This window comes from Canis lupus, chromosome 24, assembly GCF_003254725.2.
Source record: "Canis lupus dingo isolate Sandy chromosome 24, ASM325472v2, whole genome shotgun sequence".
Taxonomy (NCBI): Eukaryota; Metazoa; Chordata; class Mammalia; order Carnivora; family Canidae; genus Canis; species Canis lupus.
The window spans coordinates 27,181,669-27,242,616 of NC_064266.1; the positions used below are offsets into that span (position 1 = coordinate 27,181,669).

At 47.1% G+C, this 60,948-nt stretch overlaps 2 protein-coding genes and 1 long non-coding RNA gene across 4 annotated transcripts; 2 read left to right on the forward strand and 1 right to left on the reverse strand.

Moving 5' to 3' along the window:
• The first annotated feature begins 11,609 nt into the window (after window positions 1-11,609).
• On the forward strand, window positions 11,610-16,431 carry SLC32A1 (solute carrier family 32 member 1). The gene is made up of 2 exons (XM_025470060.3): window positions 11,610-12,258; window positions 14,519-16,431. Exons 1-2 carry the CDS (start codon window positions 11,866-11,868, stop codon window positions 15,704-15,706), a joined length of 1,581 nt encoding a protein of 526 aa, XP_025325845.1. The 5' UTR covers window positions 11,610-11,865; the 3' UTR covers window positions 15,707-16,431.
• A 6,474-nt stretch (window positions 16,432-22,905) lies between these two features.
• LOC125753483 (uncharacterized) lies at window positions 22,906-23,755 on the reverse strand. Its single transcript, XR_007405442.1, has 2 exons — window positions 23,445-23,755; window positions 22,906-23,234 (listed from the first exon to the last, which is right to left on the reverse strand). It is a non-coding gene; the product is annotated as an uncharacterized LOC125753483 (long non-coding RNA).
• Window positions 23,719-60,411, forward strand: ACTR5 (actin related protein 5). 2 transcript variants are annotated; one of them, XM_049100283.1, is made up of 10 exons: window positions 23,719-24,143; window positions 25,314-25,543; window positions 27,287-27,456; window positions 33,087-33,304; window positions 33,981-34,163; window positions 41,582-41,698; window positions 42,439-42,578; window positions 43,773-43,905; window positions 48,398-48,641; window positions 58,704-60,411. In XM_049100283.1, exons 1-10 carry the CDS (start codon window positions 23,745-23,747, stop codon window positions 58,721-58,723), a joined length of 1,854 nt encoding a protein of 617 aa, XP_048956240.1. In that variant the 5' UTR covers window positions 23,719-23,744; the 3' UTR covers window positions 58,724-60,411. The 2 variants fall into 2 exon arrangements, with proteins under 2 accessions (XP_048956240.1, XP_025325846.1); XM_025470061.3 differs by having other exon boundaries at window positions 48,398-60,411.
• The last annotated feature ends 537 nt before the right edge of the window (window positions 60,412-60,948 follow it).

Here is a 60,948-nt window from a genome sequence, read left to right on the forward strand (position 1 = left end):
CTAATTAAGAGGACACAGACTCACCCTGAGAGGTGGCCTATGCCAGGGCACAGGCACAGGTTCTATATCTCACACATTACTGCAAGCTGGCTGGTTCCGGAAAGCCCCTTAGACATCACAGACCTGTGAGCTGAGGTGGAGGGTAGAAGGTGCTCCTGCAGCGAAGGGGTCTGGGGACTGGAATGGGGACATGAGTCCTGCTGAAGCATACAGCGAGGAGGCTTGAGGATTCAGTCCCACTTTCCCCGGTCCAGGCTCTCTGGGGCCAGTGATGCTTGGCCTGCCTGTCAGCACCGCGGTTTGTCCAGAGGCCTGTGAGGAGCATCCTCCATTGCAGGCTCTGTGCTGAGCACCAGGACACAAAGGTATCCTGCAAAAGGATACAAAGTAAGACACATGCCACACCTGCATGTACATGCAGTAGGCCAGGCCAGAGTACAGAGGGTGGTAGGAATACCTGAGAGGGCCATACCTAGTTGTGGAGAATCAAACAGGGCTTCCAGGAGGAGGTGACATCTAAATAGTGACCTATTAATACTAGCTAATGTCCCTAAAGAATGTATTATATGCGAGATCTTTTAAATGCTTTATATCCTGTGGTGTCATCCTTTCTGCCATCCTTGGAGAGAGATCCGACTATCTTCACTGAACAGAGGAAGCTCTGTTAAGTGAAATGAGTCTCCTACTCACACAGCTACAAAGTGGTGGAGGTTGGATTTGAATTCAGCCCTGCCTGGGTATGGGTTCTGAGTCACAAAAAGGAGAGTGAATGGGAGTAGGGGTGAGAAGCAGGTCCCTCTCTGTAGCAAGAGCAAAGAGATCCTGCTGCTGAACTGCTGCTGGTTAGGAGGCTGCTGAGACAGGCCTGGGGTCAGAACTCACAAGGCCTTGTAGACTGTGAGTGGTGGGGAGGGAGTTTGGACTTTGTCATGAGGGCAGAAGGCCAGACTTGGTTTTAGGTTAGGGCAGCCTGGGTGGCTCAGTGGTTTAGCGCCGCCTTCAGCTCAGGGCCTGATCCTGGAGACCCGGGATCCCTGCATGGAGCCTGCTTCTCCCTCTGCCTGTGTCTCTGCCTCTTTCTGTGTCTCTCATGAATAAATAAAATCTTAAAAAAAAAAAAAAAAAACTGCCAGGTTAGCATCATGCCAGTAGACGAAGCCTTCAGTGGCTGGGGATGGTGGTGCCTAGGCCTGCGTGCTGCTGCCTCCCTGGATGGCAGGTTTCTCCTCCTGAGCTCTACCTTCAGAGCCTCTAGGAGCTTGGGTCCAGGCGTTGGAGGGAGGGAGCTGAGGGACCGGGTTTCCATTCGCCTTGTGCATACCCTCTTCCCCTTGAGTGAGGAAATAGCTGGTGCTTCTCAGCCAATCACCAACACCCCCCCCCCACTCACCCCCCACCTACCCCCCACCCCCAGCGCCAAATGAGCCATAATGACTCCTGATTGCTCCTTTGTCGCTGGGCTGGCTTTCAAAGCCACTTCCATCTGACGCTGTGGGGAGGAGGAAATGGGGGCCATGCAGACCAATATGTGCTGCTGGTTTTCTATTTTAGGATAAGTTCCTGTGTGGGGGGAGTTTGAGCTCCCCCAGGCTCTCAGATCCAAGTGCCAGGCACAGATGAGTAGGGGTGAAGGTGGAGATGAACAGAACCAGTTCCCACAGTGCACAGGACTTCACAGTTTACAAGGCACATCTCTGGCTGTGGGGTAGGATCATATCCTTAGTGGACAAATGAATAACTGAGGCTCAGGAAGGGGTTGAGAGGGTTGTGTATGATCAGAGATCATAAAGCATAGAACCAAGTGAGGTTTCACTTATTATCAATCAGCTGACATTTATTGAGCACCTACTCTACGGCAGGCACTATGCTAGGTGTTAAATATAAACCCAGAGGTTTTCCAATTGAAACAATAGGAATAGCTACCTTTTACCAAGCATTTACTATGTGCCAGCTGCTTTGCTGCCTACTTGTCATGTTACAGTTCACCAATCTTCCCACCAACACTGTTAAGGAGAGTGAAACAGGTGCTTGAATGGGGCAGGAAGTGTTTCTCTCCATCTTCATCCTGAAGGTCAGCACAGCCCAAGATGCTTCAGAAATAGGAGCATTTGGAGAGAACAGGACTGATGGCCTGAGGAGGTAAGACAGAGGGTCCAAAGGGGAGGGGTCATCTCAAGGTGGATGGCCACATGGACGGCTCCAGGAGAAATGATCAAAGAACTCCCATCCTGCAGTGCCTGGGTGAGCTGATTAGAATAGAACACACACACACACACACACACTCACACACACACACACACACATCCCAGCCACAGATTGTGTCAAATTGGAAGATCCTACTTGAAAACAAAGTGGAAGCCTCTTCCACATCTTCCTCTGGACTGTGTGTGCATTTCTGAGCATTGACCAGTTTAACAGTGAATGCACCACCCCTTCTTCCCACTGCCAGGACATAGTTCTAGGACAATAATTTTTATTTCTATTTAGTAGATGGGTAAACTGAGGCTGAGAGACCCTGAACTGCCTCCCCAGGGTCACTCAACCAGGAGTAGCAGAGGGGACTCCAGAGCTGAGCTCAGAACGGACATCCCCCTCAAGCTGTCCCTGGACCCACTGGTCATAAGGCCAGCCTAGGTGCCCTGGGTACATAGCACACGCAGTGGATGCTCAGCCTCAGCCCGACTGTGGAACAGCAAGCCCCCTCCCCCTCTTCCTGCCCCTCCTCCCCACAGCCCAGCTCTGCTCAGAGCTATTAACCAGGTCACGCTGGCTTGTCCCAGTCCAATAGTTCCCTTAATTGCCTTTTTATAGCACGTCGTACAACTGTTCATTACGCTGTCATATTTCCCCTCGAAGGCAGCAGTGGGGGAGCCAAACTGAGGATGGGGACCCGTCCAGGTGGCAGGGGCTGTGTGTAGAGCACCAATGTGTGAAGCTTATTTTCTACTTGGTCAGAATGAATTAAATGCATGCTTCTCACACTTGAGTCAGACATGAGCCACTTTTAAAGGGGAAAAACAAATCACAGCCCCTTCCCAACAATTGATGAATTATCTTTATTACAATTATACTGAAATATGTATAAACATAAAGCTAGGTAGAAATCCTTATCCTTTTAGCTCTATACAATAGGAAAAGCTAAGACAATGTGCCAATGGGATACAAAGAAAGCTAAAAAATGAAAAGATTAAAAACAACACAATTAATTTAATATGATAGATGATGCACTGCTGAAATTAAATCGCCACTTGCACAATGTGTATGGTTCTCTATGCAGCAGCATTTAGCCCCCCGCTGATCTTTTGTCATGAGACCTGTGACAATGACAGCAGCTTGGTCATCTAGAAGACCTAGAGTCGGCTGGTAGATTTTCATTTTTATTTTTATTTTTTATTTTTTTAAAGATTTCATCCATTTATTCATGAGACACACACTCACACACACACACACACACACACACACACACAGAGAGAGAGAGAGAGGCAGTGACACAGGCAGAGGGAGAAGCAGGCTCCATACAGGGAGGCTGACACGGGACTCGATCCTGGGTCTCCAGGATCAGGCCGTGGGCTGAAGGCAGAGCCAAACCGCTGAGCCACCCGGGCTGCCCTTGGCTGGTAGATTTTTTAGATATAAAATAATATAGGAGCGCCTGGCTGGCTCAGTGGCTAGAGTGTGTGACACTTGATCTCAGGGTTCTGAGTTCAAGCTCCATGTTGGGTGTAAAGATAACTTAAAAGTACAATCTTGGGATGCGTGGGTGGCTCAGTGGTTGAGGGTCTGCCTTTGGCCCAGGGCGTGATCCTGGGGTTCCAGGATTGGGTCCCACATTGGGCTCCTTGTGTGGATCCTGCTTCTCCCTCTGTCTGTATCTCTGCCTCTCTCTATGTCTCTCATGAATAAATAAATAAAATATTTTAAGAAATAAAAGTAAAATCTTAGGGCCGCCTGAGTGGCTCAGTCAGTTGAGCATCTGCCTTCTGCTCAGGTTGATTCCAGGGTCCTGGGATCAAGCCCTGTCCTGGAATTGAGCCCTGTGTCTGTCTGGCTGTCTGCTCAGCAGAGACCCTGCTTCTCCCTCTCCCTCTGACCCTCCCCTTCTGCTCGTCTTCACTCTCTCTCTCGATAAAAAAAAAAAAAATCTTTTTAAAAAAGAAGTAAAATCTTAAAAAAATAATAATATAACACAGAATGAACCAATTCTGAGTGAGAGCTCACACACCTCAGGTTAGGAAACAATCGATGTCCAAGGAGTCTTTATCAACTGTGCTGGGCTAAGCCATCCTGCGGGGAAGAACCATGTTCTCTTGAGGCTGGAAAGCCCAGGACACAGGGTGCAGCCCTCTGAGGCCAGCCTGCATCCAGACATTAGTGACACCCACAAGCTCTTCTGAGCACCTGCTCTGTGCCTCTCCATCTCCCTGTCCCAGAGGAGTTGCATGTATAGTCGGGAGGAAGAAGAGGGTGGCCAGAGTAGACATATACACTAGTCAGTGCATGGAGAGACATCTGGCCAGTGGGAGCCAAGTCTAGACTACAGCCCCTCCCTGGAGCCCAGGGTCCAGGTCCTACTAGGAGGACTCACCTAGAGTACTGAACTTACAAGGATAGCTCTGAATCCTGGATCCACTACAACCTAGCTGTGAGACTTTGGGCAAGTTACTTAACCTCTCTGTACTCCGCTGTCCTCATCTTGTAAATGGACACGAAACCAATCCAAGCTCACAGGGATGCTCTAAGGGAATCATGAAAGAACTTGCATAGCATAAACACTTGCTAAATAGTAACATTGACACCTCGGCTGACTCCAGCTCTCAGGGAAACTGGAAGAGAAAGAAACTTACAGATTGGCTTCTTAAGCTGGAGGCCATGAAGTCATCATGGGCAGGCTATAGAGGCTTTGGAACCCTGTGTGACATGTGTATGCGTCTGGAAAGAGGACCTTCAACCTCATCAGACGTCCAAAGGGTTTGTGACCTAGAAAAATCTTTGCCCACTAAGCTAGTGCTGGTCAGGGGCTGACAGAGTGACTCAGTGTCTTAGCTATCTGACCAAATGCCACAAACTTGCTCTCTTACCCAACAAATGTTCACCGTCTCACAGTTCAGGAAGCTGGAAATCCCAGATCAAGGTCTGGCAGGGTGGGTTTCTGGGGAGGACTCTTCCTCGTCTGCAGATGGCCACCTTGTCACTGTGTCCTCACATGGCAGAGACAGCAAGCAAGGTTTGAGGGTCCAGGAGGTCAGACACCCCCATCTCCCCAGCCCCTTTGCACTCCTGGAGCCCAGGGTCCTCAATGCAGAGCTCACCAGAGTCAGAACCTCCCCCACAGCTGTCTCTCCCAGTTGCTATAACCAGTGATCCACAGATTCCTAGGATCACTGAGCGCTCTCGAAAGGAGTCCCTGAATCTGAGTGTGCACCCCAAGCACGTTCTGAACAAAGATCACATCTTGCACATGTCCGTATGTAGGAAAAGACATTAGGGTTCAAGAAGGAATTCTTGAGACGTCTTTGGTACAAAAAGGTGGTGTTATTAAAGCACAGGGACAGGACCTGTGGGCAGAAAGAGCTGCATTGGGGTCATGAGGAGTGGCCCATTATATACTTTCAAGTTGGGAGGAGGTCAGGGATAGGGTAAGTCTCTAAGGAATTTTGGAAACAAGGTTACCAGGACCTTGAGGGGGCTAGCCATTGTTGGGAAAAAGTCATTTATTATCATCTAATAAAACCTGAGTCGTGAGACCCTTCAGATGTATATGGGTTCACTCTCCAAGCCGTGTGCTTGGGGATGATTGTCAACATGTATTCGGGCAGTTTAGAGATAAAGGAAATTTCTAAAGGAATTTTTATATGTTAAAATAGACTTACAGGATCCTGGGGGTCAGGCTAACATTGCCTTTTGCCCTTAGCAAAGTACTAACATCAAGACAGTTGAGTCCCTAGAGGAATGTCACTCTGTTTCAAGGACTTGTCAATAGGCTGTATAGGTAGTAAGGAAATTTAATAATTTTCCTCTGTCTTGGTTTCCCACATCACGTTTGACTAACTTTCAACCCTGCAGAAGGTGATGTGGGTGTGAAAAATGAATCTGTTTAGAGGGGCTACAGATCCTAAAATTCAGAGCTGGATTTTGGCCACTGTGTATGTGTGTTTCCTCAGCCAATTAAAAGTTCACAAGGGCAAACGGTTTTGTGACATGGATTTAATTAAACCCCACAAATGTTTATTGAGTGTCTAATGTGTGCTGGGAACCCCTCGGGGAGTCATGTCACTGTGCTCCCCACCTCCCACCATAACAGGAGGCTATGTTCTCAGAAAGGGGCAGAAACCATTGCTCTAACCCACCAAGTCTGGTCCAGGTGGTCCTCCTTTACAGGCAGCTTTTTCTGGTTTCCAAGGCTGCCGAGGGCCAGGCCTGGGTCCCCACTTCCCCTGTTCCCTGGTTTTTCCTTAGAGCCATCCGCACAGAAAGCTTGAGTCTAGAAACCCAGAAGGTTTGGAAATCCAGCCTCCCTTGCTCTGAGACAGAACTCCCCTGAACATCATCCCAGCATGCCTTCAGAGATGGGATGCTAATTTAACAAGGAAAACCACTAATATTTTGTCATGAATTATTTTAATATGTTTTACCCAGAGCTATTGGAGGCAGCACTTACACCCTCCATGGTCCCACCTGATTTGTCACACTAAAGAGGGGAAGAATCAGGTCTTTTTTTTTTTTTAAGATTTATTTACTTATTCATTCAGAGAGAGCGAGAGAGAGGCAGAGACACAGGCAGAGGGAGAAGCAGGCTCCATGCAGGAAGCCTGATGTGGGACTCGATCCCGGGTCTCCAGGATCACACCCCGGGCTGCACGCGGCGCTGAACCGCTGCGCCACCAGGGCTACCCCCAGAATCAGGTCTTTGTTTCAAGCATGGGCTGCCCGCTTGGAACCCTCAGCCCTGCTGCCCCCTGCCTCCCTTCTGCCCACAGATACAGCATCAGGAAATTGAGTTCTGGTTTTGGGCAAGGTAGGCATGGCTTTCTCCAGCTGTAGGAAAACCAATGCCCCAGCTTGAGGGAGGAAGGATGATTTATAGATCCAGCACCTGTCCCCTCAGCAGGAAAAGGCTCACGACAGAACTTGCTCTGGAAAAAGAAGGAGGGGGTGTCTGTCTGTGATCATTCAGCCCCGAAATGATGCTCATGATGTTGGCTTTCCAGGCCATTAATTCAAGGGCTCCCTGCCCCATCCCCCATGTTACTGCCTGCTCTGGGAGATAAGCCCAGTTCTATTTAACCCTATTTATCCCCCCCCCAAAAGTGGCTTCCATCTCCCTTTGCCAGGCGTTTAACCCCTTGGGTACTGAAAGCTTCAAAAACAGAGATGGGAAAAAAAAAAACAAAAACAAAACAGAGACGGATCTCATGTTGTGAGAGCGCTGTGCATTCCACTTGGGCCCACGTTGCAGGGTTGATCCAGAACACTGTCCTCACCTCCTGGGGCTTGGCAGGAGTCCTGGGATCCCCCACGCCCCTCAAGACTGTGGGACCTTGTATGGCCCTGAGAGGAGAGCCGCACCCCCACTCCCAGGGTGTGCTCCCTCCCCACACTCCCTCCCAGCTCCCATTTTCTTAGTCACAGGACTGGGTCCCTGGCATGGGTCAAGAGGAAGGCTGTATGTAGCATCTCTGTCTCTTTTGTGCCCTGCTAGTTGGTGCTTCTGCCAGGCATGTCCTCCTCTGTCTCCCACTTCCCTCTTCTGGCATGTTCCTTTTTATGTCTCTTCCACCCCTTTCCTCTCTTTGTTCTCCCCTCTTTTCTCCTTTAGTAATCCTATAGAGATATTCTTGCACTGGGGGTGCCTGAATATGGGTCTCAGCATGAATCTGGATGTGTGATCCTATGTATATGCCTGTCCCGTGCTGCCATGTATCCAAGGCTGTTATCTGGGTGGTGGTACCTATGGGCATTGATCGAGGGGTGTCTGTCCTGGTTTCTTTGTGTGGCAGGCAGTCTTGGGTCAAATCTTCTGTGTGTCCATGCGCTGCCCTGTCTTTGACCTGTATGCGCTGCCCAGTGTAAATCTGCCAATGTGCTTGAATCCATTTCTTTGTCCATCTGTCAGTTGCCTTGTCATTCTCTGTTATGCGAGTGTATGTGTATATGTGTGCGTTGTGTTTCAAGGCAGGGGGCTTCGATGCTGCAAATTCCTCTCGAGAGGGTGCCCCTAGAGGAGCTGTCAGGAGAATCTAGAGGCTGATGGCTTCACTAGAGCACGCCTAGCTCATTACCAGCTAGGCAGGTTGTCCTCTTTGCCTCCTGGGGCTGCCTGCCAGGTTCCCTTCCCTCTGCCCAACACCTGATGTCCATTCCTTTCCCTGGAAGGGGTGAGGACAGAGAGGTGAAGCAAAGACAGAAAAGTGCACATGCCAACTTACCCTGACTTTCACACCCATCACAGGATTTTTCTTGTACACTCACTTTTCCCTGAACAACGAGATATGGCCATTTGATATGACACCAAGGATAGAATAATTGCTATCATGAACTGGCCACTGAGCATTCATTGCTAGGCATTTTATATACAAGACTCACTGAATCCCTTCAAAAACCAAATGAGGTTGTTATTATTATTTTCATATTTTAGTGATGAGGAAGTAGAAGCTAAGAGAAGTTAAGTAAGTAGTCCAACGTCACACAGCTAGTACACTAAGAGCAGAATTTTTAGTACAAGGGAGCAGAATTTTCCAACAAGGGAGGGGCTGCTTGGGAGCTTGCCACCCTGGCCAGAGAAGAGACATTTATCCCAATTAGCCAGAAAAGAGGGATACAAGGCTTTCCTCCTCCAACTGCTGGCATCTAACTGCCAGAGAGATGGATGTCTGCTTCGAATTTCGTCTCTTGATGGTGTGGTGGACAAATACCAAACAACCAGGAAGAGGAAATGGAAGGACAGACAAGGTCATGGAAGGAAAGGTATCAGAGGAGCATCAGGATTCCTGGGGCCTAGCCTGGCTCTACTCTAGACTCTGGGTGACCTTGAGCAGGACACTTCACTGCCACACCTGGGTGTGCTTATCTGTAAAAGAAGCAGTGCTTTAAGGATGTTTTAAGCATCGCAGAAAGGATGATTAGACTGAATGCCCTCTGATGTCTTCACAAACCCAAGAATTGTGGTGGGGAGCCTAGGCAGAGACCATGTTCACATGTCTTGGTGGCTTCCACAACAGTGGGAAGACAGACACATGCGTAGTAGGGCAGTGAGAAGGTTTGCTGAATGAATAAATGAATGAATGACCCTATTTTTCACTAATGAAAGAACTGCACAGCTCCCCTTGGGTCTTATAGCAGTGGACATCGTAAGGGAAAAAGAGAGGGTAAGCATTTTGGACCCTCGTAAAATCTACACATAAATCAGCAATGATCAACTGATACATATATGTCATTACTTCACTTGTCAAAGAAGGCATCAATGGCCATCTTCAGGTCTGGATGTGTATGGGGTAGAGGCAGGCACTAGGGACCCCTAGTCTCTGCCCACATCACCTTGTGTGGAACTAAAGAATTTCACCTCGAACAGAAAAGGTGGCAGCTGAGGATTAGGAGGTAAAGATCTTTGTCTGTAGTAGTCTGTAGGAAAAGGATCTCTCTTCCCCAGCCTTAGGGGATGGGGGTAGAGGAGGGTCTCTGCATAGGGCAAATCTCTGCAATGGGAGATGAGTTCTACTTCAAGTCTCTTTGGAGGAGACGGTCTATGTTTGAGGAGGAAGAATTTCTGTTCTGTCTGTTGAGTCAAAGCATGACTTGGAGGGTCTGTGTTTGGGGTCTGGCTCTATGGAAAGGTTTTCTTGTCACAACAGCTGGTGCAGGGAGACTGATTCTTCAGGTTATGGAGGGGTGGTTCTGTCTTGGTTTCTGGAAAGCAGGCTCTTGGGGCAATTTAAGGGGGGGGTGCCTGGGGTGGGATCAAGAGCATCTCTGTCCAATGTGGTGGAGGTTCCCTAACTCTAGAGGAGCTGCTTTGGAAGACTGTGAGGTGCTGACAGTGAGGGAGAGGGAGTAGGGGGAAGCCTATCTCGTCCTGGCAGCTCCAACTCGCTGGTCAAAGCCCTCAGGCCGCCCTACTTGTGCGCTGGCGTGAGCTAATCTAGAAATACTACAGGGGAGGGGGAGACTGGGGTTCTCAGAGAGACAGAGCATCGAGAGGGGGGGAAATAGGGGATCCCTTTTTTTTCCCCTTTGCTTCAGTTTCTCCCTACCCCTACCCCCACCCCAGTCACAGCCGCCAGTCCTCCACCTAGGCCGGGTTGCAAAGCCGCTGTTTACAGCTCAGGCTCAAGAAGAATCCCTGCGGGAGCCCAGCTGGAAACACAGGCAGGGACCCAAACCGAGCGGTGGACCCTCAGGGAGACACAACCACAAAAGGGCTCACACAGGCAAAACCGCAGGCAACCCATTCGGGAACACTTAACCACACAATCCAACACACAAGCTCTGCGCACGCAGAGACTCAAATGCGCACGAAACCACACATCTACAGAATAAACACGGTTACCAGCTCTCACCCTCGGAGTCCGCTCAGATTCGGCCCGTAGCTGTATCTGATGCAGTATCGGTCTTTGTCTGCGGGTCGCTCTCTTACCCGTGCGCGCACACACGCACCGCGCTCAACGGCACCGGTCCAGGGTTTCAGCACCGCGGCGAGCGCCCCGCGCACCTGCGCGCCCCGGGCCCGCCGCGAGCCCTGCTTTCCTCGCCGCGCGACACCGGCTGCGCCCCTCCGCGGCGTGGACATACGCAGACCCGCCACGAGGCTGTCCAGAGAGGCCCTCAAGAAGTCCTGCCTCCTTCCACGCTCCCAAACGCAAAGAAAGTGAAAGGCCAACCTTTCGCCTCCATTCTGCTCACATTTTGAGAGCGGTCGGTGGCGAGCGAGCCGCAGAATCGCTTCCAGCGCAGCGGCCCTGGACGGGCTGAAGCTGCCCGGCGACCGAGGCCAGGCTGAGCATCCTTGAGAGCGGCCCAGGACGGACACTTCTGCCCTCGAGGGGGGCTTGCGGACAGGTCTCAGTGTGCGTAACGGGTACGGATCGACGCCCAGACGGCCCGCGCCGCCGGAGACAGGTGACTTGTCGCTGCCTTTCTGGACGTCTAGACCAGTCCTTGGCCAGAGGCTCTGGGGCCGAACGGCTCTCGGGCTCTGGAGGGGGTAGTCGCGGCAGCGGGACCGCGAGAATCAGCACGCTTCGGCCCCCTCCCTCCCTGCGGTGGCGAGGTGGGAAGGGCTAGGATCCGAGCTTAGCACCTCCCCCAGAAATGCAGCACTCCGGCCCCCACCGTGCCCTCTGAGCCCCTTCCCCGTGTGCGCTCCCACTCGGTGCCACCCACCCCGCGGCCGCCCTTCCCGGCCCCCATCTCAATTCTCAGGAGTCCCTCCGAGCCCCTTGTCTCTTCTCGTCGCCCTCCCCCCCCACCCCCCGCCTCCGGGTGTTCCCCCTTCCCCAAAGCCCGCCCTCCGCCTGACTCCGAGGGGCGGGAGCGCATTGGGCCGCGCGCGGGTGGGGGCGCCGCGCCAGCCTCGCGTAGCGGCTCTGACGCCGCCGCCGCCGCCGCCCTCCGCAGCCCAGCGCGCGCCCCGCGGCAGCTCCGCAGTGCACCCGCCGCCGCCGCTCCGCCAGCCCCGCTGCCCGCCCGCAGGGTGGGCTCCGAGCGAGCCTCAAACGCCAGCCGAGAGGGTCATGAGCCAGGGCGCCTCGGGGCGCCGCGGGGAAAGCGAGCGAAGATAGCGGCCTCGCGCCCCCCTGGCCTTCGCCGCCTTGCCGCGCGTCCCCCGCGTCCCCAGCCCCTTGTGTCCTTTCCGCGGACCTCGCCGCCGCCATGGCCACCCTTCTCCGCAGCAAGCTGTCCAATGTGGCCACAACTGTGTCCAACAAGTCCCAGGCCAAGGTGAGCGGCATGTTCGCCAGGATGGGTTTCCAGGCGGCCACCGACGAGGAAGCGGTGGGTTTTGCTCACTGCGACGACCTCGACTTTGAGCACCGTCAGGGCCTGCAGATGGACATCCTAAAAACCGAGGGTGAGCCCTGCGGCGACGAGGGCGCCGAACCGCCCGTCGAGGGAGACATCCATTACCAGCGCGGCGGAGGCGCGCCCCTGCCGCCCTCGGGCTCCAAAGACCAGGCTATGGGGGCTGGTGGCGAATTTGGGGGCCACGACAAACCCAAGATCACGGCGTGGGAGGCGGGCTGGAACGTGACCAACGCTATCCAGGTGAGCGCGGGATTCCCTGCTCTGCCGGCCCCCACCCTCCACCTCCTCCCATTCTGGAGCACCAGGCTCTACCCTCAGCCGAGTCCCCCCGGGCGATCTCGATCTCCGCCGAGAGACCCCCTCCGCACCCAGGATCTCGCCTACCCCCCATCCCTCCCAGCCTTTGGGGGGGGCGGGTATCTACAACCCTACAAATCGATGTCTCCCGCCCTGACCCTCACTCCCTCCTGCGGCTCCAGCCGCAGGACTGCTAGGCTGGGGTTTGGTTTGAGAGGCACTTGCCCTCAGACCCTGCAGACGGGAGGGAAACAGGAAGAGGGGAGAGGAGAGGGGTGAGGAAGAAAGAAAATCAGGATTGGAGGGAACCGTGTCTCGGGGGACTCCGGAATGGATTCACAGCTGCATTTTCAGACGGAAAGAGGAGAGGGAAACTGCTGAGCTGGGACTCTCCTCCCCCGACACAGGCACAGACTCACTTGGTCATATACCCCTTTCCCACAAGAACAAACGCTGGGCACAGGTGCACACGACATGCAGCTATATATAGACCACAAGATTATCCTCAAACGCACCTTCATACGCCCCCACACAAGCACATACCCGTGCATACCAAACACGCGCACGAACCTGTTTGAACATACACATGCATACAAGCACAGATTCATGCAAATAGGATCCAGCCCACCTTCTCAGGTGCAGCCCTATTGGGGACATACAGGTGTACACAAAAGTAAGCACATAATTTTATACCCGCACAAGCACAATTGGTCTGTGGTAGCTCCGCGCTTGCAGCACACAGACTCACCCCTTTCACCCGAAATCCCGGCTAAGCCGCAAAGAGGTGACCAGCTTCTCTGCGGGTCACCCTGGAGAAGTCGCCTCTGGATGCTCTTAACAACCTCTGGTCTCCAGGCCTGCCACCCCTTCACCCTACCCGCAAGGACCCACTCCCCACCAGGCGGCGCCGGACTCCGCTGGGAGCGGGTTTGGAGTCTGCCTAACGACCCCAGGAGCTGGCAAAGGGAGGCAGGCCGCAGCTGGAGGGGAGGAGGAGGCCTCAACCCAAGGATCCCCCGGGCCCTGTGGCTTGGTCCCCCTGGCGTCCCCGGAGCTCACGGTCGTTGGGGCGCACAACGTGGATCTCTCGGGAGCAGAAGGCCGCTGCGTGGGTGCTTTGGGGAACCAGGCTGCGCAGGTCCCTGCGCACTGAGTGGTTCGACCCGAGGCGCCTCCTGCTCCCGGGCCCTGCGAGACGGCCGAGCGGAACCACGGGGCAGGGGACCGCGACCGCCTCCTGGCCCCCCGCGCCTGCGCCAGGGGCATCTTTGAAGGCCCCGTTCCGGAGGCCCCGAGGGAGGCCAGGGAGCGGACCTGGAGGCTTGGAGACGGCGGGAACCCTAGATTTCGTTAGCTTTTCTTCGCTTTGTAGATTCCAAACCCTCCTTCCGTAGTCCGCCCGCCTCTGTCCACAGCTTGACGCTTGCTCGATTTAGACTCTCACAGGCTCGCGCTTTCCCCCGGAGGCCCCTTATCCTGCTAGCCTCTACCACTCACGGCCCCTTCCTCAGGCCTCAGCCTCTGCTACCCTACTCGGGGCTAGCCCTAGGACTCCCGGCGCCTCTGGCCTCATCCCTGCGCCCCCCCCCCCAAGCCCTTTCGAGCATCCTCACATTCCCGCCTCCTTGCCTCCTTCTGCTTCGCGTTCTCGCACCCTCAGCCTCTCTTCCTCCCTACCCTAGCTCTTTTCTCTCCCTGCCGCTTTCATGTTCTTCCCCAGTTGGCCATAGGCTCTTATGAGCTTCCCTGGATCCCATTCCAGCCCCACCTTAAATCCCGCGCCCTCTCTTCCCAATGACTTGGGCCCAGCTCTCTACCTTCCTCAGCGCCCATCTCTAGCCACGACCTCTCCATCCCCTTATCTCTAACAAATTATCTTATATAGCATTCCCTCCTGGTGTGTTGACCCTCCCACACTCAGCCTCCTCCGCACCTCCCAGCCTTGAGCGCACTTTCCCCTCTCAGGTCCGGCCTCGAACACCTCGCACTCCATCTCTGACTCGACGCCCCGGCTTCCCTCATTAGGCCGCGGTGCACCCCCAATCCAGCCTACTCTAACCTCTAAACCTTCCGGTGGTTTACGCCGGGTTCTCACTCCGCTTAGCTCCCCCTTGCGGCTACTGCCTTAAGCCACGCCCCCAGGTCCCCTGGAGCGGGGCTGCGCCGCTGAGCTCCCGGGTCTGGTTGCCTTTCCGCTCCGCAGGGCATGTTCGTGCTGGGCCTGCCCTACGCCATCCTGCACGGCGGCTACCTGGGGTTGTTCCTCATCATCTTCGCCGCCGTGGTGTGCTGCTACACCGGCAAGATCCTCATCGCGTGCTTGTACGAGGAGAACGAGGACGGCGAGGTGGTGCGGGTGCGGGACTCCTACGTAGCCATAGCCAACGCGTGCTGCGCCCCGCGCTTCCCCACGCTGGGAGGCCGCGTGGTGAACGTAGCGCAGATCATCGAGCTGGTGATGACTTGCATCCTGTACGTGGTTGTCAGCGGCAACCTCATGTACAACAGCTTCCCGGGGCTGCCCGTGTCGCAGAAGTCCTGGTCCATCATCGCCACCGCCGTGCTGCTGCCCTGCGCCTTCCTTAAGAACCTCAAGGCGGTGTCCAAGTTTAGCCTGCTGTGCACTTTGGCCCACTTCGTCATCAACATCCTGGTCATCGCCTACTGCCTCTCGCGGGCACGCGACTGGGCCTGGGAGAAGGTCAAGTTCTACATCGACGTCAAGAAGTTCCCCATCTCCATTGGCATCATCGTGTTCAGCTACACGTCGCAGATCTTCCTGCCTTCGCTGGAGGGCAACATGCAGCAGCCCAGCGAGTTCCACTGCATGATGAACTGGACGCACATCGCCGCCTGCGTGCTCAAAGGCCTCTTCGCGCTGGTCGCCTACCTCACCTGGGCCGACGAGACCAAGGAGGTCATCACGGATAACCTGCCCGGGTCCATCCGTGCCGTGGTCAACATCTTCCTGGTGGCCAAAGCGCTGTTGTCCTACCCGCTGCCCTTCTTCGCCGCGGTCGAGGTGCTGGAGAAGTCGCTCTTCCAGGAAGGCAGCCGCGCCTTCTTCCCGGCTTGCTACGGCGGCGACGGGCGCCTCAAGTCGTGGGGGCTGACGCTGCGCTGCGCGCTCGTGGTCTTCACGCTGCTCATGGCCATCTACGTGCCGCACTTCGCGCTGCTCATGGGCCTCACCGGCAGTCTCACGGGCGCCGGGCTCTGCTTCCTGCTGCCCAGTCTCTTCCACCTGCGCCTGCTCTGGCGCAAGCTGCTGTGGCACCAAGTCTTCTTCGATGTCGCCATCTTCGTCATCGGTGGCATCTGCAGCGTGTCCGGCTTCGTGCACTCGCTGGAGGGCCTCATCGAGGCCTACCGAACCAACGCGGAGGACTAGGGCGCGGGGCTCCCGCTCCCCCGCGCCCTTCCCACCGTCCCCCCCACCCCCACCAGCCCTGTGCGCCCTGCCGCCGCGCTTGGGAAGCCAAGCTTCAAACATCTCTGGTTCCTAGTTTCTGATTATTGGGGATGGGGGGTGGGAGGGGATAGGAATCCACAATCCATCGCGTCTGCGTTTCTGTTGTCCTTTCTTTACCACAACACCCTAGTTTCTGGGGAGGCGGGGACGAATTTACGGGCCGGGCTTTCTGTCCTTCCCCGAGGGACCCCGACTCTTCGGCCCCTGTCGCTGAAGCGGGTGGGAAGGGAGGGAGAGGGGGCGCAGCTCGCAGGCGCAGAAACTTGACCTTGGGGGGACATTTCACAGCCATCCAGTGCTCGGAATCTGCAGCCCCAGCCATTTCCAAGCAAGAGTGCTTCCCATTCCAGAGACATTTCAACCCCGCGGAGGGAAAGGCTGGCCGGGAAATCCGATTCGGGTGGGCGATTTCCTGCGGCGAAGCGGGGAGGGGAGAAGCCGAGGCAGGGCTGACCTGCCTGCCGGTTTTCAGGAATCCAAACTCATCTTGTGCAATTTATCAGGTTGTGGAACTGTTCTACTGTGCGTGTGGTGTGCTCGTGGTGAATAAGATGAAATGTATATCAGAAAAAAAAATCTATCTCTAATTTAGAGTGCGGTACATAATTATATCCGCAAATAAAGAAGAAACAAAGGCGACCGCCCTTCGTGTCAGTTCTGCATTTCTGTGCCCCCCCGGGGATCCTAAAGCGTTGGACCGCAGGGAAACCGGCTTTGGCCAGGTAGGGTGAAGCCGGGGTAGGTGAAGGAGCACTTGTAGGTAAAGGGGCCTGAGAGAACCCTGGGGAGTGAAGAGGTGAGGATGGTCCTCACTAAGAGGAGGAGGCTCTCCAGGCGTTTGGGGGAGGCAGGGGAAGGAGCATGCCTTGCTCCCAGCGATTTGTGTGGCATTGGCAGCCCTATAGCCACCAGGACAAGATTTGTTCTGAATCCCTCCTAGGGGTTGGATCCATCTGAGAATTCCAGGGACTCTTTTAACTTCCAATCCTGGGAGAGAGAGAGGGAAAGAAAAAGCCAACAAATAAGGGCATGCAGAAATCTGCACTTGGCTGTGGACTGTGAGGAGAACTATAAAGGAAATCAGCAGGTGTCTTTCCTGAGGCTCCCAGGGCCAGGGGCCAACCTGACCTCCCAGGCATCTCTTACCCTGGAGAACCCCACTTAAGTCCAAGCTAAGTTTACACAGCCACAGCGAAGAGATCTGGCTGTTTAGAATAAACAGCCTGAGCAATTAGACTCCCAGTCTCCCCTCTTCTTGAACAGCCTGTTTGAGGTTTTGTGTTTTTTTTTTTTTTTTTAATTTACCTAGAGAATCCTGTCCTTTTTTGGTACAGATCCCACTCCAAAGCGCCGGTCTTGAACCCATTGGAGAGGGTTGTAGTCAGTCTTAAGAGATGGGACCAAGGAATGCAGGAAGGCTGGGCCATTCCTGGGGTCCTTACTGCAAGAGAAGCCCTGCAAAAGGTTTTTGGTCTCTACCACCAAGGCAGAGGACTAGTTTGGAACAATTTCTCTAGATGAGATCTGTACACAAGGAAGAACTGTGAGAATGCTTAAGAACAACATCCATTCTCCCTGCCTTTTACAATGGCTGTGGGGGCCTGGCGCGCTTGTGTAGGAGATATAAAGATGTGCGTCTGGAGTGCGGAGAAGCCTGCATCTGTGTCTTGTGAGAGTCTTGATGAATGTGTGCCTCTGTGTGTGTGTGCGTGTATGTTTATGTGTGCCTGCGACAGAGGTGACTTCGGACCACCCTTGGTTCTAGAGCCATGGAACATAAGGGATAAGATCTGGTCCCCTCTGTTGCCGAGGGTTCTGATGATTTAAACGGGTCATTTGAGTTGCCCACTGTCATCTGCCTATCACCATTTGTCACTATTCTTGTTTGTCCAGGATCCAGAGCTGGCCAGAGGAACCTCAGTTTCCAGCTTCCCTCAGCTTTCTGATGTCCCCCAGGCCTGGAAGGTGATTCCCTTCCACCCCCAGCCCTGCCTGCCCTGCCTGCCACTTCTCCTCAGTGGGTCCACTGACCCTGGGGTGCGCTCTGAGTCTCAGGGCAGTCTGTAGTCTTCAGAAAAAGCCAGGACTGCTGCAGTGGGAGGGGAAGTGGGAGCATCACGTGCATCAGCTCCATCCTTCCTATCTTTAGAAGGACAAATGAGACGCATAGACAGTGCCACCTCCTCGGACTTGCCTAGATCCAGTCCCCAGCATTCTGGTCCAGGCTTTGTGCTCAGCTTTCAGGAGCCTGGGTCCTGTGTGAGATGGGGGCAGGACAGCCAGCCTTATAGGAGCACCCCCATTGGTAGTACATCTATTTCTGACTTGCATTCAGGCTGCAGGGAGAAATAGGGAGCTGAGATCCATCCCTGCACCCCTGCCTCCAACACGCCAATGTATGTGGGTACAAGTTGAAAGGAGGCATTCCAATCTTGCTTCGGGTCTTCAGTAAGGGCACTTTCAGAGTCTGAGGGAGCAGTTAGGCCTAGCTAGATTCCTTAGGGGGTCGAATTGAGGAGGGGGTGGGGGCCCCCAGGGTGCCCATCAGTGCCCATCAGTAACTCATCAGTTCTTTGTGCAGATCCTGAAAAGTGGTCCCCTCCAGCATCTGTGTCAGTCACGCATTGGTGTACCTGGCTCAACACTTTGAGACCCTGGCCTGGAGCCAAGACCCTTGCCCCTGGGGGAATCCAAGAGTTGCCACCACCTGGTCCCCAGATGGCCCTGCCTTGTCCCCCAGTGGTGAAAGCCCAAGCTGCCTGCCCTCAAAGAAGGCTCTCCACTTTTAGAATTTGGGTAAACTCTTTCCTGCAGACATCAGATTTCTAAATGCTTCCTCCCTCCCTGCCACCCATCACCTCCCACCCTGCAGTTGATAATCACTGTTTATCTCTATGCTTTATTTTCAGGTCCTCCATATTTTAAAAGTAGGTTTTGATAGTTTTTTCCCTCAAATATAGAAGAATGCTCTGTTGTGGAACATGCTTCATTAAATGACATGTCTTACCCCAGGGACTGATCTGTTCCTGCCTTAGGGACTCAGGAGGGAGCCCAACAGGCTTATAGGGACAAGTCAGGAAGTTGAGAGGATCCTTGGCTTTCTGTTGGTGGGAATGAAGGTTCTCAGGTCAAGGGCCAGAGAGAGGCCTTCAATCAAAGAGGGGACAGACCAGCTAGCTGGCTTAGTCCTCACTGCCAGTGAGGGGGTGATGGAAAACCCAGATATGGACATCCAAGGATTCAGGATAGAGAGCTTGTTGGACCCCAGAAAGCCAGCCTTGGGTGTTCTCACTGCTTTTATTTTTTTCCTTTTCAACATTATGAGAACTTTCAAGCATACAGAAAAGGTGAAAGAATTCTACACTGACAGCCCACATGCCCACCACCTATACCAAACAATTACCATTTTTACAATGCTGAAATATCTATCCCATAGCTATCCATCTGTCCATCTAGCAATCCACTAGCAATTAAATAAAATGCATTTTCCAAGTTGCAGACATTAGTGTATTTCCCTATTGTTGAAGCACTCAGGATCGGTTATGATGATGACATTCAGATAGCACAGGACCGATAGTAGTCTACGCTTCACCATATCGAGTCAGAAGCAAAAGAAAATATCAGCAACAATCGGATCTCGATTTCAAATTTTATTATTTTGTTCATGTTATTTTGAATGCTATAGCTGTTTCGAATTTTGATTTTGAAAATAGTTTATCAAATATTGAATTTTTTTGCACCTTCTTAAATTTTACTCTCTGAGCAAATACTTCACTTGCCTCATGCTAATCTCAGTGAGGTAGGGCTTGGGAGATGAGCTCTACTTCCTAGAGATTTGGACAGAGTCTGTTCAAGAGCCTAGCTGTGATTGATCCCACAGTGAGGCACAGTGGGTGCCATCCTTACCAGGATGTGGGGATCAGGAGGGGCCAGAAGAGGAGAGGCCTCTAGCCGGAAACACCCAGCAGGATGATCCAGTAGTGCTGAAGGCCAAGATCGAGGGGTAGGGGGATGGTGGTGGTGGTAGGTGGAAGAGCTTTATATTTCCAGCAGCTCCCAACAACACTCTGTGGGTGGGATGGAAACAGGGTGTACAGATGTAATTCATTAAGATAAGGTCATACTGAAGTAGGATGGGCACTTAATGCAATATGACTGGTATCCTTCTAAGAAGGGGAAAAGAGATTCACACACAAGGAGAATGCCATGTGACAGTGGAGACAGAGAGTGAAATGATGTGCGTACAAGCCAATGACTACAAGCAACATCAAAATATAAGACAAAAACATGGAACAAATTTTTTCCTTTAGAATCTTCAGGGAGAGCATGGCTCTGTGAACACCTTGATTTGGGACTTCTGGCATCCAGAAGTATGATAGAATAAATTTCTGTTGGTGTCAGCCATTCTAGTTAGTGGTGTTTTATTATTCCAACTGTAAGAAATTAATACAGTAGGCTTCTGATTATTTTCTTCTAGTCATTTCTGTAGGCAAATAACCACAGCCATAGATTTTGACCAGTGCTGTGTTTGTTGTGCAACAGAGTAGCCACTAGCTACACATGGCTTTTTAAATTTAACTATAAACTAAAATTAAATAAAATTAAAAAATCAGCTTCTCGTTTGCACCACTCACACATGTCTCATGCATTGGACATTGCAGAACATTTCCATCATGGCAGGAAGTATTATTGGGCACCATTGGTCTAGTGTGTCTGTCAGTGTTCTCCTATGATGATGCTGCATGGCAACCCAAAATTTTGATGGATTATAAGAACAAACATTTTTGGTATTATTGTTCATGTGGCCACAGGGCAGATCAACTTTATGTTGCAGGTCAGCTGAACTTGGTTCCTGGCCACTGTTTGAGTTCTGGTCTGCTCCAGGTGTCTCCCATCCTCTTTAGACTCAGAATATGTTCTTCTCATGACTAATAGCAGGAGTGCAAGAGACCAGCCTAAAACCACAAAGCACACTTAAAACCTTTGCTCAGGGCAGCCCGGGTGGCTCAACGGTTTAGTGCTGCCTTCAGCCCAGGGCCTGATCCCGGAGACCAGGGATCGAGTCCCACGTCGGGCTCCCTGCATGGAGCCTGCTTCGGTCTCTGCCTCTGTGTGTGTGTGTGTGTGTGTGTGTGTGTGTGTGTGTGATGAATAAATAAATAAATCTTAAAAAAAAAAGCAACAACAAAAACCTCTGCTTAGGTTACATTTGGTTATCATTGGCTAAAAGCAAGCCACATGACCAAGCCCAGGATCAATGACTATGGTGAGAGGTCTTTTAAAGTTACATGGCAGATGGTATGGATTATTATCCTCTTATTATATGGAAGCAAAGAAGTGGGATCAAGAATCCAGGCTACCTTTCTTAGACATAGTGCTTGTGTGTGTGTGTGTGTGTGTGTGTGTGTGTGTGAAAAAGTAATACATTCACATGGCTGAAAATGTTTTAAGGTGTGCAGTAAAAAAGTTTCCTCCACCTGATCCTCCCACCTTGGCTCCACTCTTTTTTTTAAAGACTTTATTTTATTTATTCATGAGAGACACACAGAGAGAGAGGCAGAGACATAGGAAGAGGGAGAAGCAGGCTCCATGCAGAGAGCCCGATGTGCGACTTGATCCTGAGACTCAAGGATCACTCCCTGGGCCAAAGGCAGACACTCAACTGCTGAGCCACCCAGGCGACCCTTGGCTCAACTCTTTACAAGTAAACTCATATTAGTTTCCTTTCTATCTATATGAAAATATGAGCAAAACCATATGTATTTGTTACTCCCCCTTTTTAAAAAGGTAGTCCATTACACATTGTACTGCCTTCACTTATTTCTTTTAAAACTAAATTTTGAAGACTTTTCCATGTTAGTATGTAGAGATGTAGTTCTTAAACTTACATTCACATATATTTACTATTCTCTGTCTTCTGCTTATTCCTGCTTTCTCAGCTCAAGGATGAGTGATGAGTACTTTCAGATATGAGATAATGGGTTTGTGTTGGAAGGCAACACCCTTAATCTGATTTTGCCACTTGGCTAGTTTTCAGTCTGGCCTAGAAGTGTTCACAGAGATTTTGAGAAAGGTTTAAGGTCTCATCTCCTGCTTAAGATGTTTATTCAGAGCCGTCTTTTATAATTAACTTGCTTTTTTCCTCTCAAAGTAATGTGTTCCAGAACTGGAAGCATAGAGTCAAGGCAGCTGCTGTAAACCTTTGTATACTGCTAGCTGAGGGAAATTAAGTAAGGGAGAGCTTGCTCAGTCCTTTTATTTATTTTTTTTAGATTTTATTTATTTATTGATGAGAGACACAGAGGCAGAGACATAGGCAGAGGGAGAAGCAGGCTCCATGCAGAGGGTGCCAGGGAACTCCATCCCAGGACCCTGGCTGGGGATCACACCCTGAGCCAAAGGCAGATGCTCAACCACTGAGCCACCCAGGTGCCCCTATTGTATTTAATCTAATTAATTAATTTTTTGTCCGTTAAATGATTATGCCTTAGAAATGAAACATTGATGCCTGACAATGGTTTAAAGGTCATTGACTTGGGAAATGTAGAGAACAGTTGCAAAAATTGTAATTGTAATCATGAATATCGGAAATAGAAAACATCCTCATAAATACATTACCTGTTAAAAATATATTCCTGTACATATATAATCCATCGTTGTGTAGACTTTATTTTGTGGTCTCCATTTTTTAAAAAATTTAAATTAGATTTGCCAACTTACAGTACAACGCCCAATCCTTTTAGAGCTAGAGCTGGGGGGGGGGGGGGGGAGTGTCCCATTACCTCCGCTCCCATGCCCATTGGCCAGAATTTAGTCATATAGTCATACTAGATGACCTCCTGCAGGGTGGGGAGGGGGCAGGTTACCACCCCTTTTGGCAGGTCACCAAAAGGAAGAGAGATTATACATATTGAGGATCAATTAGTCCTTTTTTCAAATTTTTAAACATTTTATTTAAATTTAATTTGCCACCATAGAGTGTGACACCCTCCCAGTGCTCATCTCATCACAAGCCCTCTTAGTGCCCGTCACCCAATCCCTCTACCCACCTCCTCTTTTCCTAAGTCTTTGAGGTCTCAGTGGGAGGGCACAGTCTGTGGGAGCTAATAAACGATAAATAATAATAATAAACCTCTGAAAACGCTTTATTGTATCACAAAATATTACAGGAAAGTGCACAAATCATAAGTGGACAGTACGATGAAGCTTCACGAAGTGAAAAAGTGCGTAGCAGGATTGCTGGGCCAGAAATCGAGGGGGATCCCCGGGTGGCTCAGCGGACTGGCGCCCGCCTTCGGCCCAGGGCGTGATCCTGGAGCCCCGGGGTCGAGCCCCGGGATGGGATCGAGCCCCACGTCGGGCTCCCTGCATGGAGCCTGCTTCTGCCTCTGCCTGTGTCTTTGCTTGTCTCTCTCTCTCGGTGTCTTTCATGAATAAATACATAAATCTTAAAAAAAAAATAAAAAGAAATTGAACACTATCGCTCCCCTAGTCCGCTTCGCGGGCTGCAGGCGAGGGAGGAGGAGTGAAGGCGAGTTACGGGGAAAACGGGCTGTGGCGGGTCGAGAAGGCGTCCCGGAGCCCGGGGGGGCGGGGCCCGGTGGCGTCACGCTTCGGGGCGGGGCCCGGTGGCGTCACGCTCCGGGGCGGGGCTTACTGGCCGGCGTCCCGGCTGCGGCGAAGGGGCGTGGCCAGGCCGGCTGGCGGGGCGAGGTCAAGCAGAGGCGGGACTGCGAGACCAAGGTGGGCGGGGCCTAGCGATCGCCACACGGTCTGGGTCGCTGGCGGCGAGTCACCGCAAGGCTGGCCGGGCGTAGCGAAAGTCGGCTCGGCGGGCGCTCCTCGCCGTCGGGGCGGGACCCTGCGCCTTCCGGGCCGGGCTGCGGGGGGGCGGGGCTCGGCGCCGCCTGGGCGACGCTGCGGAAGGGGGCGGGGACGGCGGCGTGCGCGCTCCAAGATGGCGGCGGCCGGGGCGGCCGGCGCGGTGGCCAACGTCTTCCCGTTCCGCGACGCCCGCGCCGCGCCGGACCCGGTGCTCGAGGCCGGGCCGGGGGCACACGGGCCATTGCCGGTGCCGCTCGTGCTGGACAACGGGTCGTTCCAGGCCCGCGCTGGCTGGGCGTGCCCCGGCCCGGACCCGGGTCCCGAGCCGCGCCTGCAGTTCCGCGCTGTGTGCGCCCGCGGGCGGGGCGGGGCTCGGGGCGGGGCGGGCCCGCAGGTGGGCAACGCGCTGGGCAGCCTGGAGCCGCTGCGTTGGATGCTGCGCTCGCCCTTCGACCGCAACGTACCGGTCAACCTGGAGCTGCAGGAGCTGCTGCTGGACTACAGCTTCCAGCACCTGGGTGTCTCCTCGCAGGTGACGCGGGGGGGGGGGGGAGGGGGGGCGGGGCTCGCGGCTCCGCGCTCTGGGCTCTCTGGGGTCGTCCTCACTACAGGAGCTCTCACTTGCTCATTCACTCATTCATTTGGTCAGTCGAGTAAGGCGTAAGCGCCCAACGTGTGCACGCCGTGTGCCAGGCTCCTGGGGTACAGCAGTGGGCACACAGCGCTCCTCCTCCCTTGCAGCACACATTCGGCCTTGAGCACCCCACTCTGTGTCAGGCACTTTTCTAGGCGTTCGGAATACATCCGTGAATGTGACACATTTTTTCTGTGCTTTGGAGCTAGAATGGAAAAAAGACAGTCTAGTATGAAAAGGCAAATAACTAGAATTAGGTAGTAGATTTTCAGGTAGGGTAGGAGGAGAGGAGAGGATGACTTCCCGCCCCCCTCCCCCCCCCCCCCCCCGGGGGTCAGGATAGGACGCAGGGAGAAGGTGCAGTTTGAGCAAGGATTCAAGGAGGTGATTGAGGGAGCAGCCATGTGAATGAGCAAATGGCATTCCAGACGGGGAACAGCCAGTGAGCAGGCCCCGAGGCAGGAATGTGCCCCAGTCCTAACTGATAGCAGCCAGAGTGAGAGGAGAATAGTAAGTGGAGGAGGAAGTCAGAGAGCTGCGTGGGGGGAGCAGATCACGTTTGGCTTTTACTTGCGTAAAATGAGGAGCCATGGCAGGGTGTTGAGCAGGGGCAGGGATGTGGCTTTTGTTCCAGAAGGATCATTGTAGCTGCTAAATGCAGAACAAACTGGCAAGGGGCATAGGGGGTAGAACCAGGAGGTCAGTTAGGAGGCTGTTGCCATAACCCAAGTGAGAGGTGGTGGTGACTTAAGCATGAAGGAAGTTGGGGGAGGGGGATGTGGTGTGAAGCCATTGGGTTCTGAAGGTAAGTCGCAGACAGAGCTGACATGGTTTGCTGACACCTTGGAGGGAGTTTGACTTAACAACCTTAAATTGACCCTGCTTTCATATTTTCTACAACAACTTCCAGTAGAGATGAGGTGAGTATTCTACAGTTGCTTCTGGTCAGATTTTTGATTAAAGACCAAAAAGCAAATCCAGTCTTTACAGTAGGACTTTGGTTTCTTTTTGTGCTTTGAAAAGAGTGTTTTTTGTTACTTGTCTGTTTTCTCTTTTCTTTCAAAGTAGGGCTGTGTCGATCATCCCATAGTTCTGACAGAAGCTGTGTGCAACCCACTGTATTCTCGACAAATGATGTCCGAGCTTCTTTTTGAGTGCTATGGGATCCCTAAGGTTGCCTATGGAATAGACAGCCTCTTCAGCTTTTACCACAATAAGCCAAAGAACTTGATTTCCAGTGGGCTCATCATTTCATCTGGATACCAGTGTACACATATTTTACCCATCTTAGAAGGGAGGTGAGTAGCCTTGACAGCATTTGAGTGCTGTTTTGAGAAACATTCAGAAAACATTTATTGGGGGCCCACTTTAGAGGTGGAGTGGAAAGAACAAGCATTGGACTGTGAACCGGCCTCTGGGCTTGGCTCTGACATACTTGACTATGTGACTTTAGTCAATCCACCTTCCATCCTTGTGATCTCCTGGGCCAAGTTGCAGTAGATGGTCTGCGAGGGCCAAATCCACAATTCTAGAATTTTGCTATTTTGAACTATGGCAAGATAGCTCACATAGTACCTGCAGGTAGTAGGTGCTCCATAAAAATGTCTTTGAAATGTTCTGGAGTCACCTTATTATTGAGAGGTTATTTTTTTATTTAAAGCTTTTTAATCATGATTGTTTAGACCTTTTTTTTTAGACCTTTTTTTTTTCCAGGTATAGTGCCTGGCATGTAATACAGGTACTTATTAAAACATTTCCAAGTTGGATAAAAGGTGAGGGTAGTTTCATTTTTAAAGCTGTTTTCATTTTATGTTTGGACTTTTATGCTCAGAGAAGAGACGAGGCCAGCATGGTGCTCTCTGAGGTTTCTCAGTGCATAAAGGGCATTTAAGTAGGAAGTAGAGCCCTGGTTTTGGCCTTGAAGGCCTGGATTTGCAGCCCTGCTGAGGGTGAAGTTATTTACCCTCTTCACATAGCTGCTTAACATGTAAAATTGGGAGAAACTAATTTCTTAGGGTTTCTTAGAAACTAATTTCATCCTCACCCTGAGGATGAAATAATTATGTAGGTGATGGCACTTTGTGAACTAGAAGATTATAGTCTGAATGTTTAAGTCAAAATAAATGTTGAATTTATTTAGAACTAAAGTGGTATTTTCTCTGAAGTTTCTACAAAAATTTATGAAGATAATACTTCTTTTACATATTACCAAACATTCCTGATGTATAGAGTTTTCTATTTTATGTAAACAGAATATGCAGAAATTAAAAATAACCTTGTTATTTTTATATCATACTGAGAGAAAAGTGTTTTACCTGAAAGCTAAGAAATGAGCACATTGGAGCATAGCCTGTTCTATGCTGGCATCTGCTGGTGAAGCATGATATAGCGGCAGCATTTCATTATGCTTCAAGACCCTAGTGCTCTGCTCCTCTTTCTCATGTTAAGAAAAATGTTATTCTGGTTCTCTTTCCCTTTATATCATGTGAAGGGGACCAGGTCCTTTTAGTTTACAGTAAGCCAGTATGTGCATGGTTCCTTAATGTTTATGCATCAGTAAAAGTGGAGTATCTAGGGGAGGGGATCTTAAACTCCAGCCTTTGCTGCACTTACCTGGGAAGTTTGTTAAAATGCATATTTCCGGGCCTGCCCCAAAGCAAAGGAGTCCTGAGAATTAGTATGTTTAACATTTTCCCCAGCTGATTCTACAAGGCCCACAGGTTGAGAAATGCTTGACAAGTCACATTAGGGTCTGAATTCAGAGTGCACAATCTTTCCATCTAACCTTGTTTCCTTCTGAGACTCTTACTGGAAGTTAGATGCCGTGTGTCTGGGTGTGAACTACGAATTCCTGCATTGAGTAAGAGACTGGGAACTTTAGAGTCCCTTCATCTGTAAAGTTTTCTCTTCCCTTACCTGGTTGGTTTCTTCTTTGTTCATCTGGACTGTTACCCTTCTCTCAGTCTCCCCACCAAGTGGTCCCTGTTCTTTCTTCCATGTTGCCAAAAACGTCAGCACTGTTTTCCATTCCTTGATTGTAGGTTAGATGCTAAAAACTGCAAACGCATCAATCTGGGAGGAAGCCAAGCAGCTGGCTACCTCCAGCGCCTCCTGCAGCTGAAGTATCCTGGGCACCTGGCAGCCATCACACTCAGCCGCATGGAGGAGATCCTGCATGAGCACAGCTACGTTGCTGAAGATTATGTGGAAGGTAATGAAGAGGGCATTTGCCTGCGGCTTATAGATGTTGGCTACATTGAGGGTGTTCCTTAAATTGTGCCCAGGATGACTCTTTGGCTTTTTAGTATCCCCTCTTCCTTTTGGTGTTTACTTAAACTGTTCAGTAAACTGTTAACTTTTTGAAAAGGGTTTTTGGCTATTTTACCTCCTTTACCTTTCCATATAGATGTTAGGATTAGTTTATTCATATGTACAAAAAAGATTCTGTTGGAATTTTGATTGAAAGTATATGAAATATGTATTAGATTGGATATGAAACATTTTACCAGATATGATATTAAATCAAGATGTAATATTAAATCTAAACTGGGGAGAAGTGACATTTTATACTACGTGGAATCTTCTAATCCATGAACATAGTAGCTCTTTCCATTTACCTAGGTTTTTATTTCTTTCTTCAGCATGTTGTAGTTTTCGACATACGGATCCTGTACATGTTAGATTTATGCTTGAGTCTTTCTTTGCTTGTTTCATTTCTGTTTCCACTTCTCATTGTTAATGTATAGAAATGCAATTAATTTTTATGGGTTGACCTTATATCCTGTGACCTTGCTAAATTTATTTTTGTTTTTTTGTAGATTCCTTGGGAATTTCTATGTAGACATGTCATCCATGAAAAGGGACAGTTTTATTTCTTCCTTTCTGATCTGTTTGCTTTTTTGCTTTGTCTTGCCTTATTTTACTGGCTGGGACTTCCAGCACAATATTGAATAAGAGTGGTGATAGTGAGCATCCCTGTTTTATGCCCAGATCCTGTTTTTGGCATAGTGGAGGAATGTGGTCTTTTACTATTAACTATGATATTAGTGTGAAGTTTTTTGCAGATGCCCTTCATCTAACTGAGGAAATTCTTTTCTCTTCCTAGTTTTACTGAGCATTTTTATCATGAATGGATTTTGAATTTTGTGAAATGTGCTTTTTGCACCAATTGATATGATCCTGTGGTGTTCCTGCTTTAGGACTACTCCTATGGGAGATTTTAATGATGGCTTTTGGATTTTGAACTAGCCTTGATTGGGTAGGGGGATAGACCCCGCTTGTTCAGGTATATTATTATTTTTATACGTTTTTTTATTTGAGTTGGTAATATTTTGTGGGATTTTATGTCGATATTCATGTATTCATGAAGGATGTTGATCTATAGTTTTCTTTTTTTTTTATTTTTTTTTATTTTTTTTTTTAATTTTTATTTATTTATTATAGTCACACAGAGAGAGAGAGAGAGAGGGGCAGAGACACAGGCAGAGGGAGAAGCAGGCTCCATGCACCGGGAGCCCGACGTGGGATTTGATCCTGGGTCTCCAGGATTGCGCCCTGGGCCAAAGGCAGGCGCCAAACCGCTGCGCCACCCAGGGATCCCGATCTATAGTTTTCTTATATGGTCTTTGACTAGTCTTGGTATTCTGGTGATGCTGGTCTTATTAAATTAGATGGAAAGTGTTCCCTTTTCTTCTTCTGTTTTTTTTTTTTGATTAATTGGGGGAGAAGGGGCAGAAAGAAAGGGAGAGAGAATTTTGAGGCTCTGTGCTCAGTGCAGAGCCCAACATAGGGCTCAGTCTCAGTACCCTGAGATCATTACCTGAGTGGAAACCAAGAGTCGGACACTTAACCAACTGAGCCACCCAGGTACCCCGGCCTTCTATTTTCTGGAAAACATTGTGTAGATAGATGATATATATATTTTTTAATATTTGATAGAATGCTCCAGTGGAACCATTAGAGCCTGGAGATTTCTTTTTATACAGACTTAACTATAGGGATGCCTGAGTGGCTCAGTGGTTGAGTGCCTTTGGCTCAGGTTGTGATCCTGTGGTTTGGGGATTGAGTCCCACATGGGGCTCCCTGCAAGAAGCCTGCTTCTCCCTCTGCCTGTGTCTCTGCCTCTCTCTCTGTGTCTCTCATGAATAAACAAATAAAATCTTTTAAAAAATAAATAAAGACTTATAACTATGGATTCAATGTCTTTAATAGAAGTAGGACTATTTAGGTAATCTCATTGATGTCTTTTTATTATTTCCTTCCTTCTACTTTGTTTAGGTTTAGTTTGCCCTCTTTTTTTAGATTCTTAAGATAGAAGTTCAGATTATTATGAGACCATTCTTCTTTTTAGTGTAAGCATTTAATGCTGCAAATTTCCCTTTCAGCATTGCTTTATCTACATTCTGTACATTTTGATATTTTTAAATTTTTATTGAGTTCAGATATTTTCTAATTTCCCTCAATATTTATTTTTATGAACCATTGATTATTTAGAAATGTGTTTTATTGAGAATACACCAAAATAAAAAGCTTCCACACAGTGAATGGATACAACAAAACTTAAAAGACGACCTATGGAATGGGAGAAAATATTTGCAAATGATATGTCCAATGAAGGGTTAGTATCCAGATTATATAAAGAACTGATTAAACTCAATACTCATAAAACAAATAATCCATAAATGAGCATTTCTCCAAAGAAGACATACAGATGGTCAAGAGACATGTGAAAAGATGCTCAACATCACTTACCATCAGAAAATGCAAATCAAAAGAGATACCATCCAAAATCAAAGATACAAGAAACAAGTGTGGCCAGGGTATGGAAAAAAAGGAACCCTCTTACACTGTTGGTGGGAATGCAAACTGGTGCAGCCACTCTGGAAAACAGTATGTAGGTTCCTCAAAAAGTTAAAAATAGGACCACAGTGATCCAGTAATCCCATTACTGGGTATTTACCCCAAGAATACAAAAACAAAATTCAGAGGGATATATGCACCCCTATGTTTATAGCAGCATTATTTACAATAGCCAAAGTATGGAAGCAGCCCAAGTGTCCATTGATAGATGAATGAGTAAAGAAGTGGTGGAACACACACACACACACACACACACCAGAATATTATTAGCTGTAAAAATGAGTCGATCATGTTGTTTTGCAATGATGCGCATTGAGCTAGAGTACTATGCTAAGTGAAATAAGTCAGCAAAAGACGAATCATGATTTCACTCGTGGAATTTAAGAAACAAATGAACAAAGGAAAAAAAAAGGCAAACCAAGAAACAGATTTTTTTTTATAATAAATTTATTTTTTATTGGTGTTCAGTTTGCCAACATACAGAATAACACCCAGTGCTCATCCCATCAAGTGCCCCCCTCAGTGCCCGTCACCCATTCACCCCCACCACCCCCTTCTCCCCTTCCACCACCCGTAGTTCGTTTCCCAGAGTTAGGAGTCTTTATGTTCTGTCTCCCTTTCTGATATTTCCCACACATCTCTTCTCCCTTCCTTTATATTCCCTTTCACTATTATTTATATTCCCCCAAATGAATGAGAACATATAATGTTTGTCCTTCTCCGATTGACTTACTTCACTCAGCATAATACCCTCCAGTTCCATCCATGTTGAAGCAAATGGTGGGTATTTGTCATTTCTAATGGCTGAGTAATATTCCATTGTATACATAGACCACATCTTTATCCATTCATCTTTCGATGGACACCAAGGCTCCTTCCACAGTTTGGCTATTGTGGACATTGCTGCTAGAAACATCGGGGTGCAGGTGTCCCGGCGTTTCATTGCATCTGTATCTTTGGGGTAAATCCCCAGCAGTGCAATTGCTGGGTCGTAGGGCAGGTCTATTTTTAACTCTTTGAGGAACCTCCACACAGTTTTCCAGAGTGGCTGCACCAGTTCACATTCCCACCAACAGTGTGAGAGGGTTCCCTTTTCTCCGCATCCTCTCCAACATTTGTGGTTTCCTGCCTTGTTAATTTTCCCCATTCTCACTGGAGTGAGGTAGTATCTCATTGTGGTTTTGATTTGTATTTCCCTGATGGCAAGTAATGCGGAGCATTTTCTCATGTGCGTGTTGGCCATGTCTATGTCTTCCTCTGTGAGATTTCTGTTCATGTCTTTTGCCCATTTCATGATTGGATTGTTTGAAGAAACAGACTTTTAATTGTCAAGAACAAATGGATGATTTGTTCAAATCAAATGCAGGAAGGTGGGGGGATGGGTGAAATAGGTGATGGGAATTAAGGAGCATACTTGTAATGAGCACTGGATGATGTATGGAATCGTTGAATTGCTGTAATGTATGCCTGAAACTATGTTAACTATACTGGAATTAAAATTAAAACTTAATTAAAATAAAACATTTAGGTTTTAAAGGTTCAATCTAATTTGATAGTTTAATAAATAATTGATGTGGAAGGCTGAAAGTTAAAGTAAGGTGTTTTATGGTCAAGTATTTAGAGATAACTCCTGTAGTATTTCCATGACTTATTTATAGTTAAATTTCATTATGTCAAAAAACCTTGGTATCAGTGGAGTTTGTGAAGGTTTGCTTTATGACCCTGGTGCATGGTCTCCTTTGGTGAATGTTCCATTTATACTTGAAAAGATCATGGACTTCTGCTGTTGGGCAGAGTAGTCTGTGATGTCATTTAGGTTCACTGGTTGATGATGCTCTTCAGTTCTTCTATGTCCCTGTTCCTTTCCTGTGCTTGTAGCTCTGTTGATTATTAAAAGAGTTTTGAAGTCTCAAGAGATAATTGTAAATTTTTTATTTCTCCTTTCATTTCTGTCAGTTTTTGCTTTTAAGTATCTAAAGCGCTTTTGTTAGGTACATATTGAGGATTCTTATTCTATCTTGACAAATTGACCTTTTATCATTATACAGTATCCCTTTTTACCCCTTGTAATTTTTCTTGGCTTTGATGTCTACTTGGACGTTAATACAGCCACTCCAACTTTTTTTTGCTGAGTGCTTGCATGGAGTGTCTTTCCATCTTTTAAATCTACTTTTATCATTATATTCAAAGTGAGTTTCTTAATAGTTGGTTGTTTTGTTTTGTTTTGTTTTTTAAATCACGGTGTCAGTCTCTTTTAACTAGTTTGGTAAGACAGTTTAAAATTTATTATTCATATGTTGGGTTTAGTTCTACCATTTTATTATTTGTTGTCTGTTATTCTCTTTGTTCCTGTTTCTACTGCCTTTTTTGGGTTATTTAAATATTAAAAATTTTGTTTTCGTATTGGTATTTTAATTTATCTGTTGTGTTTTTACTGTATCTTTTTGTATAGTTTTTTGGTGGTTGCCCTGAGGTTATAGTCAACAGACTCCTTGCAGTGTTTTGAGAGTCTCTTTTTACCATCTCAGTGGAAGGTGGCAATATTAGCACCCCAGGGGCTCCTTTATCCTGGGTTGTCTTACGTATTACATTTATACACGTTGAAAACCCAACAGACATTGTTAGGGCTTTTTACTTTGAATTGTCAAACATATTTTAAAAGAACTCCAGAAGAGGTTAGTCTATCATGTTGACCGAGATTTTCATCATATCTATTGCTATTTCTTCATCCCTAAAGTTCCAAGTTTCTTTCTGTTATCAGGTCTGTCTGGCAAACCTTAGTTAGCAATATTTTGAGAACAGATCTGTAGGCATTACACATGTCCAGGTGTTATATCTGCGTTTTGTCACCGGGGTGGAGTCAGAGTTTGAGTGGACCGTGCTTTCTCTACCTTATCTGGATCTCAAAGCTTGGTATTAACTTTCTAATTTCTGTGCTAATAGTGTTTCCATTTTATAACTTCCAAAATTATTTCTCCAAAGAACTGCAAAAATGGAGATGCCCTGATTATTACGAAAACAATGTCCACAAGATGCAGCTCCCGTTCTCTAGCAAGCTCCTGGGCAGCACTCTGAGCTCTGAGGAGAAGCAGGAGAGGCGGCAGCAGCAGCTGCGGCGCCTGCAGGAGCTCAATGCCCGCCGGCGGGAGGAGAAGCTGCAGCTGGACCAGGAGCGGCTGGACAGACTGCTCTATGTGCAGGTGCGTGTGCATCCCAGGAGGGCGCTGCAGCCTTTGCACAGGCGGTCCCAGAAAGGTTTCTTCCTAGATCTTCTTCCTCAGCCAAGAAATGCAGTGACTGTCTGAGTTCCCCTTGCGGTCAAGGAGGACTCGAGGGTTCTCAGTGTGGAGCTCCTCAGCACAGAGGAGTCATGCTGCATACAGAGCAGCAGGTATCTCTGAGAGAGTTGTGGGCTTGGTCTTCACCGATTTACTTTGGCCTTATAATCTCCTTTGTCTTATAACTTTTGAATTGAAGTGTAGCGCACGTCCACAAATCTATAGTGTGTAGCTTGATGGATTGTCACAACGTGAGACACAATGTATATCTGCCATCCAGAGCACTGGCATCCCAGAGACCTCCTGCATATCCCTTCTTAGCCAATACATTTCTGACATCTGTCACCATAGATTAGTTTTGCCTATTCAGATGGTGCTGAGACTGTAATACGATGCAGCCTAGAGACAGCTAGGGAAGAGGGTGGTGTGTGAACTGTGGGTGGGAGGTGAGATTTTGTGGAGGGGCAGGCTAGGAGAGTTGTGGGAGCCCTTCCTGCTGTAGTTTTCCTCTGTTTAGCTTCCAAACTACTTCTTTTTCCTTCCTGTTTGTGATTGTGTTGTCATCTTTGAAGATGAATTGCAGCTGCTCTGGTTTTAGGAACTTTTAGAGGATGGCCAGATGGATCAGTTTCACAAAGCTCTGGTAGAGCTGAACATGGACTCCCCGGAAGAACTGCAGTCCTACATACAGAAACTCAGCTCAGCAGTGGAGCAGGCAAAGCAGAAAATCCTCCAAGCAGAAGTCACCCTTGAGGTGGATGTGGTGGACAGCAAGCCTGAGGTACCAGGGGCCTTGGGAGGAGGGTCCCGTAGGGTCGTTTAACCTGAGGGCAGGAGGGAGGACTATCTTGAGAAGGCTGACCTCAAAGAGGTATGACTAGACTTGGAAAGCAGCATGGTGAGTGCCGTCCATGGGGACATGGACAGGGCAGAGAGGCACTGACCTTGTGCTGACTGAAGTTTGTACCCAAGGGTGAGTCACCCTGTAGATTTCTGGCTCCCCTGGGAGGGGCATCTGTGCATGTAGAGTAGAAAGAACATTCACGCACCAGCCATGTGGTGCCATCTTGAATCTGAACATTCTTCTAATGGTTATTTGCGGTTAGTCACACACTCCCTTCTACTTTTCCTCATATTTTCTTAAATATATTGTGGTTGATGTTTCACTTACTTTCTTTCCATCGTGATGTCCCCCCAAGGACAGGGGTCATGCTTCATAATAGTTGATGGATTTTTTACAGCACCTAGTAGATGTGCTTAATAAAATGTCCATGCGTTGATTTAGCCATGACTAAAACTGTTTGAATAAGCTCTTCAGTGTTCTCTGTCTTCTCCTTTTTGTTTCCATGCCAGTGGAGTGTTAATAAGTGTTGATATGGCATCAAGGCAAGTGGCAGGCTGAGATAGGGCCCAAGGTGATGCACACCCTCACACTGGGCGCTGCACACCCATACACACGAGTTGACTTGCTTGGCTTTAGAACTGGAAGAAAGTGTTAGTAAGTGTGTGCATGTCCTAAATCTATCTGCTCTGGAGTTCTAAGACAAAGGACTTGTTCATTGACTTGTGACATTTCTGGGCCAGGATTAACCATTCTAGCTTGGTAGGTTTTTGTTTTTAAATCAACTTTCTTTAAATTCTAAAACCTATACATTTAGAAAGAAGCAGTCCCATGGAAAAATCCAGTTTGGTGCTAGGCGTGGTGTGGCTGCTTGCCAGTGACTTCAGAGGTGTCTTTGGCTCAGCAGGAAGCCTGTGCTTGCTCTGACTCTCAGCTGGAGGCTCACTTACACACTTGCTGCGCTCAGCCTCCATCTCCAGCTCTCCAAATACCTGAGATTCCCTGAGGCCAACAGCCAGCCAGGGCATGCATGTCAGAGCAGACCCCGAGTCAAGCTTCCTGGACACAGCTTCCCAGGATGGCTAGAGTGTGGGTGAGGGGCCATGACTGCTGTCTTACTCTGGAGTGGTATCCCAGGTCAGCTTCCCCGATTCCCTGTTGTGCTTTGGATCTCAGCTGTTTACTGGGGTCCAGACCCATGTTGCCTTTGTTGTGTATTCCCCCTTGTTCAGTTCTTACCGTGCTTAATGTGCTAGTAGGACATCAGCATCTTTATACCAAAGATGTATCAGTAAGCCACTGGCAGGCAAGGAATTTCAGATTTTTTTTTTTTTTGAGAAAGACAGAGAACGCAAGCAAGGGTAGAGGGAGAGGGCGAAATAGACTCTCCTGAGCAGGGAGCCCAATGTGGGGTTTGATCCCAGGATCCTGACATCATGACTTGAGCCAAAGGCAGACGTCTACTCAGTTATCTGAGCCACCCAGGCACCCCAGGATTTCAGATTTCAAAAGAAAAGCCCCAAACAACTATAAAATGTGATTCGTAAGCAGTTGAGAGCTAGTTTTTCCTTCTCTTTGTGGATTTTTCTGTATTTGTTGCAGGCTGTGAGTCAGCCACTCCTTCATGCAGTTAGCAGGTACTTATTAAGTCCCCACTTCCTTCCGTGCTCTGGGGATAATATTCAAATCTCTCTGGGCTTGGGGAGGTTTTGAAATTTTGGACTTGCAGTAGTTTCTCTGTATACAACAAATTTAATGAGTTGATCTGTCCTCAAAGCATGAGGGTCAGTCAGCATTTATTGAGGGTGAGTGTGATTAGGGTCAGTTACAGTAATTTCATGGGATAAATGTGACCACGACACTGGCTGGCTAGTTCTACCTTTCAAAACGTATTTATGGTGTTTTCCGGCAATGTAATTTGTTTAGAATGGAGAGAATGGATTTATGTGGATCAAAGTTCATATTGAAATACCATCCAAGTAGTAATGGCTAAATTGGATTAATCCAGCAGAATTTTTAACTGAAGTGTTTTCTGAAATCCATTTTTTCCCCATAGACCAGTCCATTTCAACACTTGCTATTCTGCAAGTATTCTGATGAGGATATTGTAAAGGAGTGGGCTTTGTCAGCATTCCTAATGAAGTATTTAAACTAGAGGATGTTGGCTTTCCATCACTAAGTACAGCAATGGCGTTGGGGGCAGGGCATAGTTTTAGAGCACCATCACTTTTTGGAGAATACAATGAGCTTAATATATAAAGTTCTCTTGCCTGATTAGCCAAGATCAGAGCTGGCCTCTGCTTGTTCTTATGCCACTCCATCAAGACTATTCCAGGGAACCATGCCGCATCTTCTCTCATGTGCTTTGGCAAATTGTCATTCTGTTCAGTTCCAAAAGAATGGCTATTTGTGTTCCTGAATGCTACACAATACATGTGGACACTCTGGCAAACCCTAGAAGGCGAGAAGCCAGCCGTGGTAGAGAAATCTGTTCTCTCTAGCATGCCCATTGTCTGCTTTGAAATCATTGGCTTTGGGGCAGCCTGGGTGGCTCAGTGGTTTAGCACCGCCTTCAGCCCATGGCATGATCCTGGAGACCCGGGATCGAGTCCCACGTCAGGCTCCATGCATGGAGCCTGCTTCTCCCTCTGCCTATGTCTCGGCCTTTCTCTCTCTCTCTCTCTCTCTTTCTCTCTCTGTCTCTCATGAATAAATGAATAAAATCTTTAAAAAAAAAGAAATCATTGGCTTTATTTCTCTGTGAGTCATATGAATTAGGATGAGTAAAATATCTTTTTATCATTTCTAGTGAAACTGAGAAGTGATCTTTAAGTAGCATGCTTCTGAGTATAGCTAGATGAAGGTGGATGATGATGTTTTTGCTATAGCTGAAGAAGTCTTTTGAAACTTGAACATTTTATAATCTGCTGTTCCAAGGAAATTAAAGGGTATATCCCAGGGGCTCACCACACACACAGTAATAGGCATGGTATGCTAGGTACTAGTGACATAGATTAACATACATTTTCTGCGTCTTTCATTTATCTGAAAAAATGAGGATATTGTATTATACTTAGCTGACTGTAATGAAGCTTATCTGGTATGATGGTAGATGTGTGTGAGAATATAGATGAAGTTTTGAGAAAGGATTGGTATATTTGAGGTGGGCCCTGAAAGATTGTAGATTTCAATAGGTAGCAAATAAGGGAAGGACATCATAGATTGAGACATTTAGATGCAAAGAAGGATGCATGCAGGGAGCATGGTAGGTTTAGTGTGCAGTGTGGGAGATGAAGCAGGGAAGGGAGGCAGAGGCCAGCCTACAAAGGTCTTTATCAGTCAGCCTTCACACAGAGCCTTCAAAGGATGTCCAGCAAGGAAATAATCTAAGGAGACTTTATGTTAGGAAAGTAACTAGTGACAGTTAGGATGATGGGAGGGGTGAAGCTTGGGGTGGGAAGGCAGGTATAAATGTGTTGTAATCCGGAAGAGAGCTGATGTGGGAAGGGTGGGAGAGCAGCCATGGGGGTGGAAGGTAGAGGAGACACTTCAGAGGTAGCATCCAGGACTTTTGGTGCCACTTAGTGGATGTGTTGACAGAGTGGCAGTTGCTGATAATAGAACATGTGACATGTGCCAGACCCTGTGCTGAGCACTTCTGCAAGTGTTATCTTGATTAATTTTCACAATTCTGTGAGTACTATTATATATCTGTTTGACAGAGAAGGAGGCTGAGATTCAGGGGAGTAGAGGAATTTGCCCAAGGTTTCACAGCTACAGGTAGTGCAGCTGAGGTTCAGACCCAGGCCATCCAAGTGCAGATTCACTCTGGTCCCATGAGGGTCCCACAAGGGTCCCACAGAGGCCCCACGGAGGCCCCATGGAGGCCCCACAAAGGCTATCCTGAAAGGCAGAGGCTGGAGGTAATGCCTTTGGTTTGAGTGCCTTATCTTTAGAGTCTCTGTGGGACTTAAGATGAAATTTGCCAGGACCCTGCTATGGAAGGACCTAGTATTGCATGGGGAAGGCCACTCCTTAGAATTCTGAGGGTGGAGGAAAAGCCAGGGTAAGAGACCGAGGAAGAGCTGAAAGAGCAGCAGGGTTACTGGGAGCATCGTAAGAGCTTGGGTGGTGGGCTCAGCCTAGAGTGGGTGATGACACTGGAGCGTGGAAGGACAGGAGGAAAGGTAAAGAGGTGGGGTGCAGGATAAATAGGCAGTGGGCTTTCTGAAGCATCTGAGGCCATCTGCTAAGAACTGCCAGTGGTGACTAAAAGTGGGAGCTGCGGAGAAGTGCTGGGAGGGCTTGCAGACACCTGCTCTGGGGAATGCACGAGGAAGCCGAAGAGGATGGCAGGCCCTCCAGCAGCAGCCTGGGGCTTTCTCCACTCCTGCTCACAAGAAGTGTATTTCACTTATCTGTTGCTGTGTGGAAAAACTACTCTAAACTTAGTAGCATAAAATGATGACCATTGTGTTGTGCTCCCAAATATGATGGGTCAGGAATTCAGAGTGTAGTAGGGATCTCTGCTCTGTGACACTTGGGGCCTCATCTGGGAAGACTTGAACAGCTAGGGACTGGGATCCCTGGAGGGCTTTTCACTTAGCTGGCATCTGGGTTGGGATGACTCCAAGGCCATGCTTAGCAGGATGCTGGACCTGAGCACCCATGTGGGGTCTGTCTATGTGCCTTGGACTTCTCAGCATGGTAACTGGCTTCTAGGAGGGAGCTCCCCAAGAGAGAGTAGCCAGAGAGCCAGTGTTTCAGAGGTCAAGGTGAAGGGAGCTGTGTGGCCTTTTATGACCTCACATAGGAAGTCACATGATACCACTTGTGTCAGCTCTAATGGTTGGAGTCTCACAGGTCCCTGCTAAGATTTGAGGGGAGGAAATAAGCCCCATCCCTTTGTGGGGAGTGTCAAAATCCCCTGGAGGAAGAGCATGTAGGATGGAAGATACCGTTGTCATGGTTTTTGAAAAATACAGCCTGCCTCAGAGCAGAAGAGGAATGAGCCTATGGGTGGGATCCTACCCTTTAGGATCTGAGAGTGGCTGTTGGAGCAGCACAGCGGTAGAGTAGGATTGGAGGGTGGCAGCTATGATCAGGCTCCCGGGTGGGTAGAGGAAGCTGTGAATGCACAAGGGAGGTCATCCCTGGGAGAGGTCAGGAGTGGAGGTTGGGATAGAAGATGAGTCAGACCGAGGTATAGGGAGTAGAGCAGTAGGTAGGAGGTAACTCTGGAGCCTAGGGCTAGCCTTTACTCATTATTCGGAGAAAGGATCCACAAGTATTGCCTGTAGTTATTTTAAATACACAAGTGACATATGTGTGCCTCCAACCTGGTATTGTAACAGTTAAGGGACCAGAATGAGTGCCTAGTTGAAAGAAGGAAGAAGTGTTCACTTGTCACCCCACCACTGCCCTAGGGGTATGCCCTAGGAGGAGGAGGAAATATGCTCAGACTATACCATTGTGACATTAAATAAATCTTTGGTTGCCATTGAGAGCTGGACTGATGTGACCCCAAAGCCTCCCTTCTTTCTGTAACACCACAGTGCTCCTGGTTGCCAGTTGCCCTGGATGACGAGCCACCAAATGAGGGAGAACTTTCATGATCTGTTTCTGATCCTCTCTTGGGACTCCTGAGTTTAGTGCTGAGTTAGAACAGGCCCAAGCATTCCCAGGGTTGTGGCTTCTTTCTGGGAGATCAGAGTCTTCCAGACTAGACTGCAGACCTCCAGGGGAATGTCTTCTCATGTGCTTCGCAGCCCGTCCTGGGGTAGAGAAGCCTGCCATTTCGCTCAGCTGGCCTTGCTGCTGCTTGTAAAATCTTTTGTTCTCCTGTTCACTGTGACCTCAGATCTTTTCCATACTCGCAGAGCCCAGTTGTCCTGCTGCACTCAGACTCACGATGTCTAGAAGTTTAGCTTGAGGCAGGTCCAAGACTTTGGAGCTAAACCGTCTGTCTTGGGCCAAGCTTCCAACACTTAGTAGTGTGATGTGATCTTGGGCAAGTGCTGATCCTCTGTGGAGCCCATTTCCTCACACCTGAAGCATAGTAGTCATCTCCACAGGGAGGATTGTGCAAGTATCAGGTTTTCTGCTCCTGAATTGGATGCAGTATTCAGATGGCTCTCACCTCCTTCCCTGAAAGCAAAGTCCATGGATTCTTGCCTCCCAGCCTACCTTCTTCTCTCCTTAAGTTACCTACTTCCAAACTAGTTCTTCTCTTTCTGTTCTCTAGTCTCAGATGAAATGTTCCCCGTCCTTTCCAGGGTTCACCCTCTCCTTAAATTTGGTAGAATTCTTTATATTGAACAGAATTTAGGATACATTATCCCTCATTCTATAAGCCATATATGCACGTAACTGTTCTGGTGGGTGTGCACCGCAGGAGTGTTGAAGGGCATTCCCTTAAGAGTGAGTTTGAGGGATGCCTGAGTGACTCAGTCGGCTGAGTGTTCAACTCTTGATTTTGGCTCAGGTCATAATCTCAGGGTCCTGAGATTGAGCCCTGCATCAGGCTCTACACACCATGGAGCCTGCTTGGGATTCTCTGTCCCTCTGCGCCTCCCTGCTCCTGTGCACTCTCTGTCTCTTTAAAAATTAAAAAAAAAACAAAAAACAACAAAAAAAAAACACCTTTAAAAAAAGTGAGTTTGAATGCTAATTTACATTGGCAATATATGTGGCAATGTTCTAGAGAAGTGTACTTAAGTGCTCTGAATTATATTGGTAATTTGTGCACTTCATAGATTTCCAAGGGTAAGGCTGACCTCAGAGGGCTTGTACCCCACGCAGGGACCTCCCTTCAGCATGCCAGGTGGATAGTACCGAGTCAGCTTGCGTCCTCCCCAAGACCTTCTCGTAAGACAGTCCTTTTTACGACAGCTGTCATTGTTAGAGCATTCTTCCATGGAATTTCTTCCTGTAACTTCTCCCCCTTGAGTCCAGAAGGTGAAACTCCTCTGCCTTTCACATGGCAGAATGACAGATGGCTAGAGATGTCACCTAGAACCACACTACCCCTGCTCAGATTCTCTTGTTCAGGTCAAAATTACAGTATGTCCTAAGTCCGGTGTTGGGGGTTCTGCCAGCGTGAGTTGAATCCACTTAGGTTCACTGTGGCTGAAGAGGAAAGCCCATTGTGCTGGGTGCCAGAGTCGCAAAGCTCTCTGCTGCCTCGGGAGCTTTTAGTCTTTTTTTTTTTTTAATAGTTTAGAAAAATTTTAATAATTTTTACACAAACTTCGAGGACATTGAGCAAAACACCAATTCTTGTTCGTGACTGTGAACTGATAGAGTGAAGGCCTTCTTAAATTACAGGTGCTGTTTTGTTCTGTTTCTTCTGTTCTTAGACCCCTGACCTAGAGCAGCTGGAGCCATCTCTGGAAGATGTGGAAAGCATCAATGATTTTGAACCCTTGTTTTCAGAGGAAACCCCTGAAGTGGAGAAGCCAGTCACCACTGTCCAGGTTGGGTTCCTGTAGCCTGCACCATGTTTCTGCTTTGAAACCATTGATAAAAACAACTAGTCTGGTCTAGTCTGCTTCTTTAGGAATATTTTTGCAAACAAACAAACAAACAAACAAAATCCAGTTTTATTTTCTAGAATGTTGGTGGGCTAGGGTACTAATACTAAAACATCTGAAGTCAGGGCTTTTCTTATTGATTGAGGTTCCAGCACTAAGATTGTGAACCTGTGGGAAACAGTCTGCCTTGGAAGAAATATTTTGGCAAGTAATTGAGGACTTTAGACCTGAAGCCTAGCTTTAATGGTTTCATTTATATTTAAGCCAGGGTAATTATGCTTAGTCCCCATTTGGGCCTAAGTTTCTGTCATTGCAAATGGCAATCAGACAGACTGACCTGAGTCTGAGACTCACTGGGGAGAGTGCTTTCTCTGCTGTGTAGCGACTGGGCTGCACTGTGCTGGCTGGAGGTTTGGTCTTGCAGTGCTGGTCCTTTCCACTGCTCTTCTTCTGATATCTCTTTCCCTGTAATGCAGAGACCATTTCATCATGCAAAGTTGAAGGTATTTGTAATACAGAGGTGGGAGAAAGACCGAAAATGGGATTATCCTATCAGGAGAGTTAGGGAGAGGTTATTCTGGCAGGAACAAAGAACAGAAGCTATGTTGGAATAAGAAATACTGGCAACTAGAATATTTGTCACTGTGGCCTAAAAATATCTTCTAAACCTTGGGTTTTTAAAGCCCGTGTTTAACTTGGCAGCCTATCATCAGCTGTTTGTTGGGACAGAAAGAATTCGAGCTCCAGAAATTATCTTCCAGCCGTCCCTCATAGGGGAAGAGCAGGCTGGGATAGCAGAGACCCTTCAGTACATCCTGGACAGGTGAGATTAAACCTCCTTTTCCTTCCATCTTCCAGAACCATTTCCTTGGATTTGACACTGAATGGTAGATGAGATGGTTGGGCATTTGAAAATCTGTTTCATGCCCTCCTTTTCATTGACTTGCTGTGTTCTGATAGTATTCTTTAACTTTCCCCAGCCCTGGCATGTCACAGGGGCTCTGTAATTCTTTTCTGAAAATGTAAATGCTCAGTTGATTTGAGGAGCTTTAAGAAATTCTTTGATGTTTAAGCAATACAGTAATGTACATGCATTGGTTTTCATATAAACCTTTACATTATCGAAGACTAGTGATTTTTAAGTACCCTTAAAATTTGCAGAGCTTATGAGTTTTTTTCCTCTTTGCCGACATTATATTTAAGAGTTTGTACTTCTATAAACTGCTCCTTTCCCATCCCATTTATATAGGCATTTTTCCTGCAGTGTGAGTTTTCATAATTCAAGCTGGACAAGTGGAGAGCATGATTTGTAGTTTCCTGGCTGCTGTTGATTGAAACAGAATGAAAACTGGCACCTAGCAAGGAAGAAAAGCTATTGTGGCCACTTCGAGTGGCTTTGAGCTTTGTCTCAATGGGAAAGTACTCAAACATGTATAAGTTAAAGCTGTTATTTTTTAAAAAAAGAAAAAAGAAAAAAACGCAGGTGGAGGGATGGGTCAGCAAAAGTAAGGCAGGACTTTTTGGGGTAATGGAAATATCTGTATTTTGATTGTAGTCATTACCTTTGTCAGACTTTATCAGAATGTTTGGAAATCAGTCCTCCATAAAGTCAGTTCTTTTAAAAAGTGTGTTAAGAGGCATAAAACTTGTAATCCTACTAAGGAAGTGAATTCTGCAAAATCGTAAATGACAAATGGAAGTTTTGTGGGTTTTTTTTTAAGATTTATTTATATATTTTAAAAGATGGGGAGGGGCAAAGGCAGAGGGAAAGAGAATCTCAAGCAGGCTCCATCCCCAGCATGGAGCCTGATGTAGAGCTCAGTCTCATGACCTGAGTTGAGTTGAGAGTTGGATGCTTAACTGACTGAGCTGCCTGGTGCCCCAGGAAGTTTTTAAAAACACTTTATGTGCAGATTTCTGTTTTTTGGCAAGACCTTACATTTCTTACATTTCTACATTGGCATTCTCTGATCCTACGTTGGTAAGACTATGCCAGAAGGAATCATCTCTCTCCTAGATACTCAAAGGATGTTCAGGACTTGCTGGTTCAGAACGTTTTCCTCACCGGTGGAAACATGATGTACCCTGGGATGAAAAGTAGAATTGAGAAGGAGTTGTTGGAGATGAGGCCCTTCCAGTCTGCTTTTAAGGTACTGCTTGCTCATATAACCAGCTGTTTTGTAAATAGCATTAGTTATTCGTTTTCTGATTGCAAAAGTCATAAATATGGTGTAGGGGAGGGAAATTACTTCTAGTTCCATCATCCAGAAATATCTACTGTTAACATTTTTTGGGTTTTTTCTGGTCTTTGATATGTGTTGAATTTTTAAAGCAGAATGGGAATCATGTTTTATGTATTTCTCTGTTGTTGTTTTTTAACTGAAAAAAGACATGCATCTAATAAAATTTGGGGACTACAAGGAGTACACACTGAAGAGTAGTCATTCTCTTCGCCCCCCCTCCATTCTACAGGCAAAGCTTCTCTTGTGCAGATTCTTTGTATATGAGTGTAACCTGCCTGTAACCTGCATTTCCTTAAATCGCCATGAGCGTTTTCCCATGTCATTATTTTTTCAAAATACTTTTTTTTTCCCTGAATGGTGTTTATGCCCCATAGTGTATCTCCCAAATCTCTGATCACTAGGAGACATGGTCTGAGCCCCCATAGAGGACAGGCACCTTGCAGCTGCTAAGATGCCTAGTCACAGCCCTTAGCTGCAGGGAATTTACTACCTGAGGGGCAGCAGCCAATTAAATAGACCGTGATATTCCAGAACATGATGGACATCCATGCACGGGCATCTGCCTGTCTTGGAGTTCAGGAGGGGTTCAGACCTGAGTCCCTAGGATGAGAAAGTGTGTGCCATGTAGACGGTGTGGAGTGGGGTGGGATGGAGGGAGCATTCCAGAGAGGGACCTAGCATGAGCAAAGGTTCAGGGACCAGAAGCCTGCTGAGGGACTGAGGTACAGTGGAGTGTGGCTGGAGCGTAGGGCCGCTAAAGAGGAGTGGAGGGGGGTGCGGTGGAGAGGTCAGCAGGGCCCATACATCCTGCTGAGGCTGATCTTGGTTTCCTGCTGTATGATGTATTTATTACACATTCACGGCATGGTCTTTGGGCTCTGGTCCTGACTCCATTACCACTCTTACTGAATTTTGCCAGGCCTTTGTTTTGTCAGTGGTGCAAAGGGATAATCAGAGCTCCTGTGACCAGGATTCACTGTGCTAGTGCAGGTCTAGTGCTCAGCATAGGGCCTGTACAAAGTGCACACTTAAGATGTGAGCTGTTGTATAGAGTAGGAACCTAGGACCACCCCAGGTTCCATGATTTGCTAGGAGGACTCACAGGAATCATACACACACACACACACACACACACACACACACACTACATAATCACGTATCATACTTGTATATAATCATGCTCATGGCTATGACTTGAAAGGAGACAAAGCAAAATCAGTAAAGAAAAGGTGTATGGCGTGAAGTCAGGGGAAAGCGGATAATGAGCTCTGGGAGTCCTTACCCAGTGGAGTCACACAGGACATAGCAGTGAGCCGTGACAACACATGTGAAATGTCAACAATCAGGGAAGCTCATTAGAGACTCAGTGCCCAGGGTTTTTATTGAGGGCTGATCATTTAGGTACCCCCTGCCTGGCACATATCCAAATTCTAGACTCACAGAAGGAAGCTGGTGTTCAGCATAAACTACATTATTTGTCTAAACATCAGGAGAGTGAGCTGCTCTTACCAGTCAGGATGGAAGCCCCCCTGAAATCCAAGTTTGAATGTGCCAGCCAAGGACAGCCTCGTGAGCAGTTAGGCCTGCAGGTTAACTCTTTCTTGCACAGCTCTTGTTACTGTTAGGCCCCATGACACCATAAAGGAGTCTAAGCAGGGGAATCATTTTGTTTAGTTTGAATTTTAGGAAGCTGTTTTTGACTTGTGGAAAATAGGGTATCAGGTATCTATGTGAAATATCAGAAGCAGGAGGTCAGTTAGGACGCAGCTCCCAGGTTTCAGGATGGAGTCCTCATTCCACCAGTTGCAGCGTCTCCTATGATCTGACCTTGAATTACTCCAGCATCACCTCTAATCACTTCCCCTTCCACCCTGTACTTTGTTCCCCAATACATCATGTTTCCTTGCCTCAGGGCATTTGCACCTGCTGGTTCCCTTTGCCTGGAATCCTCTTCCCAGCTTGATACTCATGTCTCTCATGGCTGGCTTAGATGTCACATCTGCCAGAAGCCTTCCCTGTCCTTCCCTGTATTCCTTACACACCTCTATTAGGGAGGACAGACTGTCTTGTGAATTGTGCCCCAGGTCTTGGTTCAGTGTCACTGGGTGGCTATGCAGGAAATATGCAGTAGGTTTTGGGAGAGGACAGGAAGGAGTTGATGTGGCAGAGATTAGGGGAGTGAAGTTGTAAGAACTGAATAACAGGTTGGATTTAGGGAGAAAAGTGTGGGACCCAAGACCGTTCCTACGCTCTAGGTTGTCCCGCAACTGGTGGGACAAATACAGCATTCCTTAGACTAGGAAATGGGAGATGAAGAGAAGGCTCGTGGGTGGAGAATGAGTTCCACTTCTGAGGCGGGTTGAGTTGGATTTCCAGTGGGATGCCCAGGAAGCAATGACTCATAGCCAGCTGCTGAGTGCTGGAGAGAGGAAAGCAGAAGGGTGGACTCAGATCCCCCAGCACAAACTGTGTTGTCAGTGGGCACCGTTTGGAGGATAGAGATGTCCATGATTAGGCCTTACATAACATCAGCATTTAAGGTCTTGGGAGGGTGGGGGTAACCATGAAGGAGGCTGAGGAGGAGAGGCAGGAGGAGGGCCAGACCCTGTGGGGGGTGGTGGTGACGGTACAGAAAGTGAGTGCAGGTGCGCGCTGGCAAACTTGACTTGTGATGACATAACACATCATATTATTGGATGTTTAAGATCTATTGCTTGATCATCGCGAAAGCCCTTCCTGTGAATTACTTTGTGAACATTAGCTGTAGGAATGCTGCCAGATTGCTCTTTGCTGCTGTCCTTTAGCTGGTTCAGCCTCATGTGGCACCGCCCCAGCTTCCGTGGCTTCCACTTTTGCTGCTCCTTTGCAGCTATGATGTGATAAGTATGCGTCATGCCAGAATTAACCCTTGATACTCACTCAACATTTAGGTTATGTATTCAGCAGCTCAAGTGTGAGCCATTTAAGATCTTGAGATGGTACTTGAACATACTTTAAGTTTCTCTTGGTTTCTTATTTAAGGAGCAAAACATTTTAATATTCAATTATAATAGTGTTTTAAAAGTTAACAAAGAATAATCTCAACATAAGCACAAAAAAACCCCCAGCAAAACATTAAAAAATGTTACTAAAATCTCAGACAAGTTAAGTAGGCCAAAATGAGGATAGAAAAAAAAGCAAAACACTTGTAGTTCAGCCACTGTGAGTTACATATAAACTTTTGGTTCATTTTCTTCTCTTGTATTTGATTTTAGCTTAAAAAAAAAAAAAAAAGGAGAGATTGTTGATGGCTTATTTGTGACCTGTATTTTTGTTTTACTTTTCAAAATTTTTTTTCTTTGCCAGTAGGTATATGTCCATAGCCTTTTTTGTATGGCTGTATAGTATTTCATTATTTTATTCCATTATCTTACTGGTTTTTCAGTGGTAATAATGCTAGCTACCATTTATTGAATACTTAGTCTGTGCCAGGAGTATCACACTGCTTCACACTCATTCTCTCCTGCTCCAGCCAGAGCATAAGGGCTCTTGTGACCCTAATTTACTGACGCTCTTTTATCACAAGTATGTCCCATGTCAGCCCAGTCAATCTTCTGACTTTTGTGTTTGTCTGCTTCATCCTCCATCTGTGCATGCTGATTCTACTTTATGTCACCTCCCTGTTACTTCAGAGAGTTCTCAAACTACCATTCCAACCTGGAAATCCTGTGGTTGGGGAGGGAGGTAAGAAGGAGCAGGGAGTCAGGTGGCGACACAGGAAGCCTAACTGGAGCTCCAGAGGATGTTCCTGCTCTGGTCAGGTCAGCCGAGTTGAGGGGCTCCCACGGGGCTGCTGACTGTGGCCTCACTCTGACAGTAAGCAGTGGAAACAGCACTGGCAGCGTCCTGGAGAATGCCTGGGCCATCCTCTCTGCTTTTCACTCCTGACTTTTCTTGTCCACCACGGCCAGAACCACCTTGTATCAGCCTCTGCTTCCCTCTGCTCACAGAGTGGGTGTCAGGGTGAGAAACCCTTTCCTCCACCTGGAGTGCTGGCTCTGCTTCCTTTCTCCATGTGGCAGCTTATGGCAGTTTGTGGTCGACAGTGTGGGAACAGGAGGGGCAGCTGGGCCTTTGTTGCCCCATTGTGGCAGGTCCAGTGTTGGTGAACTAGCTGGCAGCCGTTGATTGTGTGAGGTCGAGTCTGCTGCATTTTGCATTCTTGTGTGCTCTCTTGTAGAGTCTGCAGCTTCCCCACCCAGCTGTATTTGGAGGGTGCGGGCAGTTCCGCACCGGGGCCCCCACATGTGTGTATTTCTGGTGATACCACATAGGGGGTTGCAGCTGAGCCTGCTAAATAGTCACTCCATGAGCCCTAGGGTTGGAGATGGCCCTCTGCTGAGTGCTGTTTGTGTTTCAGGTCCAGCTTGCCTCCAACCCTGTGCTGGACGCCTGGTATGGCGCTCGGGACTGGGCCTTGGACCATCTGGACAACGATGAAGTGTGGATCACCAGGAAAGAGTATGAAGAGAAGGGAGGAGAGTACCTCAAGGAGCACTGTGCATCCAACATCTACGTCCCCATCCGTCTGCCCAAGCAGGCCTCCCGCTTCTCAGACACGCAGGCCCCTGGCAAAGGCTCGGGGGCCAGTGGAGGCAGTGCTGGTGAGCAGGCATAGTAGATGCCCTCTGGGACCTGGGGCCTCGGCCAGTGTGACGGACGGTGGCTGTGCTAGCTGGCTCTGCCCTGAGCCAGCTGGTAGCACTGGGCGACAAGGTGGATTTCTCCTGGGGAGAATAGTTACGGGACACTGGGAGTTTCCTTTTGGAAGTGTGTTCACTTGGGGGTTCCTGCAGTGAAGAGACTTGAAATGGCTTTCTGGTATTGTTCCTGAACCAAGGACGAACTGTGGCATCAGCTTCCTGCAGCAGTAAATGAAGACCGTGTAGGACAAGGATGTACAAAACGTAAAAAGTTTATTTCTTTATTTAAAAAGTTCTTTAAAAGAATCCTTCAAAACGGATATTGTCAGTGTAGATATTCTTCTGACTTTATTCAGAAATCATGTGACTGCCCAGCAGATGGAGGACTTTCACAGGTGTATAAACAAAAGATAGTGTTAATGTGACAAAAGCAGTTGCCCACGAAATCTCAGGAGCTGGAAATGTTTTCCTTCTATCATTTCCTCTTAAAATAGGTAAAAAGGGCCTAGAGAAGGTGACCAAATGGCAGAGTTTCTCCATCAGGGACCTGCATAGGTCCACTTCTGAATGGGCAGAAATGAGGCCTTTGCCCAATTTTTGTTCATACTTTCTATGCTGGAAACTTTTCCACCACATGAGGCCTTCCTACAGATTTTTCTTTCAATGTCCACAAGTTTGTTGGCTGCTTAACTTTCTTGGGCCTTTCAGAAGAATGAAACAAGTCAGGAAAAGGTGAATTCTGTAGCTGCCTCAGTGTTGCCATAATCTTATATTCCCTGTGCCCTTGCAGCATCATCTTAAATGGACAAATGACCCCTCTCTTTTATAGAGATTGCTCAGTGTGAATTTTAACTCTGAAACATTCCTGGTAATTGAGCCCAGAGGCCCCTGAGACGCTAGTGTCTGTCCCAGAATCTGTCCATTTAAATCCTATGGAGCCTCTAGCCCATCCTTCCGATGAGGCCCCCTCAGGACCTGTTGGCTCATGCAGTGTACTAGGGGCTATCACCTGGATCTGCAGCCCTCGGGTTAGAAACTAAAGGCTTGGAGTGGGCAGTGGTGGTGCAGAAGGTAGAAGACTCAAGCCAACCCAGGGTCTCCCAGAGGATTGCCAGTGAGCCACTGGCCATGTATAGCAGGGCCCAGGTACTAAGGAGACTTTGATAGGCATGTGCTGTTATGAAAAAAGAATAGTTGCCAAGAAGAAGGCAGGACCAACCTCCACATGAGGGAGGTTTTCATATCCTGTTCCCAGGAAGAGGAGCACACTGACTTCTGGTAGGCCTGGAGGTCCCTCCCTCTCCCATTGTCAACAGTTTTAACAGCCTGAGCGACATAGTGAAATCAGCGTGGTCAGGGAGGCCGAGCCCTGGTGGCAAGGCCCCTGGGTGAGCAGGTAAGCCCAGACATGGTTAAGCTGGGCCTACCGGAACTGAGGAGGTGTGGGGCTGCAGTGAAGGGCAGGCTGAGGGGCTTGGGCTCTCCAGTTGCATCTTTCACTCCTCACATTAAGTATACCGTGACCTTTCACAGCCGCCTTACGGGTTACCGTGGCTCTTCTGAAGGAAGCTGCCCCACTCTCCCTAGCATGCCGAGCAGGCATATGCCATCCGTGCATTCCCTCAGCTTTGCACAGACCACCAGCAGAACACTCACCACAAGCCTGGGCTTTGTCTCTCCCCCAGGACTGTTGCCTTAAACTGAAGTGTTCTGAAGAGCAGGAAGTGTTCCATTCAGTGTAGAGTATCTACAGCTGAGTGCTGGACCTGGAGGGTGCTGAGGGCTCACAGGATTTTTAATGGATGACTAAATCTATGACCAGAGAACATTTGAGAATAGTCTGATTGTCTACTCTGTTGAGAAGAACAGATCAAGAGTCCACGCTGAGGACTTCCTCTCAACCGGGGAGCCCTATTCATTGAGGCATCTGATGTTCCTGGGTAGGTGGGCCATGACTGCATGCAGCTGAATGTTCTGGGGGCGGCTGTGAAGGAACAGACTCCTGTATCCCAGCTTCGGGCTCTCGTGGCAGGAGGAGATAGCCTGAGGAAGGGACTGTCCTGTGTCTCTAGGACCAACTAGCTCTGGATTTGAGTTAGGGCAGCTCTCAAAGTTGGGCAGCCACAAAGAGTGATTGAGCCCCCCCCCCCCCCCCAGGCTAAGATGGTGGTAGGGATACCCTGACTGTTGCCTGCTTATGCTGCCTCTGCCTCCTGGTGGCATCTCTGGAAATAAGCAGTTTTGCCAAAGGAACAGAGCAGGTAAAAATAAAAGGAAGTGGCACAAGAGTGTAGTTAAGTGTTCAGAGATGTGCAGACAAGGCTAAACCAAGAAATGGAGATTTAGACAAATGTAACTTGCAAAGATTATTTTATGCCTACCTAAGGGATTAAGTGAATAAAGTGACATCTATCATTAATAGAACTTTGCCATTAGATTGTCACCAGAAAATTAGAGAATGAGAGGGTGCCAGAGGATTCAGAAGTGTAGGCAGAGCCTGGCTGTGTACAGAGTACATTCTCCTTTCCTTCTGGGCCCATGGCTGCACTACATTTCCCAGCCTCCCTTGTGGTTGTTATCAGGGCCATCTGAGTTTGGCTGGTGGAATATGGGCAGAAGTTCGCCCATTGTTTCCAGGGCTGGCTTCAGTAAACCTCCCCTAAGAGCCCTCTTCTTCCTCCTTCCCTGACTGTGGGCTGAATGGAGAGCCATCTAAGGCCCACGAGGAGTGCAGAGCCACAAAGTGGAAGGAACCAAGTTCCTAAATGACTGCCTGGAGCAGCAGCCCTGCAAATTCTTCCCCTGTGAGGAAGTAAACTCTCACTGTGTTAAGCTGCAGAGCGCTCAGGCCTTATCTACTATAGCAACTAGCATTATTCCAGCAAAAACTTTAGGTTACAAATAAAAATGTCATCAACTTCGTGTTAAACAGGGAAAAAAATAAAAATATGAAACTAGGAGAATAATGTGACAGATAGTGATTCTTTCATTTAGAAAATGAGAATGACCATCACTTTTATCCTGTAGGAGGATTAATGAGATAATGAATAAAATCACCTAAGGATTTCTACCAACATGGCAGACTTCTGATTTAGAAGACCCCCTGCCCCCAACATGCTACAAAGCTAGGCAAAAAGTTAAAGTATAACTATACAAAAAGTTGTAATGCTGAACCCGAAAGAGAAAATTCTAGCTATCATAGGAAATGATAGAAATCAGAAATAAATACAAAAATCGTGGCTGGAGTGGTAACCACAGTACACACTGAGGGAAACCAGAGCTTTCAGGCTGAGATGAGCCCTAGGGATGGACAGGGACTACTGAGCCCTGGGAAGTCCCACAGGCAGACTGACCTGCTCCTTGTTTTCTCTTTCTGTTCCCTTCCTTCCATGACATCTCTATTCCCCCAATTCCGCTTATGTCTGTGAGCATCCACTAAGACCCAGGTACTCTTCCCTTGTGCCCCATGCCCACCAGGGCTCCTCTTCCTTTCCTAGGCCCAGGGAGCCCTGTGAAATTCAGTCGTTCCAGAGGCCCAGAAGCCATTTCCCATAGCACACATTTTTACTGACCAAAGTCACCATGAGGGCAGGGTGAGTCTGTGCTATAGGGAAAGTCAAGGTGATGCGGTGGGTTGAATTGTGTCCTGAGATGATATGTCCAGGTGGTAACCCAGTGTCTCTAAATGTGACCTTATTAGGAAATAGGTTCTTTGTAAATGGAATTAAGGATCTGGACGTGAGATCAGCCTGGTAGGGTGGGCCCTCAATCCAATGGCTGGTATCCTTATAAAATAAATGACACAGGAAAGAAAGCAATGGAGAGGCAGAGGCTGGAGTAAGGCAGCCACAAGCCAGGGAATGCCAGGAGCCACCAGAAGCTAGAAGAGGCAAGGAAGGATTCTCCCCTAGTGCCTTCATGGGGGGAGTATGACCCAGATGATACCTTGATTTGGTATCCAGGACTGTGAGTAAATTTCTGTTGCTTTAGGTACTGTGTTTGTGGTCATTTGTTATATACACAAATGTCTAGGTCGAGTCTGGGAAGGAATCTGGGTATGGGTAGGAAATTTTTAAGCCATAAAGAAGCAGAGAACTTGCCTACAAGATGGAGGAGTCCTAGCAATGGCAGGACCAAGATAACAACCAACATCTATCATGGGGCAAGCTGGCATTGGCAATGAAGGATAGGGAGGTGGGGTTTGGGAAGTGCACAGGACCAGAGCTGAAGGTCCTGGAGAGGCGCCCCTTCTGGGGATAAGAGAGGCCCTAGGCAGTCCGAGGTGGTGTATGGGGAAGCATGGAAGGGGCTGGCACTGGAGGTTTATTACAGCAACAGAAGATCACAGGAAGCTGGACCATCCAAAGGTGCTAAATACTGGAGAATCTACCTCACTGCTGCACCAGGAGGGGGAGCTTAGAGAGACTTAGAGACCAACTAAAATACTCTCCCTGCCCTGCTCCTCACCTATATCCTGCTAATAGGTGCTCAGGTAAACCTAACATGCCTAAATATGAAGAGTAATAAAAACAGCATCCTAAAGGGGATATTGCAAGATAAAACTAAAATCGGAAAATTCAAAGTCAAACTTGTTAGCAGGAAACACAGGAGGATAAAAGACAGAAAAAAATTGTAATGCAGCATTCCAACACAAAATAATTAGACAAGCAAATGCAGTTGTGAGGACACCACAAAACAAAAGCTTCGAGTAAAAATGACCAAGCAGATGTGAAATGAGAACTGAGAGGACCCAGGAAAAGAAACTGAATATAAAAGAAAAATGATCTCAGAAATCTAAATCCAAGATGCACAAAGGGGAGATACAGTCAACTGGAAAGAAAAAGGAAAAACAAAGTGAAAGAAAATAAGAGAAAGTTACAGATAAGGAAGAAGAGGCACAAGAAATCTAATCAAGTTGGACATAGTTGAAAATTCGGTATATTGAATTTTATATTGTAAAGGAAAAAAAACAATGGAATAAAAATTCATATTTCAGTGGTAATTTGGTAATACTTTCCTCCGAGAGAGAAAATGCTCTGAATACAAATACGGTAAAGACACACTGTGTATGCACTTGGGAAGAGAGACTCAGAAGTGTCAACTCTAAGAAGATCCTAGGCAAATAAATCCTCTGGGCTGCTAGGCAAAAAGACACAATGGCTTACAGTATCAAGAAAAACTAGATGTCATCAGACTTTCTGACAGCACTCTGTGTAATTTAATACTAGAAAGTTGACCAAAGAAATTGAATTATGAAAAAACAAAAACGGTAGAATAAACTTACTTGAAAAAAAAATTTAAGAAACCTACTAGAAAAAGGCCAACAACAGTTTAAAACTACTAGAAAGGGAAAGAACAAATACATGAAATAATAAGGAATTACTAAAACAAGAAAAATCATTACTTTCTACAGTTCTTTGCAAATACATTTGAAAATATAGATAAAATTTGTCATTTTTTAGGAAAATGGAATGTACCAGTACTGACCTGACAGGAATCGAGTCCTGGCTCCAGATGCTTTCACCCAGAAATGACACAACACATGTGCTCTGATTTCATTGGCCAAAGCAAGTCATTTAGCTGTGTGTGATTTCTTAGCATTCTGTGTTACCTCCTCTAACTAGTTATATCTTTATGTAATTTTTTTTTGTGATTGCTCTAGAAGTTACATTATGCATCCTTTATTTATTGTATGGATTCTATAATACTTCACATACAATGTAAGAATGTTGCCACATATAACTCCATTTTTCACTTTGGGGATTTGCTATTGGTATGTGCTTTACTGTCACAAACCCCATAACACATTTTTAATTTTTAAAATTTGGTTAGTAGTCTTTTGGAGAAATCTAAAAAGATCATCTTTTACCTGCACATTGATTCTTTCTGGTCAAGAACGTGGGAGTGGGAGGAGAACATTTTCTTGGCATTAGTTCTGGCACATTCTCCTCATACTAACAGGATGGGGGAGGGGCTTCCCTCTGGCCTGTGCCTAGCCAAACAGCCTTTTGGAAACCTTCCAGAGGAAATGCAGTGGGTTCTCCCTGGAGCCTTACTGCAAATTGGACAAGAATTGTCTGGAAGATGAATTCACCTGCTTGGCTTTTTCTAGCCTGCGTAACATTTCGATGAAAACCTGGCTGGGAGTAGGCTATATCGGATCCTACCAGCCCTCTCCCAGCCTGGGCAACCATCTGGAGATTGCCTGGGAGTCAAGGTGATGGGTATTTTCTCAGTCTAGACAAAATTCTGCAAACTCTAACTTTAGTTGTGGGAGGAGGAGTTTACCTGCTGATCATTCCCCGGCTCAGGACACCAGTAGTATTTTGGACTGGGTTTCATAGAAGTATTGTTAAATCTAGAAGGGTTTATAATTGGGTCAGCAAAATCCATGCCCTGATCACTGTTCATAGTAAAGGACATTCCGAGAGTATGAACTAAGGAAGTCCTTTTGTTGATAGATTCTGTCGGTCTTTGTCATAGGCATGTCTCTGCCATTGTGAGGAGGTACACCCAATTGCTTAAAATATACAAATAATAATCTGAATAAAACTGACCAGAAAATTTACAAAGGCCCCCAAGGAGGAGGTAGATCTGCCCTCTTCTTGACAGCTTTCCCCACATTCTGAGTCTGACTATAGGGAAGTTCTTACAAGATCATTGAGGAACACTGGGAAATTTGGGGACCTGCCAACTATACCCAGTTAATCCTGACATCCTCTCTGTGTGTGCCAAGCCATGGGTTCTGGAAACAGGATGAACAAACAGACCCTTTGGTGCCTCAAAGTGGTGCCCCCACTTTGGGGGTACACCAAAGAAGACATGGAATGCAAAACATCCCAAAGGTTCTTTGAATTTGGGACCAATTCTGAGGGAAGGACCAAAATCAAAAGAGCTTCTAGAAGAGCCTGCTTGGGTGAAGAAGATGAGAACAGGAGGGGGTGGCTGGGGAAGATGAAGGTGAAGCTCCGCCCCTTGTGAGCTCTGAGAGCAGTCAGGCGAGTTTTCAATGAATGTGCTTTTATTTTCCTCATTCTGAGTTCCCAGGCCTGCTCTTTTCACTTGCTGCTATCTAACAGGATTCCAGGGCTTGGCCTTGAGAATAGAGAGCCTCCTTATTGGCAATTTCTAGTGAAGAGAATCTCAGAAAAGGAGGAAGTGTTCCCTCTTACCCTGAAAATTTGGAAAAGCAGACACTCTCTGGAGAGCAGCAGAAAGCTGTTTCAAAGAGCCTATTCCTGGGATGCCTGGGTGATTCAGCAGTTGAGCATCTACCTTCGGCTCAGGGTGTGTTCCTGGGATCCAGGACCGAGTCCCACATCGGACTCCCTGTGGGGAGACTTTTCTCTCTGCCTATGTCTCTGCCTTTCTCTCATGAATAAAAAAATCTTAAAAAAAAAAAGCCTGTTCCCTTAAAATATGGGATTCTCATCCTGCTCTGATTTTAGCTGCAAGTGTTATTTGTAACAAAGGACTTTAAAAAAAAAAAAAGGTTTATTTATTTGAAAGAGAGAGAAAGCATGAGCAGGAGAGGCAGAGGGAGAGGGAGAGAGAATCTCAAGCAGACTCCATGCGCTGAGCCCAGAGCCTGACTTGGGGCTGGATCTGATAACCATGAGGTTATGACCTGAGCCAAAACCAAGAGTTGGATGCCTAACTGATTGAGCCACCCAGACACCCCTGTAACAGAACACTCTTTAAAGTTGTCTGGGTTTTACAGAAATACAATCATGTGCTATAAGAAAAAAGAAATCTTTTAAAAAAGTGATATCTTTAAAATTAAAAAAATTAATCAGTAGCTTTGCTTAATTATATATTGCCCAAGTGATAACATTTCATTTACATTTCTGTTTTAAAAATAAAGGTATAGCCCTTTGTCCATTGTCTGTATTGGCCAGAGGAGCTTTGCAATTTACCTCTTCTTCTTTCTCCTGTCACTATGACTTTAAATTAACAATACACAATACAATGTACAAAATTGTGCATTTGGCTTTGGAATTGTATGTATGTTATTTGCAATTATAAAACAAAGTTTTACTCAAAGTAAGAGCACAATCCTTAAAAATCAAAAGCAAAGTGAAAGAAGTGAACCTAATTATCAGGTTGGTAGCTTACTTACACAGAGGTCTTATTTTAAGTCTTGAATGAGGTGACTTTAATAAGGTGATATTATTTTAAGTGACTTTTTTTCACAATAGTGAGGAAAAAAACCAGTAGTTGAATGTACATCTTTCATGGGATATAGTCTAAGAACAAAAAAGGACTGTAAAAACATCTTGCTGTTTCAGCAATTATGGCATTGGTAATGGCTATTCTGAAGATATAAATGTGTGTGTGTGTGTATATATATATGCAAATAATTCTGTTAATGTTGCTAGAAACCAGGATTTCCAGCATAAGAGACAAGATATAAAAATATAAAATCAGGGGTGCCTAAGTGGCTCAGTTACACGTCCAACCCTTGATTTTGGCTTAGGTCATGCCAGGGTAGTGAGATCTGTGCATCAGCTCTGTGCTGGGCATGGAGCCTACTTAAGATTCTCTTTCCCACTCCCTCTGCTCCTCACCACGCCCCTCTCCCACTGTGTGCTATTTCTTTGTCTAAATAAAAAATATATATGTATACATATAAAACCAAAAATTAAAAGTTCTGCAATCCTAAATTTGAATCATAAGTATCAGTATGAGCACATGATGTATTTTCTCTCTAAAAGTATTAATTTCTTAGCTGAAATATGATCTGGAAATAATATCCCAGTATCAAGGAACACCCCTAGTGTGGCTTTTTATTAACCATTTCTCATTAAAAGGAACCAGGGCTCTTTGGAGAAATGGCTGCTTCCATCTCTGGGGCAGGAAAGATGAACCTGGCCTACCTTGTTGCATCAGAAAGCAAGGAAACTATCAAAGACTCCCAAAGACTCCTGGGATCATATTGAAAGAAGGAGCCAACTTGAAGTGGCTCCCACTGGCTGAGGAATGAGATCATTGGAGCGTCAGAAAGAACAAAAATGGGGGCACCTGGTGACTCAGTCGATTAGGCATCTGCCTTTGGCTCCGGTCGTGATCCGGCGTCCTGGGATCAAGCCCAGGGTCAGCCTTCCAGCTCGGCAAAGAGTCTGCTGCTCCCTCTCCCTCTGCCGCTCTCCCTGCTCATTCTCTCTCTCTCTCTCTCTCTCTCTCTCCCCCTCCCTCTCTTTCTCTCTCTCTCAAATAAAATCTTAAAAAAGAAGAAATTAAAAAATTAAGGGTTCAAGCACATCAGATATGAAAATCCATGAATTCATCATTGGTTGCCTTTGGAGAAACCAGCTCATAATTCTGCAAATGATATAAAGTGAAAGAAGTGAGCATTGATTCAGCCTTGTACCAACTGCATCCCATGGTAAACAAATAAATGGTAAGAGAATTCTTCTTTATGGAAGACTTCTAGCTAATCTATGAAGAAAGAATGATAGAATACCATCATTGTCTAACTCCTGGCAATGGCAAGAGGCCATGATCACCAACCCCTGCTAAAACCCATTGGGTGAAAAGCTGAAGGTATCTTTATAATGGACGGATATTATGTGCCTTCTGACGTGATGCAATATAACATCTTGAACACCATCCATGAAGTACTCTTACAAAAAATTTTTAATCTGAATCTAGTCAGGCCCCCAGATTTGACTGCCAGTTTCCTGGAAATACTGGGAGCAGAGAAGCATTGTATAAATTAAGGTCCCAACAGGAAGCAGATGGTGAACTCTGATTAGGGAAATTCCAAGCGGGGTTATTTATCCAGGTGAAGGCAGTGTGGAAAGAATTAATGGAATGAGAGGCAGAGAAGCCTTCCCCAGAAGAAAGAAGAATTACCAGAACCTGGAAAGGGAGGGAGTTGTGTCTTGAGAGGAACAGTTACCTTCGGCCAAGAAGCACAGCCAACCCAATGTAGCCTTGCAGGTAAGGGGCCAGGAAAATGATGACTCTGACTTCACTCTTTTCCCTCCTTCCCACTCCCCCCCGGGGCTCCCTATTGGCCAGACCCTGGAGCCAGAGGGTGATGGAACCTGGAGATGCCATCTACGTGGGTCAACCTCCAGGAGCAAAGACCAGCGTGGAGAAGAGTGGAAGGAGGACCTGAAGGGGGCAAGTAAGTAAAATTGGTCACAAACATGCTAACACCATGGGGATGTAATCAGCAAAATCCGGAATTCAGAGAACTCTCCAGGACAAACAATCTTCTTCTTCTTTTTTTTAATTCCACCAAATAAATTGCAAAGATGGGGGGAAAAAAGAGGCTGGGGTGGGGGGAACCTATAAATTAACTTTCCTCCTGCCCCAACAAATAAACTGCAAAGGGGGTAAAAGGAAGACCCGTGAACTAAAAGACACTTGAAACCAAACACAGATACGAAGTTTGGACCTCGTTCAGATCCTGATTGTAATGAATCAACTGTTAAACAAAATAAACTTCTGAAAAAAATCTGGGAAATGTGACCATTGGATATTTGATGATATGAGAATTATTGATAAGTTTTTATTTTCTGATGTACTTGTTATGCCAAGAGAGGGGTGGGGAGGCTTATCGGAGGTACATACTGAAGTATTTGCAGATGAAATGATGTGTCTGGGATTTGCTCCAGAGTAATCAAGTGGGGTGGAGGGGAGTGGGAGGGAGGTACAGAGGAAAAGTTGCCAACTCTTAGGTGGGGAGGAATAGGTACACGGGTTCATTATACCTCTGTCTCTACTTTTGCATGTGTTCGAAGTTTCCCATTTAAAAAATTAGAGTCATAGTACTCTCATCTAGCCTTTTTTTGTTTGTTCTGTAGCAATATGTCTTAGATATTATGCAACCTCACTGCATATGGAGTGGCTTCTCATCTTTGAAAAATGTATGTGCATATGTGTCTGTCACAAACATGATAAACAACTCCATGAGAATGTGATCTGCATATCCATGACCTAGATATATGCTATTTCCACAAATAGTAGCAGACCATACACAGTATAACATATCTTGGAGATCACACCACATCAATATAAAGAGAACTTCTACATTCTTTTTTTTTCTTTGTTCTTATGTCTTATGGATAAGGCATTCACAAGATTCTGAAAAACCACCCTCCAGTCCTTTGTTTTTTTATAGTAAGAAATGTGAGAAGAATTACAACCATTTTCCTGTAATGGGTGTTTGTCATTTGACTTTGTTGGGTGTTTTTTTCATGCAGAATTCTTTATGGTCTCAAATCAAGCAATCTTTTAAAATTGCTTTTTGAGTTTTATCTCATACTTAGAAAAGCCTTACTCTGAGATAATGAAAAAAATCTTATGTTTTCTTTCCATACACTTAATTCTCTTAAACCTTTTATTTAGAAAGATTTTATTTACTTATTTGACAGAGAGAGAGAGGGAGGGAGTGGGAGGGAGAGAGAATCTGAAGCGGACTCTATGCTGAGCGCAGAGTCCAACACGGTGCTGTGCTTGGAATTCCAGGAGATTACGCCGGGAGCTGAAACCAAGAGTCTGAATGCTTAGATGAGCCATCCAGGCACCCCTCTTTTAAATCTTTCTTGTAAAAAAAGTAATGTAAATAATGGCATAAAATTTAAGTGTACAACCTAGTAACGTTATAAAATGAGCCCATGTAATCACGGTGGTCAAGAAACTAAATATTGCTTTTCTGTGTTCCCTCCCCAGAAACCCCCACTATCATCTTTCCTGATTAAAATCTGCTGCTTTACAAACATTATATGGTCTCATTCATTTGGGGGATATAAAAAGTAGTGAAAGGGAATAAAGGGGAAAAGGGAAAAAATGAATGGGAAATATCAGAAAGGGAGACAGAACATGAAAGACTCCTAACTCTGGGAAACGAACTAGGGGTGGTGGAAGGGGAGGTGGGCGGGGGGTGGGGGTGACTGGGTGACGGGCACTGAGGGGGGCACTTGATGGGATGAGCACTGGGTGTTATTCTATATGTTGGCAAATTGAACACCAATAAAAAATAAATTTATATAAAAAAAATCTCCGTTGCCCTGGTAAGAAAGCACTGTACAAATTCCTAGAATATTCCTTTTGGTGTTCTTCATAGTTTTACCACCCAATTCTGCATCCCTGAACACGGTCTTTAAGATCTATCCCTGTTACATGTGATTCTGTATTCATGCCCATTGTTCTGTAGTGTTTTACTGATGCCTGTACCATGATTTATTTATCCATTTGGAATTCATGTTGGTATAGGTTTATGGTAGAGCTCCAGCTGAATTACTTTTCAGATAACTAG

Bases quoted from the DNA above. Each gene is read 5' to 3' on its own strand.
- ACTR5 (XM_049100283.1), top strand. From the start codon at position 23,745: ATGGCGGCGGCCGGGGCGGCCGGCGCGGTGGCCAACGTCTTCCCGTTC. The intron at 24,144-25,313 runs GTGACGCGGGGG...CTTTCAAAGTAG, and splicing joins ACCTGGGTGTCTCCTCGCAG to GGCTGTGTCGATCATCCCAT. The intron at 43,906-48,397 runs GTACTGCTTGCT...TTTGTGTTTCAG, and splicing joins CCTTCCAGTCTGCTTTTAAG to GTCCAGCTTGCCTCCAACCC.
- SLC32A1 (XM_025470060.3), top strand. From the start codon at position 11,866: ATGGCCACCCTTCTCCGCAGCAAGCTGTCCAATGTGGCCACAACTGTG. The intron at 12,259-14,518 runs GTGAGCGCGGGA...TCCGCTCCGCAG, and splicing joins ACGTGACCAACGCTATCCAG to GGCATGTTCGTGCTGGGCCT.